This window comes from Solenopsis invicta, chromosome 16 (genome assembly GCF_016802725.1).
Source record: "Solenopsis invicta isolate M01_SB chromosome 16, UNIL_Sinv_3.0, whole genome shotgun sequence".
In the NCBI taxonomy this organism is placed as follows: Eukaryota; Metazoa; Arthropoda; class Insecta; order Hymenoptera; family Formicidae; genus Solenopsis; species Solenopsis invicta.
This window is the reverse complement of record NC_052679.1, coordinates 64661-136749: the sequence shown is the minus strand read 5'-3', so window position 1 is coordinate 136749 and position 72089 is coordinate 64661. Positions and strand designations below refer to the sequence as shown.

General features: G+C 36.1%; 1 protein-coding gene across 2 annotated transcripts; it reads right to left on the bottom strand.

The window, feature by feature from the left end:
• Positions 1 to 46851: 46851 nt before the first annotated feature.
• On the bottom strand, positions 46852 to 70957 carry LOC105196062 (hemicentin-2). 2 transcript variants are annotated; one of them, XM_011161784.3, is made up of 12 exons: positions 68834 to 70957; positions 59685 to 59817; positions 54712 to 54923; positions 54527 to 54637; positions 53730 to 53945; positions 50989 to 51285; positions 50593 to 50723; positions 50337 to 50496; positions 49207 to 49509; positions 48523 to 48984; positions 47981 to 48190; positions 46852 to 47881 (listed from the first exon to the last, which is right to left on the bottom strand). In XM_011161784.3, the coding sequence occupies exons 1-12, from the start codon at positions 68940 to 68942 to the stop codon at positions 47838 to 47840; spliced, it is 2388 nt and encodes a 795-aa protein (XP_011160086.1). In that variant the 5' UTR covers positions 68943 to 70957; the 3' UTR covers positions 46852 to 47837. The 2 variants fall into 2 exon arrangements, with proteins under 2 accessions (XP_011160086.1, XP_011160087.1); XM_011161785.3 differs by having other exon boundaries at positions 48529 to 48984; positions 68834 to 70953.
• Positions 70958 to 72089: the final 1132 nt, after the last annotated feature.

Below are 72089 nucleotides of genomic sequence, written 5' to 3'. Positions count from 1 at the left end.
TATTAAACACATTTGTTAATCTTGATCCATTATATATTTAATATATCACATATGTAAGGGAAGATTGCCGTAATTACACCATTTTCACACAAAAGCTTATAAGTCAAAAATTGCGAAAAATATTTTTGGCTCCTTTATAGAGTAATAAAGTATAATGCACTTTATTAGAAAAATAAAATGGAGCAATTTCAAATTTTATCCTATAAAATTGTGTTACAAACCTATGAAATATTGAGACAAATTTATGAAAACGATTATCTATCATATATACAAATTTTGAATAATAAGATTTTAAAATGATGGAAAAGTTTTGAAAATCGACAAATGATCAGGCATGACAATTGGTACGTGCTGATACAAGGTTGGTCACGCGGGAGATAAATAAAACAATCAAAACAGGCGATTGATTCGAAGACGAATCGATGATTCGAAATTCACCGACTATTTGAATTCAAACTTTTTAGATTCGAAAAAGTAAGATAAATGGTAGAAATGTGTAAATTCGAACTATAAATGACACATTCTTTTGTCATTTATCTTATCCTTTCTTCAATTTGGGAACAAAATGTAACAATAAATAGCTACAACACCACGATTTTTCTATGAACGTAGATAATAAAATTTCTGTGTCTAAACGCCTCGAGTAGAATAAAGCATCATTACAGAGCCGAAATCGCATCGACCCCTAAATTGCAACCTCTTACTTAAAAAGTTCAACCGTTGTATTTGTATGGGATTATTTGAGACAACTATATTACTATATTATATTTATTATTTCTAAAGAAAATTGCGGTTTTTTTATACAACTAAATTTTTACTAAACATAAATCTTTTTTTTTTTTTTTTTTTTTTTGAGATATTTGAATCGTACACATAAGTTATAGAAGCATGTTAAACGAACGTGATCCATCAAATCTGAACGAGTACTGCATTTTTATATGTATTGTACGTGTCTTTAGTCATAAATTAATCAAAACTTCTTGTTCCGCCGGATTCTTCAAGTCTACAGTCTATGGAAATTACGGTACTGTTCGCTACTTTTCGGCAAATAAAGTCTATGCCCGGACATTTGGCGAACTCGAAGTGTGTTTGATAAATTTATGATTGTGCATATTCTTACAATGGTGTAATGATATTTATATGTATATTACGTCTACGCAATTTTCTTGTTTTTTCATCGAAAAGTGAGTTTCAATTCCGGAAGAAGATATATTTACATGTATGTTTGCGTCAATTTATTCCTTGGAATTAGTTAAATTACACTGTTAAAAATGTGATGAAATTGAATGTATTTTTGAGTCAAACATTAAATTTTAAGTACATTAAATTTAATGTAATTGAAATGTATTGTGCATGAAATTTAGTGCACTTTTGACAACATTAAATGTTTTTAATCTGCTTGAAATTTGCTTCCGTTACATTGTATTAAATTCTGCCTATTTTTGACAGGGTATGCTATCGAAGTTTGGTCGTGATTTTCGCGATCGCGTTCTTCTCTCGTATCGAATAGCCGACCACCAGGCTATTGTTCTCCACGAAATTCTGGCGTACATTTCTGACGAGAATCAGCCACCGAGAAGTCGGTTTACTTAGGACGCGTTATAAGAAAAACCACGTTCCCCCTCAATATAAAGCCAACCCGCCGCCGGGTTGTTTTAGTCGAATGAAATTTCGTTCGGGAGTCACTTAATGCCCGATACGCCGCGCGAGAAACGTTTCCATCCATCATGATCAGCCTCCATTATTTCGTCATTCCTTCGTCGACGGAGTTTCCGGCTCGCACAAACCGATACACTAATGCGCCAGCACCAATACACACCTGCTTGCGCAATATATCCGAGAGCTCCGCGGTAAGACGAAATTCCGGCGAGAGACGTCGGCTTCTCACGAGGCATTATGGCAAATTTCTCGTTTTCAAATTATAGCGGGCGTGTCGCGAAAAAAATTTTGCCGTAAAAATTATTGCATCTCGAACACGCTTAAACGTTTTTGTCCTCCGCAGAATCCTCCTCCATCTTTCTAACTGCATTTTAATTTACTTAAAAATGTTTTATTCATTTCAATCCGTGTGAATGTTCCTAATTTATTTATAATAAATAATTAAGTAATGAAAAGACTCAATAATTAAAAATTGTAAAAATACAAAAAAAAATAAAAATTTTTATATATTATGAATAATATTTTTTGTTTTATAATCATTTTTTCTGTTATCACGGGAAAAGATAAGAATTTAAGTTATTTCTTTTTTTTATTACATTTTTTAACGGCTAAAGTATAGTCACGTTTTTTACGAAACAAACGCCCCGTTTTAATTATCAGTTTTAACAGTTGGTTATCGCGTATGTGTTGGAAAGATCAAACTCGGACATCGCTTGAACATCGTATATGGTAATTTCGCCGACGATAGGGCTTCGTACAACCTTCGGTTTTAATATTCGAGCTCGCCCGCACGCTTCAATACTTTACCCTGCGTGCATAATATCCGTATGATCGGCCGTTTCCATCAGCGAGATGGTCGACTTTGAAAAATGCACGCTCGTTTTGCGAACATCGCTGTTAATAAAGCGTGAGTGATGTTTACCGCTGGAAAATTTTTATTGCCCAGCAACGCCGGGCCCCGCTACGTGAAATAGCTCCATGCATTCCGTCCGATTGACACAGAATGTATCGTTGAGTACTCCTATATTGAAATTTTTCGTAATGTCAAAAGCGTCTCGTATGGAAATGCGACGGTGAAACAAAAGAGAAAATGTACTGATGACAGTAACCTTTTCAGATATTTCTCAGTAATAATTATTTTCCAATAATACGCAGTAAAAAAACATTTTGTATTTAACGTTTTGTTAAAAACAATCATTGTTAAAATTGTTAACATGTCCGAGTGTTGATTCAACGTAATATTGTGGCATTATGTAAATTTTTACATTGTTTTACTATTTTCTTGCAATCTGTCATTCGAAAGAAGAAATTGAAGATTCAAACTAAGGACAGTACTTAATACTCGTTATTATTCACATCATTTAGAATTTACATAGTTTATAAAAGTTTATAATAAAAGAAAATAACGTTTCTTTTATTTAAGACAGAGATAGAAATAATATACATATTATACATTCCAATACTTTATATGAAGATAATATACAGAAATATCTTTATTTCGATAATTATCTAGATAATTTTATATAGATAATACCAAACATTGGTTAGAGCTAATAACTTGAAGAAAAGCAGACACTTTATTCGAACCAGAGAGAGAGAGAGAGAGAGACACACACACACAAAGTCTACCTCTTTCGTTCTGCCTCGATCCTCTTCTCCCGGGAAACTCCCGGCCGCGGCGATGAGCAGAGTGTAACAGCCCTCTTAGAATCCGGACTTAACGTCGACCATATTTCATCTCTCCTCGCGAGCGGCGTGTCCCCGCGTCGCTAAGTTTCCTCGAGATTACGCCGCCATAAGCCGGCTGCTTAATTATACCGCGCGGTTTGCAGCGGCGCGCGGCGGCGCGGTGAGAGAGCACGGTTGTTGTACATACAACGCGAATCGTCATGCGGCCCAGAGGGACACGATGCGGCGCGGCGGTCCGCGGGGGAAGGAATGCGTACGTTGCAAGACATAATTAACCGTTGCAGCGCGCTGACAACAGCGAAGATATCGTATACGGGCTATAACAGTGAGCTAAGTACACGATAATACTCCCATACCGGCCGCAGCGTATCGGTGTACGTATAGCTCGAGCAGTGGCCGTAGCTGATGACAATGCGAATGGTGGTGGATGATAGTGTCGTTGCGAAAGGGTGCAGCGGATATCCGGGGCTTATAAACATAATTGTTTGAAACAATGAGCGGTCGTTATGCGCGGAATGAGGGTCTGCGTGCAGCACATCGCGCCTCAAAGTGAAATTTTGATGATACGAGGGTCTTGATCGTCACGATAATCCTTTAGAATGGCCGTACATTTCTCTGTCTATTATACTACCATTCGCGAAGATGGGAACAAATCTGTCTATCTAAGCACTTGCCTATTGTTAAAAAAGATTTTCGTTAATTTGTTATAGAGATAAGAAGACAAAGATTAAACGTTTTAATTATATCAAATAGTGCTGCAACGTAAAAAAGAGCAATATTTTATTACGTATTTTATAATGTATAGTATATAATGTAAAAATTTTTAAGACAGTTAAAGAATAAAGAATTTCATTATTTTATTATAATATGAGCGGAAATTGAAAATTAAATAATTACATAATTTATAGAAAAATATCTTCTTGTCCGATCGATATTTTCTTATATTTTTATCTTTAAAGTTTGATTCGATGAAACGGGAATATCAAGAAAATGGCATACTTAATAAAATTGCTTTATCTTCTTCTTTTAAAAAGGAAAGTTTTCGTATCTCATAAAAGAGCTATTAGGACAAACTCCAGACTTGCAGACCTTAAATGAAAGATCCACTTTATGAATATGTTATAACGCGTTTTTCTTTTATAGCGCAGAAGATCCAATAATAATGACAATGATATTCATGTAATATTCTCAAAGTATCAATACGAATCACGCGCTTTACGTCGAGGATAGAAATCGCGGAGGATGGTAAGCGCAATCGTACATGTCGACAGAAAAGTCACGATACGGTGCGCATCGTCCGCGTAACTGCCCGAACACATGTAACACTTTCGAACTGACGTAACATCTGCCACAACAGCGCAAAACTTTGCGACGCATTCCCGAGCTTCACGTTTCCCGTCGAGATCTTCTTCAGGGACGAGATCTTTCTCCAAAATATCGTGTAGCGCAAGAATTTCGAGATTTCTCGAAACTGATATTAGTACAAGAGAGGAATTTGGTGCATATGTCGCCTCGAGATTTCTGCGGAATACATATTAAAGATATCAAGTTTCACATTTCTGCGATGAAAATTCGTCGGTCGCATTAATCTTCTTTTATCGCTTTAAGCTCCTCATCTAAGATTCCTGCGCCTGTATTTACTACAACTATTTATTATTTACTTTCGTAATCCTGCCGCCGTGGATGCTACAAGAACGTCGACGAAATTGGAGTGTCGTCGCGCTAACGCGGAGCCTAGATATTAGTAACGAGAGAATCGCAATGGTTATAATGTTTTACGAGAACGCACCGCGCCGTAGTCCCCATATGCAATCCGACTTACAGCGCTGGATGGTATTAGATAAGGGTGAAACGAGGGTAAACGGCTAGAGAGCGTACCGTGTCTTTAACCAATTCGATATGCCTTTTCCTAGCATTTGCCGTTATCTGTAATATATAAAATTATCTAGATAAAGAAATATCTTTAATTTACCTTTATCTAGCTTATTTGAATGCATATTATCGCCATTATTATCCTACTTAAAAGAGGTGTGTTATCTTTCGCAAATTACAAGTTAATGTAAACGTGTATAAAATATTGTGTTAGTTTCGCCCCCTTTCAATCTTCCAATTATCATTTATTTTAATAAAAGGATTTTTGTAACTGATAATAACAGATTGCATAGATCAGTAAGTAATAGCGCAATGTGAAAATTGCCCCAAAACTATAAGGATTCCAAAACATTTATTAAGAACTTTGTCAGTCAATATAGTCTTTAATATTTTTCAACTTTGATTTTTATTTGCGTAATGATTGAAATCAAAAAAGAAACATTTTTTTATTAGATTTAATTATTTGAAAAACTCTTGTTTTTATTGTATTGTTTTTCATAGTCTAAATTGTTTTGCTCAATATTGTAACGATATTATCTGGATAAAACGATATATAATTTTATCTTTATCTAAATAAATTTAAAATTAAATCATCTTTATCCAATCTAAGATAAAGTTTGTTTAAATGCAATTTCTCTTATTTTTAGCTAGATAAATTTAAATTATCCAAGTGCAACACTGGCTTTCTCCGTTATCGCCGTACGCACCCTCGTTCGTATTGAATCGCCTTGATTCATTAGCACAATGATTTCCAAATCTCTCAGATCAATTGATATAGTTAAAAATACAACAAATTTTATAGGACATTTTTATAGAATTTTTGTAGATAAAGTACAAATTGAATATTTTTTAAAATATATCCGTTATTTTTTAATTGGAAAGAGTATTACACTTGAGTATTATATGTATAGCCGCGATACGGCTTATATAAGAATAATAGAGAAATTAATATGAATATAAATAAATTGCGAATATAAATTTTATTTAGTTAATGTTTTTATATATAAAGTACATTTTTCTGTAAATTGATATTTTAATAAAATAAATGCCAAGAGCTATAGCATATTTAACCTGACGGTTACGCTGCTCTGGATTTACCGAGGCACTCTTCTCTCGCCATTCGTCTTTGTCTTTGTGTTTCTTTCTCTTCTGTGAACAATCTTCTGTGCACTTCATCGTATGTGACGTTACCCCGAGGCGTATTTGTACATCGACTTGCAAATAGCATGATCTTACTCCGAGAAATGGGCAATGATCCCTTTTACACCTTGGTAATTTTGTCAATTGATAAGTGAAACTTTGATGTGATTTGTACGCGTATGTTTGGTCAGTCATATTTATTTGGCATTAAATGTAATGAATTTTGAACTATGCGGTGAAGCGCGCGCGCACACACACACACACACATCCATATGTATAATTTATTTATTGATGTTTGATATTTTTCAACGTGTTAAACAAATGTTTGTACAAGTATTGTATTTTTTTATATTTATTTTACATAATTATTTTGCATGTAATCATATTTTATAACAATAATTATATAATTTTTGCGGGTTGTATTTAACATTAAATATTATAAATATATAACTGTGGAGAAGCACGCATACATATAATTTATACATTTATTAATTTTTCATATTTTACAATGTGTCAAACGAAAAATATTTAGACAGATATTATATCTTCTAATTTTTTTTTTTTGAGATAATTATTTTGCATAAATATCATTCTTATTACTTCAGGGATTTATATTTTTTCTCATCAAAAAAATCTGTGCATATAATGGGAATTATGAAAATTAGTAGAACTTAGTTTTCGCGGTGATATGTATCATTCCCCACTGAATTTTGAAATTTACTTAATTAAGCAGACGCGAGTCTGCAAATATTTTAAGTTTCGGAAAACTGTCGCGCCGTTAGCGCGAGCTCTCCGCCCACCCCTCACAGCTTGTTTAATTTAATCTGATTTAATTAAACTTTATTCAATATAACATCGTCGCAGTTCTAGTTAGAACTTTCCGCGAAATAGAACCAACTTATATTACTTGTACGATTTTCTAATTAGTCATGTTTTATCGTGTTATCTCTACTTTTACGCTACACGATGTTTATATAAAATGACTTTATTCGACGGTTCGCGCGCATCCAAATGAAGACTCAAATGGCAAATAAATCGCTGGTATCGCTCCCGACAATTCCGATATTCGGAAGCAGAGCCAATCTTCGATTCATTATCATATGCAAATTTATCTTTAGCCGTCGACAGATTCGTTCGATATTTGGCCATCCCATTGTACACCTGTTTGCACGAGATGACTGACAATGCATAATCTCGTAATTGTAAAGAGTAATAGCTAATGTTATATTAACTTGGCAAACTTTATAAGGTACTTAGCAAATCCGATAGCAAACTTTCTTGTCAAGCATTATGAATTAAAGCCTAATACATATCATAATACGTACTCTGATATAATATTTATTTTAAACGCTATTATTATTATGTAGTTTAATGGGAAAAGCAGTAATTTCTTAATGGATGATTGTATACGATGATAGATTATAATCGAATAATATTTTAACCGATCAAACATGTTAATCGAGTCGATACCGATTGTAACTTTGTTCAACTTCCATTTTTCAAATTCTTTTAATCACTGTATTTTCGTACTTTTATGCGCAACGCGATGCATATGCGCGGTAAAAATATTGTCGATGGAAATCAAACTACATTATATTTCATATTTAAGATTCTACGAGATTGCACGCGCGCGAGCGAGCCGACGAGTTGGATTTTATTCAAAAATTTTTGCGAAGCTTCGCGATGAAAAAAAAAGTACAATTCGTTTTGCGTATCACGCTTTCGAAAGGGGAATATTATTTGCGCATTTTTCCATGTGGTAGCATTGCTTTTGCATGTATTGGTTTACTGTAACCAAAACGCAAATATACGAATTTTTGTGGCAGGTAATGTTATATTACGAATATTTTTCGAACGATATGTGATTTCACAAAAATCGCGATATGTAATATTTGCAATAATACACTTAAAATCTACACAATAGTATATTTATATAAAATATTCCAAGCTTTACAATCAATATTTCCATCGCGATATTAAATTTAACAATGCGGATGAGGAAATACTACCAGTATCATTTTAGCCTCGATGAAGTGTAGATAAAACAAATAATTCTCAAAATTTTTTTATAAAATTGCATTTTATTCAAATTTTATTTGAGAATATTCAATAATGCAAAAATTGATATCACAAGCATATGCAATTTGATAATGTCAAGATATTAATTTCAATAAATAAATGTGGAGTTTATACGTAGAAAGTAACGATAAACGGAAATAAGTAGACAAGAAAACTATTTTCTTATATATTTTATTTTAATAATAATTATACGAAAGCGGCGAAGAATATTGCGGCATATCATTATTGTCTAATTTTGAAACTTGCCCTTTACCGCGCGTAAAGCGAAGAATGCATAATGAGACCTCTACGAAAGTGAAATTCTCGCACGTTCGTAGTGCTGGCGTTTATTACACACACTTTCCAACCATTAATCACGAGTGATCGACAGAGACTAATACAGCCATTTAGCCGACAGTTAGTTACGCTCGGAAAACGGACCAAAAGTTAACTCATATTTCGAAACGTGTCTTATCGATTGCATAATATAAATATAAAATTGCAAACAGGTCCGTCTTGCGTTCTCGTAATTGCGGTTTTATATATTTTTATTTTTTTATTTTTTTATTTTTTTTTTACTTTGAATTGTATGTAGCGTGAAATAGAAACAATATATATTCCATGCATACTTTTCACTGCATACTTTTGCATGGACAGTAAAGCTCACCTTTTATTACGAGTTTACGCACGAGTATATTTAAAATGAATTTCTGTTTAATTCACGTTTGAGGAAATGTATGAAATATTTAAAGAGTCTATTTATTCGGTGAAATAAAATAGTGATGCTACTGCAATGTATTGTTTAACGAACGTAAATTCAACGCGTCATAAATGCTCCATTTGTGATCGATACGCCGCCGCACACGTCGAAATTCATGAAGAGCGAATTTTGTACTATGTACAGCTGAGTAATTAATTTCACGGATGTCTTCATCAATAGGGCGTAGCGTACACGCGTGTAGCTTCACCATTGGCACGTGTCCGCCGGATCATTGTTCGTAGATTAAGTCAACGTGCGCGATCATGATTAGTTGCTACAAAGTAAACATCAAGAGCACGCGCGTGTCCCCATTATAATCAGTTTTGGCATCGATTATAGCCCAATTGTAATAGTCCCTTTCCCTTTTCCGTTATTGTATCTTATTTTAAGGAATGAAATTACGTATTACTCATTAGGTACATACAAATCTCTGTGGAAATTATGATGTTAAATATCTTTTGTAATTATTCATAAAATCTATAGCTTTCGCAAAGCAAGCTCTTCCGCGCAAAATAAAAAGTAAATTGTATCTTGTTTTCGGGAAAAAAAGACAAATTTTGTAATTTCTCATATGATCTGAAATAATTTTATTTCCTTGATAGTGGCTGAAGCAATTTTCCTGATAAAAATATGCACAGACACCTGCACAGTTATTGTTTAATTCTATTAATAGATAAGTTTTTAAATTTACTCGTCAAACAATTGAATAGTCCATTTATCGTTCTGTTTTTGTTCAGTAAATAAATTTAAATATCTTGCGCATTTTTTTATGCGTAGTAACTTTAGGCAAAGCGTTACGTCTCAATTAGGATTCACTCTAGTTTTACCTTTCAGTTACTAGACAGAAGTAACAAAACTGTCTAGTAACTATTAAAAAAATGCATGAAATTTCTACTCGGGTTATTTTGATCACGTTAATGCAAACAGAGGCTACCACTGTCGTGAAATTTAATTGAATAATTAAAAATTAGCTTCTCTTTCGGAGAGCGAAATTTACGAAATGTGCTTAACAAGTTTATTTCTTCAGATTTACTAAGTTTATTTATACTCAATAAAATAAAATGATGATGATGTCTCTCGTTTTTTTGGTAAAAACTTCACGGTGGCTCAGAATATTCGATAAAAGCATATCGCGGCGAATATATGGTCCGAGTTGTGAGCGTAGGAGCGAGCGAACTGATCATCTTTGCGAGTGTACGAATAGACACACGATGTGCGCGAGACGGCGGGTGCAATTACGACGACGTTCCTCGCACGGGATAAACGCGCGGAAAATATGACAGTTAATCAAACTAATGGCTACTTCTCTCTCGTCGGTGCTTTCGCAGCCGGGGCCACGGCCCCGCGTGTCTGCCTCCGAACGGCGCGGCGGCGAAATTGGAAATTCGCACTCCGCTTGATTACCGAACTAATAATTGACGATCCGGGCGAACGAGACTCCGACGAGTACTCTAACCCGATTTCCGTGATTTCCCCGTTTTGACGCGCTCACTTTAAACCATAAATATGCTGAACGAGACTGTCGCGTGGAACGAATTTGCGCGAGCTGTGACTCGTGTATTTCCATCGCTTTTTGAGCGATTTGTAAATTGTACTGATGGCAAATATCTGATTACAGTTCTAAAGATAAAAGTAAATTGCTATAGAACTTTCTCGAAGAACAAATGAGAATCTTGGGATAAAATGTTATTTTTCACAAATGGTTGTCAGCATTGTTATGATTAAACCGATTATCAATTTGATATTACGATATCACTGTATTCTCGTTTAACTTACAATAAACATGAGTTGCAAAATTGAAAGTTTGAAGCTGACAGCTTAGTGAATTTAAAGATGTATATAAAACCATACGAGAAATATCACCACAAGATTGAATAAGTTAGTTAGATTGAGTTAGTTGAGTATTTACATATCTATGTTCTGTTATTATTGTAATTTGACAAAACATTAAATACATTGTAAATTACGGTATATACACCGTAAATTTTCTACTACTCGATAATAATATTATATTTAAGATAAACCGATTTTCTTTACGACAGATGATATTGCGCGACTGATAGATCCATTACTAAATGCGTTTATCGTGAGCATTTATCTCAATGATATTCTCATCGTCTACCCTTCATCACAGAAGATAAACGTAGAGGATAAATGTAGACATTATATTCGTCGCTGTTCACCCCCCCCCCTCTCTCTCTCTCTCTCTCTCTCTCGGTCAACATATTTGCAGGTTTACAGGAAATTGAGGTAGAATCAGGCATGAATCATAATGAAGTTTCTGATTTTCCCGTTGCAAGTGACGTAATATCGTACTCACGGTAAAGTTCAAATTTCTCTCGCGTATTTCGTGCGGACAAAACTGTGCTCGTTTGTAAGATGGCAAAAACAATGAAGTATCCACTTCTCTCACGGCGACGTCGCGCAACAAATTGTCCGAGCATGTAACAATATTGCGAACAAGTGCAGCTTATTCCGAACTAAATTTTTTCTAGTCTCTGAAAAAACCAATGGCAACAATAACAAATTTCTTTATGCGACGTTATGGGCAGATTCGCGAAAGCATTTACGAGATGTGGCAATATTTGCGAGACGCGTGCAAATGCATCGTCGGTGAATTTCATAAAAATATTTTCACGAAAAGATCAACGCGCTCGACGTGGGAGTTTAAAGATACCGCTTTCTCTCTCTCTCTCTCTCTCTCTCTCTCTCTCTCTCTCTCTCTCCTCGGGCAAATCGCTGCGGGCTATTCGGCTCGGCATCGAGCGAAAACATTTTTCATTCGTGCAGCCGCCTTTATTCATGCGGAACAACGACGTGCGCGCGAAATCTGGAAAAATCAAGGCGCATCGAGCATTCGGGGCGAATAGCGCGAAATCCCGATAAGTAACGAGTGGGAACCCATCCGCGGACCCGGGGCAGACCGCTGCCGCGCGATCGCGGATTACGCCTTAATCCGGAAATACTGTCGTCATTCGCTCGCTACAACCGTCCATTCCGCCAAATTGAAACGATTTTGCGCTCGCGAAACGCCGAGTGCTTTAGCCGCTCATTCATGAAACATCTTCTCGAGATTATACGATCTTTGGTCCCAGTTAGCTGATAAAAGGGATCGTTACTCTTTGCACGTACAAGGAAACAAGTGTACTCGGATTTGCACACTGATAAACTGCATGTAAAAATGTTGATACCTCTCGAGAAATTTTTTACGTCAGTGCATCATGATTTTACAGTGGTACGAACCGTATAGAACTGAAAATACGCAAAATAATATTAAAATAGGATAAAACTTTGATTCTAGAAAATTTCAATATTTAGTGTTTTATTAATGTTATCTTTTTTTAGTTAAATATATTTTTATCTTTAGATAATAATGATTATTATTATTGTTTTTTTTTTGTTTTAAGTATAGAAAAATATTTTTCCTAAAAATTCGATTGCATTCCTTTCATATTGTAATAGAATCTTGAATCTTATCAAGTTTTGACAAATTTGGAACGAAAGATTTATGAGATACAGAAATGCTATTTCGTGAGAACAGCGAGTGTTCGTTAGAAATATTATGCACCGAGTGATTTCCTCCGCGGCATGTTATTTGGCATATTGCGACAGAATAGGTGCATAAAGGTGGGAGACTAAGTTGAATCCTTTGATGTTCGTAGAGTTAGCTTTGGCGAGCTTGCATGGCATTATGCAGACACGATCCTTCGTTTCAAAGCGTGCACGAAAATGACATTACAATTCCGAGTCTGAAACGTTGGAAACGCTAAATCTCTATAATCTTAAATGCGCTTCGTTGTCTTTCGGTGCACGGTAGGCAACTACTTATGTCGGTTTTGCAACATTAATTGATTAGTTCTGAATTATTTTATATAATAATAGTATATAAAATTCGTAAAATGATTGATGTAGGCGCGTTACATAAATTTTGTAACTGGAATATATTGAGAACATTCCACATTTATCATTTTAAAATAAAGTCGGTGAGACGCAAAATTACTTTGAATAATGCAACGCTGTTTATTATTTATATCTTCTATCCGTGATTGGTAAAATTACTTCATAAAAGTAATTTGTGTGTTACTATTGACGTTCTTTTTTTTGGAAAGTAACTTTATGAAGTAATTTGTTACTGTTTTACTAAAAAAAAAAAAAAAATAACAAGTTGTTGCTATCTTTTTGACGCTAATAAAATGTTATACACGAATTACTATGATAAATGTAAATAGAATATAATAATATAACATAAAATTTTAGTCAAGGGAATAAGATTTAAATTTGATATAGTACATAGTAATTTTTTATATATTATGTATATATTTCTCACGTAGACACTTGACATTGATAACAAAAATTAAATAAATAAATTTTGTCGTACATTGCGGTTGACTTTTATACTATAATCACAAGATGACATAAAATTTTAATCTATTTCTAATGTTCTGTCGTTGTATTTTATAAATGAAAAATATTAATAATAAAAAAAAATATATTCGAGATTTATAATATAAAATGAGCATTAAGAAAACGCTGGAATCGTTACATTTCTGGCAACACTAGTCTCAATCTGCGTTAGAAACCGTACAAAGTATTGATAAAAATAACTATTCAAATTGTCGACAAAATACGACGTTACAAGTAATACACGTCACTGATCAATTCTACCGAGAATAATTGTGTATCTCGATTAAAAAAAAAAAAAAAAAAAAGAATCCTGCTAAACACGTTATCTAATAAATACATTCGACGAGATACTCGCGTTTTCGCTATTTAACGTCTCCTCGAGAAAAGAAACTGATTCCGCCGCGAGTCAAAGCTAAAACCGGTCGCACGCTCAGCGTTCTTTACTTCTTTCTTCTTTCTACGTTCTAAGCGATACAGAATCCAGTATCTTCCGTGCACGCGGAGGGAAGGGTCTTTCGGGACGCTCGAAGGTGGAAAATAATCCGGCACGAGGCTGCCGTCAGCGCGGCAGCAGAGAGGAAAGAGGAACGAGGCAGCTCGTAGAAGAAAAGAGAAAACCGACGTGAAATCTTTCAAGCTCCTTGCGCGTCTTTTTTCCGTTTTCTTCGTTCTTATCCCGTCTTTTTCTCGCTGTATCGCGCAACCTTTCTTCGACTTTTGTTGTTTCTCTCACTCTCTCCCTTCTTCCATCTCTTTTATCCGTCTCGTGGCAACTGCAACCCTCGTCTAGCGCGTCCCAGATTTTAGCTCTAAGTGGAAAGACGCCCGCTCGAGGTTTTTACATTGATCGAAGCACCAAGTAACTTTTGCTTTTTTGCATTTGCGATATGCATTTTTACGAAGCAATGGCGCCGATCGGATACTACAATTGTATTTCGTCGTTTGTCAAATTGTGTATTCGTAATCGATACACATGGTACGATGAAAGCGATCTGACGCACTCATTAGCCGGTATCATTTGAGGCCGAGAGTCTATAGGCGGACTAGATAATTATGTATCTGTATTAATCTGGCTGTAGAATAGATTAAGGTATTAGGAAGATGAATGGTTGGTTAGGAGAGGATTGGTTATCAGATCGAAGCTGTTTCGAGATTAATAGCGGATAATTGAACTTTACACGCGCATGTATACAATACATATAAAGCATGAAAAAATTACAATATCACATAATGAAAAAACTCAATTATTTAATATACTTAATCTGACATATTATAATACATATAATACATTACATACTGAATTTTTAGCCTCATCCTTCCACGACATATTTTTGTGTCACTAAATCTTTTCATGTGATAATTTTACCTGTGATCAATTTTATACGAGATCTCTACAGAGATTTATGCAAAGAAGTTAAACCATTGTCGAGAAAGAACTTTATAGATTTCAGTAATTACGATCGTAGAGATCGCGCTGGACCTCGAATATAAACTATGTCAGCTTCAGTCCTCGATGCCGTTTGTAACGTGGAAGAGACCTAATTGTAGAGATTCACTTCGGAATTTATGATAATGGATAGATGGTCTTCATAGATCTCTTCGTTTCCACTTGGAGTCATGCAATCGTTTAGAATGTTGATGACAATTACAAACAGAGAAAAAATTATGTATCGTTGTATAAAATAACTAATATATCTGTACAGATCTTGATAATCTTTGTCAGAATTAGAAGAAAATCGCTAAAATATTTCAACATTTTCTTAAAGCGGAAATTAAACATTATACGTCATTAATATTAATAAAAATATGATCTGTTTAGATAATTGTAGAAATAAAAACCGTAATTTATATATTTATAGTTTTTTCTATATAAAATATGCTAAAAATTTTTGAAAATAAAAATTTACGATTTTTTTTTAAGTTTAAACAATATTAAGTAAATTATTGATAATATTATTTTACATTATTTTAAACACTTGTTAAATGTTTTAAAACTCTTTTATTTATACTTTTCTTTTTTGGTTTTTTCATAACGTGGTTTTAAACATAAAATCGGAATGTAGCGTATAAACCAGCGTATTTATAAAACAGACTATAAGATAGAAAAATCCATAAAATTTTTATAGCATATAATAAAGGTACAGTATTACGAGATCTAATCTAATCTTTATAATATTGTCACCCTGCATTTTCCATCTTACGAACAACATAAGGTACTTAATCGATCATAAATCAACAAAAAACGTTTCACATCGAAGTAAAAGACTTCTAGGGATTCTCCTGTACATTAACTTGTATTTTGCGCAAAAGTTACGTGGAAAAAAAAGGAAAGAAAAATATAGCCTTATTACTCATTATATCGATTTTGAGACTTATTTTGTCAGACACTCATTTTTGCTTCTCTTAATTACTGCAAAAATTTACAACGGTATTATAAAAACTGCTGTATCTGGTAAAAGACACTTTCTAGCTTGTATTTATGTTTCCAAAGTTGGATTTTTAATTTTTGTTCAAGAAATATTATACAACCCAAAAACAAAGTAGTATGTCGGTATTAGCGACATTCCCCTATACATTAAAACAAAACTCATTCGAATCGCTTTAAAGTCGCCAGCATAACGCGATAAAAATTTGCCTCCGTCCAGCGACATTCTCTATCATCGTGCTCGGAAGGAGAAAAGAGCAAAGGATATATTTCCGCGACACATCAGGAGACAAACTGCCGTCTTGTAAGTTATGAAAATGAAATTTTCAGGCCGAATGTGCGACCGCCTGCCCGCCTACCGAGTCCGCCCTCGTGAAAGTGATTTTGAAGTCCCTCTCGCTCGCAGAAAGTCTGCTCGAGCAGATGGCAGGAACATTTTTCGTTATCTACTCATATTCCCCTGTCTCCCTATTCTTCCAATCCTTCTCGGCTTTTCTCTGTCTTTTTTTCTTTATTCTTTTTTGTTCTTTCACTTGCACGCCTTCTCACTTTCAGTCGTTCGTACGCGTACGCGCGACAACATTGAGAAAAATTTTGCTCACGTTCTCTCGAATCGCGGGGTCATTGCTCGAATATTGAATGTCAAATACGCTTTTGAGGTGAAAAAGCCAGTATTTGGATTCACTTTCCAGCTGATGGAAATTGATTCGGTGGTAAATAGACGAATCGAAGAAAGATCGTGGGGATAATGATAAGGGTTTTTTAATAAGATGAAAATGCGAATTGATAAGATATTAAAATATTAGAGAAGCATAAAAGACAGCCATCAAAATGTTTCACCTTTACAAATTGCTTAAAAGATATTCGAATTATTAGAAAAAAGATATCAATATTAAGAATACAATTAAATCTCAACTTTGTTACATCATAAAATGAAAACACGGTGATACGGATGTAAGTTTCGGACACACTTGCCCTTCTTCAGCATCTAATATATCTGATCTTAAGGCGAATAATGTATTTTTTTTTTACCATAATCAAAAAATAGTTATTGAAATTTGTTGACACAGTAAAAAGGCGTTTGGTACACTTAATTCTTTGTTATACTAATTAATAATATTATTTTAATCATTTTATCGTTTGACTTATACTTTATTCGTTTTAAGATCAGATATCTTAGATGCTGAAGAAGGGCAAGTGTCCCCGAAACGTACATCCATATCTTTGTGTCCTCATTTTATGATGTAATAAAGATAAAATTCAATTATATTCTTGTGTATTTATACCTTAGGCATTTTTGCTCTTTATCGACCTGTTTTCTAATAATTCGAATTACTTTTGTACACTTTGAGCCAGTAACATTTTTGTTGCTTAAAAGACAGTTGCACGATTAAAGCACACATGAGCGCCATAAATCTCAGATGCTACGTTAGCGTATCAATACTCATTGTATAAGCGTTACGAAGGGATAAGGATCGCTGTCTGAACTTTCGAACGGGCGGACAAGATATATTTGTTTGAAGCGTCTGTCCTGGATTTGTTTCGGATTAGTATGCAGCCGCATGCAAGACGTGCATCGCCTACGAGAGGAATGTTATCGACAGCGCTGCATATTATTGCCGTATAGATATGCATGGGTGGAAGGGGAATCGATATTACACGCGGGCGCCGTGTAAAAGGAGCTTCAGACTTGCACACCTGTTAGCACAGCGAGTTCCAGATGCACGGAATATCAATTAGTGGGTTAAGGATGATCTTGAGTTATGAATATTTTAGAGGATGGCTTCTCTCGGTCTCTCTCTCTCTCTCTCTCTCTCTCTCTCTCTCTCTCTCTCTCTCTCTCTCTTACGCGAACAAAACGCTCTAGCGAGGACATCGTCTCCAATATAAACCTGCGGGCACTTCGTATAAATTTACGAATAGACCTGTGCCGCCGCATTGCATCTAAATTCAGTGTCCCGCTTTTCTCCCTTCGACAACAAAAAAAAATGTGCCGATGCGATGCATTCCGCTCTGACTCTCGGGCCAAGACGTTCGGCATTGCCGTCGCGCTCGCCGCGAGACTGCAAATCGGCGAAAAGCATTTTTCGACGAGGATTTATGCGTTCGCGATAAGAGAGTCACACGAACAACGATTAATGTGCGCACTTGACATACATTATCGGTAGGAGACGTAAGCTGTGAAATATATTATTACGTACGTTTCATATTTCTAAATTTCACGCGAATTGCCGAAAGATAGGGAAAAAATAGACAGGAATCCCAGAAAGAGAGCAACGCGGGCAAAAATCGCATTGTTTACGTCTCGACGCGGAAATTCCACCGTTTTTCGAGAATCTCTCGAGTTCTTTCAGAGAATCTTGGCAGGAAGAGAGGCCACGAGAATCTCAGCCGCGAAAAGTCGACCAGCCGTGTCTCGCGGAGGCCCTTCCGCCGTTTTCTTTTTTTTTCTTTTTTTGTTTTCTTTTTTCACGCTTGCTTTGTAACCGGCCGTGGCTAAAAAAGATGCGGCTCGCCTCGACTCGCGACGGCAACGAAAAATAGGAGCATCACGCCCGCGGGAGTCGTGCATCTGTTTCCCACTTTGCATAATATTTCCCCGTGGGCCACCGACGATTTTCCCCGCTTACTATCCGGGCCGTTTGTCTTTACTTGCCCCTTTCGTGTAACGGAACATCCCTCAATGCGATCAGCTGCCTCACTGATCGACAATGATACGGTTCCGCGTTCTTTTATTAGAAATATGGGAACGAAGGGAATTTCAACAAATAATTTAAATTCTAATGGCGAAATCAATCGAATTTTTTGATAGTCCTAACACAGTTAGTAACTCTATAAATCTATAGATGAAAGTTCTCAATACCGACATGGGTCTCCTAAAGCGACACTCTCTCTCTCTCTCTCTCTCTCTCTCTCTCTCTCTCTCTCTCTCTCTCTCTCTCTCTCTCTCTCTCTCTCTCTCTCTCTTGTTTATCGGAAACTAAACACTTAAATGTTACATTTTATTATAATACTGAAAAACATAATCTGCTTAAATAATTATAAAGAAGTATAAATTCATAATATCTGTAGCTTTTTTTCTATATAAAATCTGCTCAAAATAAATTTTTAAAAGCGAGAATAAAATTTACACGATTTTTTGGCAAATTGTATAGTTTAAACGATAGAGTATATTACATTGATATTAGATCATTTTATATATTTGTAGCGTCCTAAAATTGTTTCATTAATATTTTTCTCTTTCTGATTTTTCTCATGCAATCTCCAAAGACGATTTTAAAATAAAATCAGAATGTAGGGTATATTGATACACCTATCAATAAGATAAACTATATGCAATAAGGCAAACTATAGACAAACTAATAAAAACCAAATAGGACAGAATAAAGAAAACAACATTATGAGAACTATTAAATTAGTAATTTAATCTCTTCTTTACATATTGTCACACTACATATTGCTGCGTCTTACGAAAGGGGAGTGAGGGGAGATAAAGCGACAAAAATTGTTTTTCGTAAGAAATAAAAAGCTTCTAGGAATCCTCATGTACTTGTATTCTATACAGATGACTCGTGTTAATGGAAAGAAACGAAAAATCTAACGTTAGAATAATTCGCACCTATCTGAAATTAAATTTATCAAGTATTATTTCTTATGTGTTTAAGGAAAATGAACTGTATTAATAAAAATTTAATACTATCTACTACTGTAAAAAAATTAGAAATATTTTAAGGAAAATTTTAGTAAATTCTTTTGCCATAGCATTTTTGCCTTATATTCCACAGTGGAATATATAGGACTCTAATTTGTATTTATGTCTTCAAAGTTTTATTTTATTCTTGTTGAAGAAATATAATTCAAAAACAAAGTGGCATTGATCTTTCTCTAAATATTAAACAATCTGTATCGTCCGTAACAGCGATTCAGTCAGTATTTCCAAAAAGAAAACATTGTTTTTTTTTAAATACTGAGTAAATTGTTATTAAACATAGATAATAAAGATTTGTTTAACGTATAAAGGAAGCTTGATTTGAAAAAACTACACATATTTATCAAGCATTTATCAAAGTAGAAACTTCACTAGCACTTGCTTTCGTGTAAAGTAATGCTGATGGAACTGAAAACCTGCGTGTGTATGGCTGCATGAACGTGTGTGTATGAACATTGCGGTCATAAATTATAGAAGTTAACTGAAAACATTTGCCTGGTTACGCAGAGAGATGATTTTACGGCCGAAATCCAATGATAATTTAAGAATGACGAGTTTTGAGTCGTGTACAACCTTCCACTGGGAAATTTCCAGGTAAAAGACCGGGTTTTGCGCACGCAGACTTTATGGATTTTGCCGCATTTTGTACACGCGAGGATAATAAAAGCCGGTCGATTTATTGTTGCTTCGAGATTAGATTCGCCGGATGAGCTTTATCGCTATTGTTTTACGACTTTTCTACAATGTCGCAGTATGTCGCGCGTACTCCGACCGGATGACCGTGTGCGATGATTTATGCGCGAGTGCGCCGCTTATACGAATTTCCGCGCCGCTGCAAAATGTATGCGAGATTTATTTATATATTTTGCGACACGCCAGTAACAACATTTATTAGAGTTACATCACGCAAACATGATGGCGACACCTGTTTTCCCTCGTTTGTTATGACGAGCGCCGAAGAAAAGAGCTTTAATTGTCAAATACGCTCGCGAATACTCGTCGATTTTGAAGCCGGCGGATATTTATTATTGTTATGAATATTAACGCGTCCTGTAATAATGCGAAATCTATCGAAAATTGCGTATACAAATCCCGAATCTATAACACTTGTAACTAAAAAATCATTTAATAATAATTCTCGTGTCAAATTATTCCGTAAGTAAAGTTGCGGAATTACAATTGAGTCGTTCGTAGTGAGTCGGTTCAGCTAAGAGAAGAAAAGTCGTGAAAGTACAACATCGCATACGGATCAAAATTTTTGGTTCACTTATTATTCATTCTACCGAGAGCCGGCGCCGGCGTGAGCCGAAGTGAAAAATGTCCCACCATTATCCAGACCGCAGCGCAAACCTTTCGCTCTTCGTTCATATTTTTCACGTCGTGTAAAGAATCCGACGACGACAAATTCGGCGGACGGATGAAATAGTATCTGGCGGCCCGCGACGCGCCCTGACGCGCCCTGACGCGGATTAAAACGAGATGCTCGTTCGACATGTAAAAAGTCGACATCACGGATACAGCAGGGGGTCAGGGATTAGCGATTTAGTGAGACGGATCGCGGAAAACGCAAATAAAATTGTCGCTCGAGGCACGACAATGCGAAAAGCCGCTCTATGCGTCAGCGAGGGGGAAAAAAAATATCTGACAGCAAAGGTATTTACGAGCTAATCCGCGCGCGCACGGTCGACCGGCTGCAGCGCATAAAATTCGCCTCTGCAGAATGTCCGGCGTCTTCACGTCATAACTTTGTGATCCCATCCCCAAGATAATATCGGACTAAGAATCTTTTTATGAGCGCGAATAGACTTAATGCTGTCATCTGATATTGCATATCTGAAATAACATCTTCTACACACACTTGCGCACACGGAAAAGTCATCTATACGGGATGTTTCTAAATTCGCGAACCAAAATAGTGTAGCAAGAAAGATTCTTGAAAGATTCAGTAAAATAGTTATTTGTAAATTTTTACTTTAAACTTTTTTTTTTTTTTTAGGTATAAGGGCTTAAAGCTTGTCAATCAAAGAGATTACGTTCAGTCACCTGTCGTGCGATTACTACCACGTGCACGGACATGCGACTGTCTAAACGTAGTTCGTGATTGACTAGCTTTAATTCTTATATCTAAAAAAAAACTACTGTTTAAAATAAAAATTTAGAAACGATTATTTTACAATACTTAATTTGTTGGGTACTTTGTTGCTATAGTATTTCGCGATTTGCAAGTTTTGGAACCATCTTATATATAGATAAAAAGATATAAAGCTGTATACATCAATAGAAAAGAGATAAATCGACTTTTTTGCAATTTTTTGTCCAAAATATAATTATTTTATATTGTTCTCTTTTGCTGTTATCTGTAATGCTTCTTTACATTTATTGAATTTGATATCTTTAAACCACAGAATGTTTCATCAAAACAAAACAAATCAATTGACTCAACATGTGATAGAAAGTTCATGGAAAACTTGATTAATGAATCAACCGATTATTTGTAACAATTTATTGGATTTTTGTAACAATTTTCCTTGATATAACATTTTCAAAAATTTGTTTTGAATAAAATAATAATGTAAAACTAGAAATCGTTTAAATCACTAGTTGACGCTAGCTTCTCCGATTCTCGCATAGTCCGCGTAGTTTCGCTAGATTCGCGATAAAATTCCCATGATTTCATAAAATGAGTGTCTTTATTGCGAGATTCCTTTAATGACTGAAATTTTACAACTCGACATAATATTATGCGAATGTATATTGATAAGAACTACCTTTCGCGCAGGAAACGTTTTAGACATGGAAATTAGAAGATGAAATCTCCATTTGGTGTAACACGGTGTCTCTTAAAATATTTGTTCGACGGAAGTTATTTCGAACCGCGAAAGTGGCTGAAGCAACGATCGCGTTGAGAAACCCAACGAGAATAACTGGAAGACAAAACGACCAGAAAATTCCTCGGTGTTGAGTTTCAAATAGTCAATTAGAATCAAAATTTGTTTCGAGCATTTGTTTAAAGCAAATCTAAGTTAGCATTACTTATTTTCTTTTGCATAAACAAAGAATGATTTAAGAAAAGTATACTTATTTATTTTCTAATTTTTTTCATATAATCGATTGATGTATGTTGATTTTTATAGTCATTTTTAATAGTTTATTTATAATAATTAATTGCAAAATTAAATTTTTTATAGTCCTTTCTATGTCAGAAATATTTTTCACGTTCTGCTCCTATTTTTCATTGTCCTTTTATCGACTTTGCCGCTCTAGTCATGGACAGGAACAATTTTAATAATTTATATTGTTTATTATTATTGTATGCATGAAGAATGAATTAAGAAAAAATTATACATACTTCTTTAATATTTTTCCGTAGAATTGATTGGCATATTCAATTTCCTCTACAGTAAATTTTTAATAATTTATTTATAACAATTGAATTTGGCAAAGCTTTTTATGACAAAAATATTGCTTTATACTCCGCTCCTATTTCTGATTATTATTTTATGATTAACCTTGCTACTTTGCCGTGGGTTAATAAATCTATCTTTCGTTAATATTACAATATGCGTTTTCGAATGAGATAAAAGAGACACTGAAATTTTGTCAAAATAAATTTTTTTAAGCGAATGGCGAATAGGAGATCACGAGTGGCGCCCAGACGCTCTAAGCATTGAATCCCGGAGGCTATAAGCCATTCAGTCCAATGTTTAAGGCAGCTCTGGGTACAGTTATGAAGAAGTTCCCGCGTCGCGCCGTCCCCAGTTCTCTACTCTTCCCACCCCCCTCCCCCTCCCCCACCGCCTCTTCTTCGTGCTCGTCTTACGTACGATGTAATCGTATTACATTCATTCTACGCCGCGTCTGAAATATGCTGTCGGTCGCGAATTTAAAGTTACAAATGGAGATCTCCGGACACCACAGTCGAGGACAACGACAGGAACAAAGGATGGCGATCTCGTTAGAGACTCTTCCCCGTAGACTCGCGGCGGAATAGGAACTTTTCCGGCATGGGAGAAAAATGTTGCATCCTTCTCGGTGCGCTTTGTACAATGTGAATTTGCCGAGACCGTTTCCCTGCGATTTTCATGATCACCGGATATTCTAAAACAGAGTCGGAAATAGATGTTTTTTTTACATAAGCAGTAGTACAAATTTAAAAATCTAAATGGCATATAATTAATTTAAATGTATCCAATTAATTTAACTGAAATATTAGCTTCGAAAAATTGTTACACTTTTTAAATGCCATAAATGTGAAACAAAAATCACACAAAAGATATATATTAAGTTCTTTATTTCCATCTATTTTTATATAATGTTGCTTGTTTTCCGACTGCCATTAATGTGAAATATTTACTCTGCTATTCTCCTCTTGCATTTTGTGCGTCGCAAATTCTGATTTATCTGTCCTTTTCTTTTATCTAGGCAAAACATTCGATCGCGCCACTTTTCCTCGGTGAACTCATCATTCGCCTCCTTCCCGTATAGCCTATAGACTCTGAATGTAGCCATCCCGAAATGGTCCCCCTTATTATGTCGGGACGTTCGGGTCGTAGCACCGACGTCGCCAGTAAATTTATTGTGCAAACAAAATAGAACATTCTGTTTCCAAAAGAAATTTAAGAGAATGAAACGTCTATTGGATTGATGGATGATTGTGAATATTATTTATGAGATAACAAAGGCATTTCGGCATACAATAATAAATGACATTCTTATCTTTATTGGATAAAAAAGGTTGTAACGCCTTATAAAATCAAGGATCAAATGTATATAACATCGCTTAAAAATTTCAATAAATAGCAAAATTGTAAAATAAACAGAGAAAACATAACATTGTTTATTTCCACATTTTACATTAAATATTTATTAACTCAAAGTAATATTTTATGTTTATTTTTAGAAAATAAAATGTAATTTTCTTCAAGAATATTTTTAAAGAAAGGGAGTAGTTTTAATTTCACAAATATTTTATTTCTTTCATTGCATGTGCTGTAGCGCGCAACTTGAGCATCCTAATCAAAAATACTGTTTTTTGTCAAATTACTTAAAATTTCTTAAAATTTTTAATTCAAAAATTTAAATTTTTCGGGGGGGGGGGTGAAATTTCATGTTTACAGGAGCTCTGCGTGTGGAAAGCTCCATATCTCCTACAAGAAAGTCTCCATCTATTTTCTTGAACAATATCCTTATATTGTATCACAATGAACTAACACTAGCATTAATTAAAGTGTTCATTTGACTAACAAAGAGTTACTTTATAGACTTTTTTGTAGATTGTAATTGTTTCTCCTAATTTGCACTACACAACCGGTGATAGAACACATTAACTAACAGTTTTTAACTTTGACTTGAAAATTAATTGAACACGTTTGCTTATTAATATAAGTTAAAAATTTCCTTATTTTTTTGTTTGTTTTTACATAAGAATTAACTAAAAAATATAATAAACGGCAACATTTTTTTTAGTTCAAATATAAAAAGAATCAACACCCAATAGATATACACATTTAGCAAGTAATTTAATTTCCTTTTTTTTGCAAAAAAAAGCATTTATTGAAACTTTTGAGCCTTATTATATACTGACAATGAAAAAAATATTTATTAAAACAAATAAATTTATTTGAAGGTGCTTTTTTAAGTAATAAAAATTTTCTTAGATTTAGAAAACGTTCAAAGTAATATTTTTCTAAATATGTAAAGCAATTTTTTTTTTATTTAATTTTTTAATTTGGAAAAGTTCTCTTTGATTTGAATGTTGTATGTAAAAAGAATTAACAATTCTTTCAAAGGAAGGAAACGAATTTTTTTATATAAAACTTGTAGCTAAATGAAAATTTATTTATTTTAAAAGTAAACAAGATTTAATTTAAATGTTTTGTAAGAATAAATAATTTATTTGCATTAAAAGAATTATATTTTGTTTTAAATACAGAGTTTTTTCATTCAATCAATTAAATAACTTGTAATATTCAGACTGAGCGAGCAATATGTGGCATTGCCAGATGAATGAGACGATTTTATTTCTCATAATTAAAAAAGCACAGTATTATGAGCTTTCTCAACTATACTTCTCTGACATGACGAAATGATGTTTTGAACATAAATCGCAAAATTAGGCTTTGTAAAAGTATATAAATAAAGTATTTTCACAATATATTAAATACTAAATATATTAAATGTTGCATACGTTTTCATATATTAATTAAATTTAATTGATAACAAAATATACATTTCTGTGAAATGTATCTCATTCTTGTTCAGGTGATTTATTTGCTAGGAATAAAATTTTATATCTCTATATTTAAACAAAGATTTATTTTAGTGATATAAATTTAGCCACATATAAATTTTTAATTATTTTTTTCTCATTGTAACACGAATAGCATTTGTATTTAACAGTTTTATAATTGGTTTAAATATTTTTATTTTAAATATTTTAAATATTATGATCTGAAACACTATGAAACATTATGATCTAAAAATTATTCAGATTTTTTTAAATGTAAATAGAAACTAAATTTAAATAAGAATTTAAATAAGATTCTAAACATTATTTATTTAAATTTAATAAGTAAACTTTTTAACAAAATAAATATTTCTATATATTTAACCTTTATTTTCTTTTGTTATGATTATTAAATTTCTTCCGTTAAGCCATATATATTTTTTTCAATTTAAAAATCATTTTTCTTAGTATACGAAATATTAATGTTTTGAATAAATATTAAGTTAGGAGTATACAAATATAAATAAATCTTTTTTTTTAATTGAATGAAACTTTCTGTCTTAATAAATAATTCTCTCATTGCTAGTGTAATAATTCATATATTTTTACTGATTGTTTATCATGCATTATCTTGCTATTTTTGTTTACTAATAACCTTCGTGCCCTACTCGATCATAAGTTCTCCCGGATTAAGCGCAATGGTCTTCGAAGAAGGAAGAGTTCTCCCGACTTGGTCGAGAATCAAGTAGGTGTTCCCGCCAAAGAAAGACTAGTTACTGCAACCCCTAGTTACCATACATCCGGGCGCCTCGGACAGCTGGGGGGGGGGGAGGGTGAAACTGCCTTACGCTCGCACGTGAGGCAAGTTTCGAGGTACTGGGATACGAACTACGGTACGCCCTTGGCAAGCAAAGTTCAATTGGATAGCTCCGGTGAGTAATCGATGGTATCGATAGTACCCCAGATCACAGAGCGGGAAGCGCATGTTAGACAATCTCGACACGAGTAACATGACGTCTCTCGGTAACTTATCCTCGTATCGACATGCGGCGGTTCAATCCGAGTAGGCTTACACCCCCTTTACTCCCTTTCCCCCTTTCCCTTTACTGGGCCGCCGTCAGCGATTAATGATCCGTTTAACGTAGCTGCGAGTTCGCGTGTCTCTCGAAGAATCTTAGAACTTGAATAGAGAATAACAGCGAATCTCCAATCGAAGATTCCTTGACATCCTTTTCCACAAGCTGACCATATTACTCTGTACAAATGTCAACTATTTTTGCAGAATTTATCCGAAATAGAAAACTGCGACAGTTGATTAAATTTGCAGTTGTTTTGAAGACTGTATTGAAAGATTTATTGAAAAAAAACAAATCCTATATCAAATACATTAAGCTATCTAATAATATTTTTATAATAAGTAAAAACTGATAACTGATATTTACTAAGTGCATCTACAGCAAAAGAATTATTATAAATGTTATAAAATTTATTGCTATTCAAAGTACTTAGCACGTGTATTTGTAACTTTAGGGTAAGATTGGACTACCCTACTTACCCTTAATCTATTTTTGAAAAAAGTTCATGATTAAAATTATGAAAATATATTAAATAAGATCTACACTCACTATCTAAACGGACGTCAGATGAGACAGTTGCATCGTAATTTAAAAACAAAAATGCAAAACTAAAATATTTATTTGCCTATGGACATAGTTTTTCGATAAACCTTTATAGTTCTTAAACAGTATGTATCTGTGCCGACATACATACATTGAACAACTGAGCAGCAGTGTCCGCTGTAAAGTACAAACATGGTTATAGCTATCTTCAGTGTTTTGTTTTGAATATAGATCCAATTAATCAACTTACTCCTGTAGTTCCACAGTCTCCTCTTCCAATAAACTTCGATAAATCTGTCTTTCATAGATTATCATTAAGACATTCCGCGCAGTAGGCCCTAGTGTCTTACCGAACTTTTTGAATGGACTCGTAAAAGTTTATGTCAATTTCTCGCATGCTTTTTTCTTTCTTTATTTATTTATTTATTTTTTTTTTTTTTTTCTTAAACTCAGCTTGCGCCGTAACGCGGTGATATCGTCGGCAGGAACGACACGGATAACGGCGAAACGGATAAAAACTTTATTACAAGGCGGCGCGGTCCGTAAGCGTTTTGTGGTTTACACGTGCGCTACAACGCCACGCCGCCTGAACGCGAATGTACGATTAATTAAATTGCATTTTGCCGCCGGCGGATTTCGCGTCGGTGGCGCGTGACCCGACTATGGAATGCCGCCTCGGCAAAGTTTCCGATGGCAAACAATTAGTCGCATCGATCTACACGGAGGTAACGGAGCGCGACGTAATCACAAGCCAGATAAGATTTTTGGGCACGTGTGCGCAAACATACGAACGGCTGTGTGCACTCTGAGTTTACGTGGAGTGTAACGACCGCTTATCTCTAAAACAATTTGAAATATCGGCAAATTTCTTTTAGGTTTTCTCGAAATGAAGGTCTTTTTTTTTCTTTCCCCGTATTTATACCGATGAAGATTTATAAAAGAACACTTTGTAAACGCTGAAAGAAAAAATATGTTGAAACAAAAAATTTTTACTCAACACTCAAAAATTATTTACTTGGTTGGTCCTAATAGCTTATTTACTTGTCAATCGAGTTAAAAGTGTCTTAAAATGTTTATGTAAATAAAATGAAGAAATAATTTTTAATCAAGTGATTTTTCCTTGCAGTTTTAGAAAATATTTACCGTTAGATAATTTTTATACTTAAGATAATTAAATTTTTTAATCTAAGAAAACAATTTAATTAAATTTAATGAACAGACATAATTTGCTTACTTGAAGACAATTTTTTATGTCTGTTTAAGATTATAAATTCTCTCAAGAAGATTTTATATTCTTGCTTATATATAAAACAGTGAATTGTTGGTTTGATTCTATTTTTTTTTCTGTGTAGTGTTATATGATGCAAAAGGATTTATTACTAAACAAATGTCCCTAATTTATGTTTATTATAATTAATTTCAATAATTAATTATAATTAACTTAAATTTAAAATTTTTTTCATTTTTAATTAATATAATACATGTACAAAACATGTGTAAGATATTTTTACAAAAATGTGATTTTCCGACTCTAATAGCTGCATTGTACATAAACAACATTCGGATCAATAAGTAACTGTTGTATTAGTAATTAGATAACCGCAACAACATAATTACTAAACGCATTTATGCGTATGCCTATGACATCGAGATCAAGACTAACAATTGAAATCGCTTTCAGTACAATTTAATCCTTTGGAAATGCGCTTGCCGTCGTAGCGCATTATCGCGAAACGTATGTCGACGCGAAACGCGCAGGCGTTTATGGAATCAAGCGGTTTAATCAATTTACAGCAATTTCATTATCGTCCGGTACTCCGCGGTAAATTAATTATTTGCAATACCGATTTAATTGGGCCGCGATAAAATCGCTCGTTAATTTATGCGCGTGAGTATTCTGCCGTGGCAGTCGTTGGACGCGAGACGTAAAAAAACGAATTTGGACAGTTTCTACAAAGTTTGCGAGACTCGGAAAGATACACACCGATTGTTAGTTTGGAAACATTACGCTTTTTCCTAGGAGTAAATTAGCACAGTTACGAGGGACAACATCCAAACAAAATCTTTTTACTTCAAACGTATACATTCATTTATTCGTCATCGCTAATAGATTCCATTTCGAATTTAATACCTTTTTTCTCATGGATACGTACATTCCATGGAGACTACAGATAACAGCTGGAGAATCAGATTCGGTATCAAATAGCGACGATTAGCATTAAAATAGAGGTGTTGAGTCGAAGCGAGAATACGCTCCGTAATTGCGAGATGCACGCTGCATGCAATAACGTTGTCTACTTGGCTGGAAATGAAACAAAAAGGGGGTAGAAGAGAGAGAGAGAGAGAGAGAGAGAGAAAGCGACGTTTTAGCTACTTTCGCGTTACGGCCGATTTTACATGCCAAAGAGAGAGGAAAATGGAAAGAGAAAGAGAGAATGGAAGGCGTCCGTAGTAAATACGCTAGTAACGGCTTTATGGCCGGGAACATCTTCTGTCTGATGTGAAATGTTGCTGGGTGCGGAGTCACGTTTCGGAGTACCTTTTTGGTTCCGGATATACGTTGCCAGCTGCACTTCGGGGCCACTTTATGTGAAGCGATTCATCATAATGCTCTTCCCTTACCCTTGAACGGTGTCTTTATCGGACGAACACGCGTATATACATGTTGCAGATATGATCCCCTGTCATCCCTCTTTGCTCTCTCTCTCTCTCTCTCTCTCTCTCTCTCTCTCTCTCTCTCTCTCTCTCTCCCTGTTACGATTTAAAATAGACACGATATATTAGTTTTATCATCTTTCGGGTGAGATATTGGAAGATTGATTGAACTTGTAGGCTTGTTTCCGAAACGTAAATAAATTGAGACCGTGCATTTATGCTTTGAACAAGATATTCAATATCGGTTTTCAGATAAATTGCACAATTAATAAAAACGAATTAAATATTGTTATAACTGTGTCAGAATTAAATACCTGAATACGTTTTTAAAATAAAGCAGAAAATGCTTTATGTTAGGTTATGTTAGGTTATGATAATTATAATAACGGAATAATGTCGTGAGGAAAAATGTGTTTGTGTGCGTGGAGGTCGATCTTTAATTTATTAAAAATTTATTATTTATGAAAAACACAGAGCGCGCAGAGTAGCGTCGCTGTGGAAAAGTACATATTTGTAATACGTAATGACAAAATTATTAATTAGTCTTGCAATAACCTGGTTTCAGTCTTTATATTCCGTTCTAGCTCTTTCAAACGTTTGCATTTAGATCGACATAATTTTGTTGGAAATAATGGAAGCGTGCCGCTCATTATCGAGCGATTGCGACGAGTTTCATTTTGCTATACTTTGCTTTACGGCAATATTGGATGTAGAATGAATTAATTATTTCAAAACAGTGTTGTGCATCGACAGAGCGTTATAACAAATTTAAATCTCTGCTAATGAAGTTTCGTGAATAATTCCTATTTAGATACGAAAAATACAAATGCAATTGTTAGTCAATCATTTACGAGTTGATGGCGAAATCGTGGAAATTTTAATCGCGTTTGCGGAATTCGAGTCAAGTTTTGGAAAGGAAAAGTCGCAATTTGTTTGCGAATTGAAACAAGTGCGATTTAAACGTCGAAAAAATTCAGGTCTTGTAACTATGCTTCAATTGACCAAGTTCAAACTGGCTATAGCGTACGTATCTCGATGAAGACCCATTAATTGGAGTCCCCGCGGAAAATGAGAGAAAATACCGCGGTAACGACTAAAGAACTTGCCAATAGACCCAATTCAACGCATCCTGTCATTAATTACCGGATCACACTTCAATAACGAAAGTCAGATTAAACTCATTTCAATGTGCGCTCTGATAGAGTAATTAAATTTCAACTTGAGATTAAAAGGATATTTCGCGTCTCTGACATCCATACAGAGCGTTTTACGAAAGATTATATTTTGCGCTACAATCAAACGGCGCGGCGCCGGCGGTGCGGGTTCGCCAATCCAGCTAGGGAACAGTTCGGGGAACGGCTTGTCAAATTTTGACAATTCGCAAACGCACAAAATACTCCGTACACTTTTCTTCCCTCTTTCCTGGAACAGTGTTGTTTGCCCCCGAAAGTCCGAGAGGTATCGATTTATTTCACTGCCTTCTTGACCGTTCGCAAGAATCCATTCTCGACGCCAACTCACATATACTGGATGCTCCAATTTCTTCTTTCTCATCACGTCTCCGAGGGCTGTGGGTCTGTCCACGAGTCTTGGCCCCATTTTTTGGCTCACGACCGTCGCGCGTCGCTGTGTGGGATCGCGAAGATGTGCGTGAACGACGCGCGACGTAGCGCGACGTAGCGCGACGTTGCGCGACGTTAATGCGGCCAAGCGGCGTGGCGCGCGCGGCGTCGCGGACGGAAGGGGTTGGTTAATGGGCGTTAGAAAAACGAAAGGATGTCGGCTGGAGCGTTGCCGCGGTGGCTGAGAGTTGGGGGTTGGTGGCGCGGGGAACTTGAGTGATCCCGTTCGTAAAACAAACCGTCGTCACGCGGAACGGTGGATGCTTTTAGTCGACGCGATGCAATGCGGCATAAAGAGCCGGGATTGAATTTCCCGTGACGTTCCCGTTGTGCTCTCGCGGCTGACAAAAGTGGAATTTAAAACCACGGTTTATATTTCGACCCCAGGGGAGGAGGGGGAGTGCGTCGCATCGGCGGGGTTGAAGTGCGCGCGACAGCAAAGGAGGGGAAAGGGGGGGGAGGGGAGAGGAGGTAACTATCCACCCTTATCAAATACAGATTGCGACGCGAAAGACATGTGCAAATTGAGCATATTCCGAGCATTCGATGCGAGTCCACGCGTATGCGCACTATGCGCAGCCATCGTTTCATCTCTCTGTGCGCGTATAGTATATTTTTAGAATAAATACAGCTAGACGTTCTGCTCGTGACAACCGTATCATCGGACCGCGACATTGCGAGCAGCTCTTATCATTCCCATCGTCGCGGAGTGCGCTAATTAGTATTCCCTGACATGTGCGTAATTAGCTCGATTCGGGGCGCGCCGTGAATTTTATAATTAATATGTCATTAGTTTTAGCCACTTTGAAATGTCGCGTTGCACATTAAATTGAGTTTTGCGCGGGACGTTCCAGCTTCCAAGTGTCGGATATATATTCGGGTATATCGATTGGACGACGGACGCCCTCCAACGTACGAATCCCCCCCTCGTCGCGGAAAGATCGATCGAAAGCCGCGCACTCCCGTCGCACTCCCGTCGCATGCTAGATAAAGCTATAATATACCGTGGCGCGGGCATCTGTGTTTAGCTTTCTGGAGCGGTTCCCGCGTCGATTACAGACAAGACGAATCGGAGGCGCGACGCGGGACATTTGTTTATTCCCGCACGACATCTATTCTCGTTCCTCGTCTCGTCGCGTCGCGCAGCACGGCGGAATTTCAAATCAGTCCATTTGGGACCCCTCGCCTTGGACGTCCCCGGAGTATCTCGCGGGAAGTGGCAAAGTTCAAACCCGTGTCGGACGGTATAACTAGTTTCCCTTTCGGAGATTGGATGACTTCTGCCCTCTTACCGCGGGTCGTGCCGATAATCTTCTACGACACTGACGTCAACATCGTAACAATAGCGAAAACGGACGCGTGACTTGACGCGTTAACGAGAGGCACGTACGTCCTGCCATCTTGACGTTTCCTTCCTTAACATCGGATTTAATATTAGACGGACTTTCGATCGCTGTGAAATTACAGATCCGAGATGCAGTCGGAGAATCAATCTTAATCAAATTTATTTGTCGTAAATTTTTTTTTATATCAGGACTTTAACAAAAATACGTGATTTCCAATATTGCAGACGCTAAAATAAATATAAATGTTGTACCTCTTCCTGATGACAAAACCGTAACAATTGGCGCAAGATACGTTCTTCCACATCCGCAGCATCGAAACTCAAGCTCGGTGAGCTTACATCGGTGACTTTTATTCGCTAGGCGGGTAGAGTTTCTCTCAATTCACAGAGGTTTTCCGGTGCTCGATTCGATACACAAATTGTTTCAGACGTATCGGAATCGGCGATTCCGACGTCGAATATTTGCAGCGTACGTACGTACGTTACGTTTGTGTTGTTGGCAGTTTTACGGCCGTGCGCACATCATTCGAAGTCGCGGCGCGGCGGCGAGTTTTCTTCCGATGTTATTTCAAGATGAGAAATACGCTCGTTCCCATTTTTTTAATGCCGCTATAAAGCGGCACCCTTATCTAAAGTTTTCTTTTTCACGATCGTGCGTGGTGAACGCAATGCGACGCTACGTCAGCAATAATACTTGCGCAGAGTTACGGCCTCGTATGTCCGATCGGGAAATTCATTGTCTTCTGCAGTAGTATAATGTGCAAAGTGTGATTAATCCGCAGAATTGAATGTGTTATTTACGATGCACTCCTATCGAATTCTCCTTAATTGATCTTCCAAATAAATTCCCGTAGAGCGTTCTTAGCACGAAAAAAGTTTTGAAAATTTTTTGAAAAAAAGTTTTGGGTTTTTTTTTGTCTTATTAAGTCCGTTAGCTTTATCACATTTTTTTACATTTTAAAACTGAAAAATTTTTTCCTAAATTTTATTTTTTCTAAAAACAATATCTTATTATATTATTACAATAAAAAAAAAGAAAAATATCTTTTTTTTTCTTAATTTTATTTTTCTTGAGAATTAACCCTAGAACGCTAGATTGGAGTATAAATGTACGCTAAAAAAATTTCAAACTGCACTCTTGAGCTAATAAATATTATCGACTCGAAACTGTATCCATAATTCACTTTCACTTTCTGGTAGTAAGATCAGGCTAACTGGTACGCCAGAGGTTGAGTCGCTAGCTGCCGAGCTATCGTAAGTATCGATAATCTGCTTGGGTACATATGTACCTCAGTCTAGTGCCAGTGTTTCGTGCAAAAAAGATCAATTTTATTTGTCTCGATCAAAGTAGTATTTCAATATAATTATGTAATTTAAAGGTTGCGAGTTTTTTAGGTTAATACAGCCTATGATTTTCGAATTTTAAATTTAGAATAGGATAGAATCAATCGAATAGTTAAATTGTTTTGAATTCAATACAATATTTTTACAATATGTAGCAGTGTAATAGAACTTCCGTGAAGGTTCTATTATATTGTAACACATTGATTAAAAAATATACCTAGAAAAGTGTAAAAAAATTTATAGTGTTTTTTATTGTTTTTTTTCATTTTCCAATTTTTTGATATTTATTAGGAATATTTATTAACATTCATATAGTTAAATAATTACATTTTTTAAGAGATCAACAATGACTTTTTCTTATAGTCCAAGTCGTATCGTCTTTAAAATTGCGTTTACAATTTTGAGATTAATTAATTAGGAAAAAGATGAGCTATTTTTATATTAAAAAAATCATTTTTATACAAAATGCATTGTTCCAATTTGCATTTTTTTCATACTTTTTTTTGTTTAAACTATTTCTTAATCAAGTTAAGAAAATTGAATTTAATTAACGCCATTCTCTTTTTTATTAAAAAACAAAAAGATTGATTTATTATTGAATCCTTCTAACATACACTCGTATATATAAAGCACTTTACATTATGGTAAAGAATAGCATTAGAAGGCAACGAAAAAAAAAGAAATACTAGAGTTCTAGGATTAAGAACATTAGATTCTCTTTGCTCGCTTTAAAGGAGATTTATTGGCAGTTTTCACAATTTTGGCATTCGACATTATAAACTGTACTAATGTGATAAAGAGATTCTTTCTTTATACATTTTCATGCCAAAAACTGTATATGATATAGTTTCTTTATAATAAATACGGACATGCTGCATTGTAGCAAACTTGCCTCGATAGCAGAGTAAAAATTGGCACATATCACGGTTTAAGTTGCATATACGTAAATTCCGTATTAAATTAATGAAAACGTAATAGAAATAAAAAAACATCACAAATATATACTTCTTGTAAAAATTGTCTTTCTTAAAATTATTTTATAATGATCGACTAGCAATATACTGTTGCAATAAAACAAATTAATTATTTTTTAATTAGCTTGTCTCTATAGAAATATTAAACTATAGAAATATTAAACTATAGAAATATTAAATATATTTGAAGAATTTTGTTAAAGTTAAGTTGTGATCGAATGTTCATTTATGCGAGCCAAGCTCGTCTCAAATATGAGTCAACACGCACCATCCCTACACACGTTTGATTTCAATTATTTTATTATAACGAATTACTTATTGTTCAAAATTACATGTCATAATAACAAAAACTTGTCTTTTAATTTGTGACTTACAATTAGATTTATTTTCTCGAGTTGAAGAACAACAATAAGAAAAAATTTTTTTAATTTACCACTTCTTGAATCAGACTGTTCTCTTTTTTTGTTGTAATACTCGTTTAAATAAAACTTTGGTAATAATACTTATAAAAGAAATATTTTGCGATAATATTTCCATTGTTTCTTTCGCCATAAATACAAAATACATAAACGGAAAGCATTGTCAACTTGCCTTTGGCGCCCTGGTCTCTCCTATTGGTAATTAAATTGTGGTAAAACTTTCGGTACACGCGCGGGAAGAAATATTAACGATAGTAACAATCGAAGGCTCGCTATTGAATTTTCATTACATCCATTGAATAAAAAAGAACAGGAAGAAAATAAACGATCAAAGTTCAGGAAGGATTTCCAGCTGTTTGTAGGAAAACTATAAATACAGAGGAAAAGGAAACTTTGCAATCTTTTCGCGGGCTACGCCCTCTGAGAGTATTATGATCGATCGTTTACCGATCGCTCCCGGGCGGAAGCAACGCGACGTGCGCAATAATTTTAATGGCAAGCGTGGCGACGCAGCAACAAATTTCATTTGCTAACGGCGCGGTCACAGCGTTGGGAAAACTTCCGTCGGTCGTGTGCCATTTCGGTCGAACGTCCATTTCGAGTTATTATGATGGCAGCAGCGCGGCCCCGATGTGTATACGCGCTAAAGCAATTCTCCGCACGCAACGGGCATGAACAAGTGCACGTCAATGAACGCGGGGGAAAAAAAGGTCTGAAAAGCTTCGTCCGCTGTTCCCCGCGCCTCCCGTCCGCGTCATCCCTCGTAACAGCGACGGATCACGATCGGGAAACGCTATATTTTCGCGAAATAGGCTACGAGATTGCGGATACTCGGCAGTCTCTTGTGAGACAATTCTAGGTATATCTGAATATGAATGCGCTTCGATTTTTCCATTAGAATACCGCGGAATATGGCTATAAAAAGAATTTTTGTATTTCGCCCGCGATGGCGGGCCAAAACCCTTTTGGGAACGGACATTTTTCCCTTTTCCCGCAATGCATCCGCAATCATCCCTTCGTCCGAAAAAAAGGGGGACGGACATTGCAATTGACTTTTTATTCACTTTTATTTTAAATCTCTATTTAAATTTTGCAACGCGCGGGCGGGTTTAGATGACTGATTCGCTTTTGATGGGTGAGCTTCGATTCGCTCTCGATACACTTCGCGTGTAAATTCCGGTCTATCGGTGTACGCTTATGCGGATGCGTATGGACATTTCCGCAAACATTAACATCAACAATCATCGCATGGATACACGTAGAGTAAATCCAGTCGCGTGCCCGCAGGCGGTGGCGATCCGTGTCATCGCGGGAGTGATACGCGAGAGCCCGCCCCACAGGCCGATTCACAGCTCGCGTATACGAGTGTACGTCACCGAGAATAACAAAGTTCAGCTCCCGTCGCGGGCGCCACGTGAAAATCATTCCCGACTTATTTCCGTCACGGCTCCGCTGCGCGATTTCGCCTCTCCTCACCTCCTCTTCCCTCCCTCCCCCCCCCCTTCATCCCTTGGGAGCGCGCGGCAAATTTGATCCAGGATTACTCGTATTTCCCGCCCACGCGCGCCGTGCACGCTGTCGTCGCTCGATCAACTAACTGTTCGGACTTTTGTCTCAGCTACTTTCCAGCTGCGAGAGAAAACCAGAGAGCAGTGGAGCCGTACTTTCGACGTGGCGCTCCTCCGGGACGCGCGCGCGTACAAATTTGATCCGAAACTGCGGTTTGATATGTGCAGCGCCTGCCGTACGCGTCTACTCGACGATAGAACATTTAGATCTTTCATTAGGCTACCGTCCGTTAACTTTGGCGTGCATTGACGAAAAGCTACACAACTATTGTCTCGAGAGGCAAATTTGATGTTAGAAACATAGTGTTTAATTAAAATATTGAATCGGCGCTGCAATGCAGATGCGCAAACGCGGCAAATATTTTTTGTAAAGAATACGAGTCTTTAATTTATGTCTGTATAATAATCAAATATAGTATTCGACGTTTCGGCTCAAGTTTTCGCCGAATTATCAGTGCTCCAATAACGAGATGTTTCAATTTTATCTGTTGGATTAGAGGAAAGTTGCATACTACTCGACCTATTTTTTTATTATATTTCGCATTTGGTGCTGCTTTGGATGCAAATCAAAGTTTGAAATTATAATTAAATGTTTTGATTATTTATTATTACATGTTAAATTTTTCAGTAATACCAAATTAATTTGCCATAAGCTTTTCCGTAACATGATGGGAAAGGTGTGATTTAAAAAACCAGTCACCTAAAGCGTACCTGTGATTAATCTTAAATTGTATTGTCTTTGAACACTGTTAAATGTTAATGGGTTAAATTTGAACCAATTTCTTAAGTTAAATAGTATTTACTTATTTTTAACTACATATGTGTCAAAATTTACTTTATTATAGAAATTTTAACACAAAACATGTGTTTAAAAAAACAACCACATCTATGGTTATTTCTTTCAACCCTACCTATGATTGAATTACAGTCACAAATGTCACGTACTTTTTTCTCTGTATATAGTAGTACACAAAACCGTCACTGAATGGCTGCGTTCTATTTCTCGTAAGAAAGAAAACACATAAAATAGTATAAAAGGCGGAGCATTATGAGATCCTTCACTGATGCTCTATTACAATAATAATTTTTCCGATGAATTCCTTTGAAAATAAAATCAAGTGGAACATGTATTTTGACAATTTACTATAATTAAAATAACCTTTTTAAATTTTTAATATTTAAACCATAGTAGCTATAAAAGATAGAATATTATAATTCAGGCAGTTATAATTTGCACTCTCTTCTCTCAGTGTAACCATAAACAAAACATGTGTTTAAAAAAAAACAACCACATCTATGGTTATTTCAATCCAGTGCCACAAGTCAAAAATAAACTTAATTTTAGTCAAATTTAACACACATTTTTAGTTAAATTATTTAACTCTATCGTTTTAGTTAAATTAACTACATATTTAGTAAGAGCAGTGGCGACTTCTAAATACGGTTAAAAATAACTCAATTTGAGTCAAATTTGACACTACAGATTTAACAGTGCAAATATCGAATTTATGAATTAAAGGAATAAAAAATATTTATTTTATTAATAATTTATCAAAAAAGTGGACAAATTAATAAATAACAATAATGAAAAAGTAGGAACACTGAAATAAAAGTGGCTTGCATTTATTTCGGAATATATTTGTAATTAACATATTTTTAATCAGAGTAATTATAATACTAGTTTTACTATTATCACTTATCAATCTTACATTAGTATCATTTTTTACAGTAAACTACGTGGTGGTATGAATCAGGAAACTTGATACAGTTTATAAAAATATCGATTTAATTTTTACAATAATTTTAAATATGCACATACAATGAATGTATGTATTATTTATTTCTGATTTACTTTTTATTTTTGTTATTAAATGTTGCTTATATGAAATGAAAATATAAAACCTCTTAATAACAAAGAATGTAACACACATAAGATTAGATAAATCGGAAGATTGTGTGTATCGGTTATTGTCATGTTGTAATTATTCATTTTTTGTTAAATTTGTTTATTGTATTAATTTAGATCTTTTTTAAATAATTGAAAATAAATATTACAGAAATACTTTCAAACGGTATTTAATTTTTTATGTACAGACCGTGTGAATTATCAAAAAGCAAAAAAAAGTTTGATAGAATGATAAGCATGCATTTGACATTCGTTATGTTCTCACAAAATTTAAATTCATAAGTGTTGAAAGTACTCGAAACAATGTAACTTGGTCTATTATCATATTATTGCACTTTTTTCGTATTTTGAGGGGGGATATGAAAAAGGTTTCGAGCATTGTTGAGCGACATTACGTAAATGATGCATCGTGCAACATCGTGTTGCACAATGCGTGTATGCTGCACACGTGGTCGATGTTGGCACGTTGCTAGCAGGAACAGCAGGAACAGCAGCAACAGCAGCAGCAGCAGCAGCAGCAGCAGCAGCAGCAGTCCTCGGAGCCACATTAATTCCATTAAAACTTCGGCACTCTCGTTCGAAGTTATTAATGGCAGTTCCAGTTGGTTTTACGGCTTCGCCTCGATGCACCCTCCCGTCTTTTAACGCCAACCTAACTCGTGACGCCGGGATAAAGTTGCATCGTATATAATTTCGTTTTCGATATCGTGTCTCTCCCGCGTAGCGTGGAAATTCCAATATTTACGAGAATAGAACGTCAACACTTTGAGAGCCGCGGAAAATTGACTGATATTTAATTTCTCTTTCGTGCATTAATCTTGCGAATTTATCTCTGGGCCGGAGCTAATTAGTAACACTATCTTATTTATTATACTCCTAGATTATAATGAAAGTGCAACATTACATCAATGATGGAATGCATCACAAATTATTAATGATAGATAATCATTTAGGAGTATTAATTACGTGTAAATGAAATAATGCTACTTGAATTTCGAAAAGTGGGCAGGAGGGAAGGTTTAGGAAAATATCCCGATAAAGTCGCGTGAAAGAGATAATGTCAAGCGATACCCTCGAGTGCTCATCCATTTAGCGGTCTGATTTCGACTGTCGGACAGGCGAGATTTACCGCGGTTTAATCCACCTGTCGGCGAATTAAATCTATCGGCGCCAGATAAGATTGTGCCGCTCGTAGATCTTTTCATTTCTGTTGCCGCCGGCAAAGAGAGAGAGAGAGAGAGAGAGAGAGAGAGAGAGAGAGAAAGAGAGGCACGTCGATCCGAAATATGCGCGAATCCCTGCTTTTTATCAAGTCCTATCCAACGTCGTAACATTATGAATGTCAATGAGACGCGAACCCGCGAGATGCGCGCCTTGCTTGGAGCGAAGCGGAAAAGGGGATCTTTATCGGTTTAGAAGAATAGCGGAGTATTTTATGAAAATGAATACATTTCATATCAAGGGACGACAAAGGGATTTATATGTATTCTACGGTGAATTCCATTGCGAAAGAGAATCAAACCGCCGGATCCTTCAAAAAACGGGTCAACAATGGCAGGATCTTTCCGCGAGTAGCGAGTACAAATGGAGAGGTGGAGGATCGAGGAGGCAGAGGCCACTGGCGGGGCGCCCTATTTCAATCAATAATCCCTTCTTCCAACACGAAGTGGGTTTTATACCGCCGCTGAGCGGCGAAAGTCAACTTCGTAATCCCTGAAAGAAGAGGCCGCCGCCGCTGCCGCTGCCGCTGCCGCCGCCGCCGCCAAGCCGGTTCCGGATCGCCTCGGTAAATCTTCTTTCCTCCGACGCATTCGAACGGAAATCCGCCCCGGCTCGAAAAGTGAGAAAGGTCCACTCGATAAAGCTCGTCGGGGACCGCAAGCTCGAGAGAGAGAGAGAGAGAGAGAGAGAGAGAGAGAGAGAGAGAGAGAGAGAGAGAGAGAGAGAGAGAGAGAGAGACAGAGACAAGGACAGGAAGCTCGGAGCTCGCGCCCTCGGCAGCGTCGCTGTGTCACTCGACAAATCGGGCGACCCGGGGTGGCAGCTTAATTCGAGTACTCGCACTCGACTCGGTTACCGGATACAAGAGCCGCTGTGTGTATACAAGACCGGCCATCGACTCGCGTAAACGACCTTCGTTATATCACCAATTCGTTATACCTTCGATTTTCCGCAACCTACTTCCGCACTAGTGACACTGGCCCGACCTGTTCTAAAACTCACGTCTAAGAAATTCTCTGATAATTGTAGGGTGGAAGTTAAATTCTCTCCGACATTTTACTTCAATCTTTAAGTATTACGTTTTACATGTATCGGATGAACAAAAGTGGTAATAACCATAATTTAATTATAATTTATAATTGTTTTCAATGCCAAATATATTTATAATGGTTTTAATCATGTAAATTACAGCTACTAGTTATTATTACTATGTATCATAACTAGTAAGCAAATGTTTAAAAAATTATTATATTCACTATAATTATGATTGCATTTACTAAATAAGAATGTTTCTTTTTTTTATCATCTATACTTTATTAAAATTACAATATTATTACTAACATTAATTACATTATACTAGTTACCATAATAAAAATAAAACTTTAAATCATAATTATTTTACATGCAATTAGTCACAAATACCAAACACTTTTCTCTCACAATCAGTACGTAACAATCGGAAAGTAATGTTGAATTTATTTCATTTGAATTAATTTCATGTGAATTACATTTTTTCTTTTTCTCGTTCACACACTTGAATGAATGCGCATTTTAGCGTTGAATTAAATTATTCATGTATAATTTTTGAACATTATTAACAATTTAAATATCATTTATGTTATTTTTTAATACGCTACATTAGATAGCACATATTTTGCTTTTGACAGTGATGTAATTTTTAAAACAGCAATATTTTCGAGTAAAACTTTTGAATAATTTGGAGAAAATATTGGCATAAAAAATATGAAATAGTCGAGTACTTAACTTCTGAAGTTTTATTTTATTTTATTTTTTCTTTTTTATGTCCAGAAGACTCAAGCGAATAACGCAAGAGTTAATATCGTGCACTTTCTGTGGTCACGAAAGCATCTTTCTTTTCACGTCGATTATCGATCGTATCAGTCAAAATCTTATCCATCGATCAAATTTATTTATGTCACCTAGTAATTATTCGCTAGCAAACACGGCCGCTTGACCGATGGCTTATCATATTCCAGAGGAAAAAAACCGTCGCCTACGTTCATTCAGCCTTTATAACCTCGAAAGTTTTTTTTATTGAAAATGAAAGATCTCGGCGTTTCACAGCTATAAAAATACCTTTTTGGGCAATATTGAGTGGATTATTCGTACGATTAATGTAGCAATTGCAAAAGTTCATTTCTCAAGGAAAAAAATATTATTCTTGTGCTGAGAAAAGCAATTTAATTTATAGTTTTCTTCTTTCGAACAACGCTACGATTATCTTTAAAACAATATTTTCTTATTGTAATAATAATACTTTTTAAAAATTGTTTTAAAACTTTTCTAAAGCAAGTAATATTCACTTACGATAAACTTTTATCGTATACATATACTTAAAAATACACATTTTAATTATATATTGATTTTTAAAAATATATTATAAGTTTATACATCCTCATCTATCTTAAGTTGGTCATAAAATAAAAATTCAGTTTGCTTATTATTCTGATACTTTTCTATGATACAATTTTATAATATTTTTCAAAAGAGTATAAAGTTTTTTATCGTATACTAGTATGTATAGCAATGAATTTTTCTGAAATGGTGACGAGTGTATCTTAAGACAAATATAAAAGAAAATATTTGTCAAAGATATAACCATTATTTTTACTGGAAAAGGAGGAAAAAAGTAAATTGAGTAATCGCTTTTCGTAGCAGTATTTTTCTGTGCGCGAGTAATTAAATATCAGATGGAATTAAAAATAAATAATGGATACTAAATAAATTTAGAATTGCATTTGACAGAATTTTTGCGTTTTCAAATAAAAATGTTAATAAGATGCATTCGCGAGACATCGGAGTCCTGGAGAGATGAAAAGGGCTGAAGTTTTCTGATCCTTTCATTCGCAACCCCAAAGCGTCATGACGTCGCTGCACAATGCGCGCCGTAATTACGTTACGTTAATTAATCCGCCCGTTTCCTCACTCCCTTTTCGGTCTGACCCCTCGCGTTTTCCGCCCTCACGGAGCGAGCTCTTTTAACGCCGCAGAAAGTCCCGATGAAACGGAAATGAGTTACCTTACTTCCGTTTGCAGAAGATTTCACGGTGAATTTGCGAATCCCCGCGGCGCTCCGCTTCCTTTGCCCAGACATTCGGTGCGATTCAGCACTCCTGTTCAATCTTCTGAGAAGGAGGACGGTGGTTGGATAGCGTCGAGAAAAGAATCCACTATTTTCCCTGCCCTCGAATCTTCCGACGATTCGTGTTACTTGCGTGCAATTCCGTCCAACGACGCGCAAAGCCGTTGGCTTATCCGTCTCGGGCCCCCTTTCTATGTATATTCGACAGATCACTCAAATAAAATTGTTATGCAAACGCATTTCGCTTTATTCAAACGTTTCTCTTTCATCTTACTCGTGCATCAAATGAATTGCTTCGTTAAGCGAGACGGATCACGCTGACAATTTGCATAAACGACACCAGTTACAATTAAGATTTAACTAATATTTTTGACAATTCTAATAGTCTCTGTTGATTTCTGTCGCTTCTAAATTGTTAATTTGAAAATTTGAATACAAAATACGTAATTTATTGTTTTTACTTATTTATTTAGTTGTAAAAATTAATATATCAACAAAAAAATTAATTAAGCTCAAAGAATGAATCTAATAGATAAATAGACAAAGAAAGGAGCTAGTAGGAATACAAATACCAATACGAATAACGTGCGTAAAAATTCGAGATTGCACAGTTTTTACTGCAATTCAAGTTCTCGCTAGTACGATAAAAAATCAAATTGGCAATTAATTAAGACTAAAATATAATGTATTTTTATCCAAGTCGAAAACCACGGTTTTCTCATTCTAATCAAAATTTTTCTGACGCTATACGCTTTGTAAATGTCATAAAAATATATAAAATAGAACGTTTTTCATTATTTCGCGATTGAAGACTCACCAATGCAAATACATTGGCCATTTTTTATTCATTTCAAAAAGTTTGTTCCGTGCTTCGGAGATATTCGTGCATTAAATCAATTACTTTCTTTTTTTTATTCCGCGTCCGGCCAAAAGCATCTTTTTTCCCTATGTGTAATCGTATCTCTCTTATATGGTAGCACCAAGTGCTTCTAACGGGAACAGCAGGGATTTTAATTTTGCAAGCACTCAGTATAACGTCGGACGAATTGCCGGCGTTACTGAAAATAACAGGGATTATCCGCGACGTACACCAGCCGTCATCTCCCATGACGATAACGATAATGCCCGGTCCCAACGCGCACTGCAAAGTATAATCTAATTATCTGCCCCGGCCCCGACGCGCTCTGCGCTACGTCGCGTAATGCGCAATTGCATCCAACGTATGGTGCGCGTCGGCTGCATCTTCATTACGGCCGCGCATGCATTTATAGCCGCGCGACCCTCGTTTCCCCGTATCGTCGATTGCGCCATTTAAGTGTGTCGTTTAAACGCGATGATGTCGTAGCGATTTCGAAATAGTGCCGATTATTTATTTCTACTCGTCACACGTATACACACGCACGCATACATACGTACGCGTTACACGAAATTTATAAAAAAATATAACAAAATATTTTTTTCTAGTTAACTTTAATTATGTGATGCTTTTATGCTGCTAGCGATACATTTTTTCCGTCCAACTCTTACAATTTGTGAATTTATGCATTCTACGTTGTATGCATTTTTTCGCTAATTTTTTACCTATGCGACGGCAACCTCATCGAGTTTTTTTTTAAATAATATTTATTCGTTACGATAAAATTAATTCATTCTATCTTCTCTTTGTGACCGAGAGTAACTCGCGTCCCATGTTACATTATATTCGTGGGTCGGTGTGGCAATGTACAATTATTGCATATTAAAACATAATTATTTTAATAGACCCATATTAATCGCTCCAATATATAATTATATTTTCATAAGCTCGGATAATTCAATTCGTTGATATATCTTATATGTCTGACGCACACGAGTACAAGTATTCTAACGCGTTTCGTGAAGGATTATAACGTTTTGCTCTCTCTCTCTCTCTCCCCCCCCCCCACACACACACACACACACACACACACATATCACGCAATATTTAATTCATGGTTCTAAATCACAACCGCTGCTAGGCAATTTGCGGAAATGGGACAGCTGTCGTGTGCAGCGACATAATTATTCCGACGTTGATGAAGTTTTCATTAATGGATTGTTGGTATTCATGGAAAAGTGTTCGATCTCACGATATAAAACGAACATGCACAAGTCGATATCGTCGCAATAATATGCCAGACGCCTGCAATCTTAGCATAGGCGTTGAATTAAAATTTTTCATTTAATTGACTATGATATTGCATCGTAAATTGATAGTAAAATGATAACGTCGGTATCATCAAATTTGTAAACGTTATATTATAATAAAGAAACAATGAGTATTAAAATTTAATAAATAAAAAGGATGTCAAAATCTAATATCACTGATATCAGGCGAGTGAAAGAAGAAAGTTTAACAATAATTAATTTTATAATTGCGCATCGAATAAATGTTGATATATAATATTCTTCTTTGTATGTACATGTGGCGCTATCAAACGTGTGACTACACAGAAACATACCAGTTTTCGTACTGATAGTTGATAACATAGATCACGCTTCAACTTTTAAAAAATAAAAAGAAGATAATCTTTTATATACTTTTATTATCTAGCGTGCTTTAGAGCACCTTCTATCGTTGGAATTAACTTTTTAATGTCTTTTGCATCTATTGAAAATTGCACAAAAGGCTCCTTTATCGACGTTCGAGAATATACTTCCAAATAATTTGGGGAAGTTGAAAGATTCATGGTTAATTCTGTCAGTCGTTTTGAGTGCCACATCAAATCGCGACGCGTTAAATGCCGATTCGCTTACCATAGAACATTATGCGCTCGGCGACAATATTATGAGCGATTACAATGCCAGGTGCATTTGTGAAATGTGATAATTAAATTAGTAGCCGGACCGAGCAGGTTTATTGTCGTTAATAATTGACAAATTACAATAGCAACGAATGATTTCAATATCGGTAGTTTCAATGTGTTTATTACATTTGTTACTGTAATATCGTTTGTTACGTATATAGTGCAAAGATATATTATTTATACAAAGACTTTTATTTATATATTATTTATATATTGTTATTTAGCGCAAAAAAGCTAGCAGATAAATAAAATCGCTCACTCTCTTTCTTTACTTCATAAAAATAGGGATAGAGCTAAAAAGAATACTATTTAATGGTAGTCTTTTTAATTTTATTAATCACTAATAATACAACATGGCAGTTTTTTTAATTCCGTGTATCAGCCAATACGTGTGAATACAGTATTTACATCGTCGCACAAATTAGCGTGAACCACGCTGATCAAAGATTATACAAATTAATCATTAATTTATAAACTACCGACTGCTTCAAAAAAAGTGTAAATCCGAAAGTTATGTAAGTCGATTACAACAATGGAGCAAATGAAGGAAATGCAAAGTATCATGCAGCGTATGACGTAATAAATTTGAGTTTCTTAATTGGATGAACTCAAAATTCGTGTAAAATACGCGCGATTAAAATTTACTACAGATCCCAAATGACTAAAATTTAATTTAATAACTGACGTTTTTTTGAAGCGGTCTGTTAAGCGACAAAGGTACATAAAATCACGTTTTTAGGTCAACGTTAACACGTTAATACTTGCAAGTATACGGGAATATACCGTATCGCCTTAGCCTCCTACGCTGTAAAAATAGCTGTACATTTTATAATGTTATTTTAACTCTAGGCTCTATATAACTTAAAAAACTGTCGGCTGCGGATTTTTTACGTCTCGCGTATGGCAAACGTAAATAACTAATAGAATGTTTCGTAACGCCTCGATTTGCCGGCTGAATACAACGGCAGATTTCCCGACTCTATCGTAAAAAGTACCACGCGTCGCTCCACCGCCAATCCTTTGAGATCGTCGAATAAACGATTTCGTACGGCTAACGGCTACTCGTTATAGCAGATTCCGGTTTTACGACGTGATATAAATTTGACAGTCGGGACATACAAATTTACACGAATGACGAGGAGCCTGAATTGAACTCGACATATGGAATTCTACTTAACATTGCACTTTGTGTCTTGATTATTTTTAACTGTACAAAATCAGGTGTGTGTGTGTGTGTGTGTGTGTGTGTGTGTGTGTGTATGTGTGTGTGTGTGTGTGTGCGTGTGTGTGTGATCTAGTCTTGTAACTCGAGCTCCACTTGTTGCAGTAAATCTGGTTCTGAAAGATGATAATTAATAATTTAGTGATTATTCGAACTAACGACGACGCGACGGTACGTGAGTAGATCGTCGCCTGCTTTTCTCTAGTGATAGCTACCCTTTCGGTTTTCCTCAACGTAGAGACTCGCCCTTTGAGAACGCCTATTCTCGTTGGAATATCTGAGTCTGGGTTCAATTCTCTGGGCCGGAACGTAGGTCGGTGTAGTGAAATCATCGGGGCCGTCTCTAACGGGAGTGTTCGATCTCTTCCTGCAGAGCGCCACGCCAATGATCACTCCGATACCGATGAGGATCAACGCTGCCACGCCTTAAAAATTTTAAATTACGTGCAGAATAAATATATAAAGTCTATTAAATACGTATCAATTAATTTAATACAAAAATAAAAAATATAATACATAATAAAAATCTGAAAATAAATATGACAAACTTTTGATAGGTAAAACTAACTTTTTTGGTATATTAAAAATAATAATGTCCTGGCAAAAGTATTATATATATATGTAATTTACAAAAATTTTAAACGCGTGAAGGAACGATGTTCCTTCGAAGCAGATGATAGACTCGCGGCAAATTAGATGGTGGTTTGCTAGGGCGAAAGATTAGACGAAAATAAAAAAGTAGAAGTGTTGATTTTACCTGTACCTGTCAGTGCAATAACGATGATCATGTTCTCGGAGCTGGCTTGCGGCAACGCCTTTTTCAGGTCTTCCAAAAAGATGCCGCTCCTTTCCATCTTCCTGCCGATAGGTTCGACAACTCTGACGTGTTCCAGAAGAGCGGGTTCGCTCGTGCCACGTCCATTGACGGCATAAACGTATACCGTGTAATCGTACCCTGGTTCGAGATCGTGAAGTTGGAAGTTTGGAGTAGGATTCATGTCCTGATATATCGGGGGAGATTCCCCGACCGTCCCCTGATCGCTCTGAGGCGTTTGAAGGGTGTGAGGACCGATATGGCCGATCCCGGAATTCCTAAGAGACCCCCGTACTTCCAATAAAAAGTGCTGCGGCGACCCGCCATCCGATCCCGGGATGCAATTAACTTCCAGCGAGCTGGTCTCGTTGTACAACGCACAGTCCAATGGCGGTTGCGGTGGTTCTGGACGGTAAAAAATAATTGACATTCAAATCCCAATGAAGATATATAACTCCCTTAACAGATGTTAAAAATCCATGTGTTAGTAAGTAAGCAATTAATATTTTAATTATTAGAAAATCATAATTTTATTTTGGCGATGCATTTTCTGCGGGCTTCTTTAGTTACGAATATTAATGAAGGAGCAAGAGATATATAGCTATTAAAGGCTGATTAATGACTCACTAGCAGGTACGATGTTAAATATACACGGTGTCCTTTGCCGTCCGATGCTGTTGCTCGCCCAGCAAGCTAACGTGCCGTAATCGGTTTCGGCGTTGGGGGTATAGTCTAATTCGCTCACGAGTCCTTTATTTTCAATTCTCGAATTTGGCATAGGTAGAACGTCTCCGACAGTGCCGTTGTAGGTCCATGAAAATCGTACATAGTCATCGGGTAACGCTTCCACTTCGCACCTGAGTCGTACGGTCTCGTGACGAGCGACGGTGATCTCTTTTCTTTCGTTATCTTCTCTGCATCTCGGGGCATCTATCGAATGTTTAAAATTGTTAAGAAAAATATGTAGGAGAAGCGTGGCACGAGAATACACAAAAATATATTTTATCAAAAAAAAAAAAGAAAAAAAAGAAAAAAATTAATAAGGCAAAATGGTATCTATCTCGAGGATTTTATAAAAAGATCGATATTAAGATACAGAGTTTTGACGTAAAAGTAATATAACATCCAAGTGCCAATGGATCAAACAGTTTGAATTTTTTAAGTTGGGAACAAGATTTGAAATAAGATTTATGACATGACAAATATCACAGCGAATAGTCAAAGCTTTACAGAATGAGTTTAGCTATAATATCTAAATGCTAATTCTATCGAACCAGCGTTTTTTTATTAAACAGCACATATTTAAGAAAGAATTCAACGTTTTTTTTTTTAATCTTGTCAAATAATTTATTTTATTTTTATTTTTTAAATAAAAAATTTAAAAAAATATGTTTGATTGATATAATCGTAAAGCAAATTAACAGCACGAGAAGAACAAACATTAAGAAAAAAATTATGTCAGTTGGTCAAATAGTAAAGAGAAGAAAAGGTCTTGTAACTTGAACTCTTGAAACCATTTGAATCTGACAATGAATGTTATATATTATTTTGGCGACATCACAAATTTTATATCTTAATAATCAATTAATTTTTCATCACACTTTTATCGAATAGATATTTAAATCGAATTAAGTAAAATTAAACTTGTGACATTTATCAATTTACCTTGTCATAGACATTTCTGTCTGTGAAGCAAGAACGATTTATTTTGACGAAAATAAGTCTCGCCCGGCGTGTTAATAAATACAACTACTCACATTTCATGTGAATAAAAAGCGGCGAGCTATGAGTTTCTCCCACGGCGTTCGTGGCTACGCAGGAGTAGTCGCCGACATGTGCGAGAGCCAGAACGCGGAGGGTCAGCGAGTTAGAAGCCAGTAGAATTCCGGCGTTTACGTCGTGCACCAACCGCTGATTCTACAAGCACGAATACCGCGCGGATTTGAGTAACAGTCAATCACGTTGGATAACGAGTCTCTTTTTTTCTCCTTTTCCGGGATTCTATATACTTACATTGTGGTACCAAGTTACTCGCGCCGGTGGCGGATTGCTCTGAACGTCGCAGATCAACTTGAGATCATCGCCCTCCCTCAAAGTGTCCAAGACGTAGCCATTAGCCAAACGAGCGACAACTACCGGAGCATCTGTTTGTAATTGGAAAGATTGCGTCATTGTTTGTTATAGTATTTATTTCGCAACGAATATTTCTGTCAGAGAGGAGAACCTAAATATAAAAGACAAGACTCTTGGGAAAATATTTTTATGATCCGCCGTTTTTACTAAAAAAAAACGGCGAATACATATTTAAAAAAGTTTTACATGAATACTTTATATCGCATTTAATTTTGCATATTCTTGAAAAGCTAAATTTGAAAGTTACAAACACGTTGCGAGATCAAAGAGACTTACAAGAGATGCGAAGTATTTTGACTTCCTCGAGCACTCCGCCGGGAAATCTCGGATTTTCGGCTCGACAGACCAGTTCCTTGCCGTCGTCGTCCTTACCGAGGACTAAGGCCAACTTGCTCACTGTCGAGTTACTCCTCTGCGTGGTCGACACGTTGGGATCGCCCATTACGTGCTCGCCGAGTCGCCAAATGATCCTAGCCGCTGGAGAACTGCCCCAGGTTTCGCATCTGGCGGCGATCGGGCGACCCGCGAAGATCTGTTCCTCGCTCAGAACAATCTTTACGATTGCCGGTTTAACTGCAGTGAGACGGCGGTTAAATAATTAAAATTAATTTATTAAAATTAAGTAAAATTAATTAAAATTAACGCGGAACGAAAAATTAAATTACGCGGAGCGAAGATACTTGGCAGTGTTCTCTCTTATTCCTTCTCGATTGACTTTACATTTCTAATGTAAGAAGACGCGAGGGCAAGCAGCGTGAAGCGGTCTCTAACAAGTAACACACTTGGCCGTCAAAAATCTACATCTGCGCGGATGTAGGCACGACGGATGATTCCTGCGGGATGCAAAAAACTACGAGCGAGCCGAGAGCGTCGGTGTTGCGCCACGAAAATAACGGTCCAAGGGAGAGGGCCAGATATGCCCGAGCGACGGCGACGCCCCGAACCGCGTATTTTTACTTTCGGACGACAATTCTGCGAAATACGACCGTCAAAGGAGTTAAGGAGGTCCGCGCCAAATGGTTGGAATTCATCTCGCTTCCGTCGCGGATCACTTGCTCACAACTATATTTAAATTTCTTTCTTCGCTATGGAATATTTCGAGATGCAAAAAAATTTTTGACATGGACTGGATTAATTAGATTAGATTAACTAGATAAAATAGAAAATCATGTTTATTTAATTGAAGAATGTAGTATACCGTAATGGAATGATTCGACGATGATTGAAAGGGACAAGAAATAATTCACGTATCTCTTTAGACCATAGATAAATAATAGCCTGTTTCCGTAATATTTGGAAATATAAGCTCGGAGTTTAGATTCCAAGTCTCCTCCGGAGGATTGCAACAAGTGTTTTCCCTGCGCCTCTAGACGCTAAGTGTGACGATTTTCCTGTTTAGTTCTACCTAAAAATAAATACGAGAGGAAGGCGTAGGAACGGAAGCGCAACGTGCCGATCGAACGAAACGTGCCAAGAGTGCCCTTTAACACGCGCCGCTTGAGACCGCCTTTTAGCACGTGCTTAGGATCGACGGAACGGCCTTGAAGGGTGTGCGTGCGTTTCTTCTATTTTATTTTAAGCAGATGTCACGTTAACGCGGCATTTATGATCCATTTCCCAGTAATGTCACCCTTTGCGTATCATCGCTCGAACATTGAACAAGTTAAAAAAGCATCGGAAGATCCTCTAGTCGGAGTCCTCGATAGAACGTGATCCCCGAGAGATTTACGAGCTTGTGTAATCAGGGTTAGAATGAGAGAAGTTAGCTCGAAAATATTATGTCTTCAAAATTTCCCTGAGATTAGCGTTTAAAAAAAAGTTAAGTAATTTTAGCTCAATTTAGCTAAGCAAAGAAAGATAAATACGAGCATGATTAAATGTATATAAGACGAAGAATAATTTATTTATACGTTTATTCAAAATAAACACGGTATGTTTCGACTTTACTCGTTGTCAGTCATCTTCAGTCGCCAATGAATCAAAGTATAACTTAGTGTATATGTTACTGTAAAAGCCCGAATTACGATAAATCCTAAGATTTTCCAGTAAAACCTAAGATTTACCAACTCTTAATGATAAAAGTCCAAACAGTTCTGTGATCATCGTTCATTTCGAACTTTTACCACCATTCACTTGGTAAATCTTAGGATTTACCGACATGAGTTAGTAAATGTAAGGATTTATAAAAAAGGGACGATTTTTTCGGGTTTTATTATTAGAATTTAGTGCATGCTTGGTTTTACCACTGATGGCTGGTAAATGTTGGTTTTGGGAATAAAACAATGAGTACTTCTTAATCGTTTATTTCAATTAACTATCAGTCAAAACCTTACATATTTTTATGTATTATATGAGAGTAATTATTAATCATTTATATTACTAATCAGTCAAATCCATACCTATTTTAAATTATCTTCATTTGGTATTTTTATTTATTAATTTTTAGTAACTAGTCATTTTAAAACATCTTTAAAATACTTCTAGAATAGTAAAAAATAACACAAATAAAATTATCTTCTTACAAACATAACGCTTGCAGACTGCCCACGAGTACGAGACGATGCGCCGAACACGTTATGACATGTCTTTTTCAACATTTACCGTGTCTTTGAGGTAAATCCTAAGATTTACCAAGTGAATGGTGATAAAAGTTCGAAATCAACGATGATCATAGAACTGTTCGGACTTTTACCATTAAGAGTTGGTAAATCTTAGGTTTTACTGGAAAATCTAAGAATTTACCATAGTTCGGGCTTTTACAGTAACATATATATATATATTAGAGAAGTACCAAATGAACCTTCGCCAAATGAACGATAAATAAAAACTTAAATTTAAAGCGATAATATTTAAAAAGATTTTTAGAGCGCATTGTCAGATTAGCGTGTAAAAAAAGTATTGGTTTAAGGTCAAATTAGTTAAATAAAGCTTCTCATTCCTACTTTCTTCCCCGAGATTTCTAGAAATTGTCTGGCGAGAAGTGTAATTTTACTTTACGTAAATTACGCAATACTTACGATATATGTCCAGAGGCACCTCGCGAACGACAGGTTTCTCCATCGGTCCGGATTGAGCTCTGCATTCGAGCTTCGCTCCCCACAGTGACCTGGTGACTTGGTCGATGAACAAGTGGTTCTCCGTAAATCTGCTCGACGAGCCGATAGACGAGGTATCGACCACACCGTCCAGGAGCTCGCCATCCTTCCACCACGTCACTGAGGGCTTAGGTTTACCTACGAATCAATTACACGCGTGGCTTACCTGTTAATCGATTCCCAACGCAATTTATACGAATACCGTTTACGATGCAGTAATATAGAACAGGGATATTCTTAAAATAAAATACAGCACAGTGGTGGATCGCAAAAAAATTTTCACCTTCACGATAGGAATCGAAATTTCGAAATAAACTAAACAATTATTATTAAATTCCTTGTATATGAAAATGATTCTTTTCAATGCTATGTCAAAAGTATTATCAACAGAAATGGAAAATAAGCGCATTTTTCAGACCTAAATATCTCATATTTTAAGAAATGCATTTACAAAGTTGTATTCAATAAAAAATTAAAAAAATAGGAATATTAAAATGATATAAATAAATAATCAATTCGGTCCCTTCTCTCGCTTTTTCATAATTTATAAAGCTAAGTATAAGTCGCGAAGGTTTGCCGCTTTAAAAGATGAGTCGCGATCCAGATAAGTTTGAAAAGCCGTGAAATAGAACGTTAATGTGATAAAAAAATGTTGATGTGTGCAAGTATATATTATGATAAAACTTAAAATAAAAGAGATAAGCGTGTATTAAGCCTACCTCCTGACACTTGACATATCAGAGCAAGGTTGTAACCCTCGAGAAAAGGGCCGCCCACCCCACTAACCTCTCGTCCTTGGGCATCGTATATCACGGGCTTACTTGGCTGTTCTGAAAGAGTCAAGCGTGATAGTGTAAGGAATGTTTCGTTACTCTTTTGTCTCTCTTTGAAACACGATAGTTACCAACTAGAGTCAAATTTACGCGGAAGTTTCGTGTCGGTGAGTCCACGAAGTCTACTCTGCACCTAAAGACCCCCTGATCTTTTAACGTCACCTTGGTGACCTTTAATTTCGCCCGGTGACCGTCACCAACCTGGAAGTACGTTCGTCTCCCGAGATCGTCGCTGACCGCCCAGTGGATGGCGCCAATCAAGCTACCGTTTCTCGCGTCCAAACTGCAGAGGGGAACAAATATGTCGTGTTACAATATGTAATATAATATCATAAGCAGAGATGCGATTAATTCGAATTCGAGTCGATCGAATTACAATGGCTTCGGTTATATTTGTTTTCAAAAATCTAAAAGATTCGAATTCAAATTGTTCAAAAATTTCGCATCATCTACGATCCGATTTCGAATCATAATTTGTATCGTTTTCTAAAATTTTTGCAATTAATTTTCTCGCCTATTAAAAAGAATCTGCAGTATCATAACATCTTATCACATTTAAATTAGCATGTAATGTAAATTTAGGAAAATTTGATTTGAATTTGATTCGCACGAATCAAAATGATTCTATTCGATTTCACAAATGCTTCATTTTCAAATTTTTTTACATATTTAAAAAAATATAATATAATATAATAATCTCTATATAATATTAAATGAATTCAAAAGAGTTTTGAAATGAGTTTTCAATAAATGTTGTAAGCAACGTTTTTTTATTGTATTATTAACAGACACGTTAATTTACTGTATAGTACTCACTAGAAAGGTAACACTATCAGCTATCGTTTAGAAAAGAAATTGGATATATTTGTATAAGTTGTAGTGTTTTTAAATATAAAAAATAAAAATGAGCGAAGAAAGACTTGGTACGTGTAACAATGTTGTATCAATTTTGGAGAGAAACAAATATTCGAAATAGTGTAAAAAAAACATTTTGTGACGTTTTTAAAGATACCGCTTTGTCAATTTCAACCTGCGAAACATGCTTCGCTAAATTTAAATAAGATAATTTCAACTTCAAAGACAAATCACGCTTTGAACGATCTTATAATTGATTGACTTGACGTGTTTAGTCGAATACACATCCACGAATTTCGACAGAAGTTGTTGATAATTAAACGTTGACAGATCGATCTTTCGGCATTAAAAAAAATATTGCTTATAAACCCATCAAAACTCATTCAATATTATATTACAAAAATAATAATTAATTAAACTATATTTTGGCTAATTCGAATTATTTTTTTATACACGCAACCTGTATTTTTTTCCAATTAGATACAAATCAAGCAAACTAGAGCGAATAAACACGAATAAAGGAGCGTTGTAAGGAGCTTCGCGAAAAAAGATATTCAGCGTTGCACTATTTTGAAAATAATCTAATAAAAATTCAAAGGGTGAAATCACTGTCAAATCTCATCTTTTTTCTCTTTAAGAAATTCTTTTCGGTTAATTAAGAGGATTTACTTTTATTTTTCTGTAAAAATATTTGCTCAAGCACCGTTATCCAAGAAACGCCCTCATTCAAGGCGCCATTGATTCAGTGAAAAGGAATTTTCTAAGCTAAGCTTCTCCATCGCGAGATGCCCTTGGGCATTTCCTGTGCGGAAACTCGGTAAACATCGCGCTTTCGCCAATTGGCGACTCTCTCTCTCTCTCTCTCTCTCTCTCTCTCTCTCTCTCTCTCTCTTCTCTCTCTCTCTCTCTCTCTCTCTCTCTCTCTCTCTCGGTGACTAAACTCGTGTCCATCGCGCGTCTATTCGCGGCCGGTAAAAAAAGAGCAGTTGGCAGGCTCGCCACACTCGCGGATTTAGATCCTCTCAGCTTTAGAGAACTGACTATGTATTGCGCAATGACGGGAACAGGAAATCGTTTCGGCGCGCGACGGAAAAACGAACGATTGGCAACGGAAAAGGAGATACCATTAAAGCTGTTTATCGCACATCCACGCGATTCGCCGCTTGATACGCGGTTGACGACGATCTTGGCCAAATACGCCGTCAAAGTCAAACTCGAAAGCAACGGAGGACGGAAAATTCCATTTCGCGTAACCCGGATTATGTGCCGTGAAATTGAGCAGAGCCATCCCCTATCTGTCGAAACGGGAATATGACGTGGTTCTTCGAACATACGAAACGTCCTCCGTTACGACGAATTTGCAGGCGTAAAACGCGAAACGCAATAGACTAACTCACGTTTAAATCATGTGCGCTCAATAGACCCGGTCTGGATTCGACATGGCCGTAAAACCATTAAAAAGATTCTAAATCGATCTATCCGTTTACGACAAATGACTTGGATAGTTGACGAAATTCTCATTTTATACATTGAAACGAAAAGCATGGTTATTGCGATAAAACGTTTCGTCGCCGAATTCGAAGCGCCGCGCAGCGCCGCGCCACGCCGCACAGTGCCAATTCCCTTCGACTCGTTCACGCGATTCACTTCTTTCTTTCTTTTTTTTGCCATTTTGCGACCATTTCAACGACTATCGAAAGCGCGAATCCGCGGGAGACTCGCTGTGAGAAACGCTTCACCAGCAGAAGGCGCAAATAACCCAGAGACCGCTTTATGTTCCATCCTCGTTCACGCTTTCCTTTGACGCTCTATCCCTTTTGCTTGTTGTATTTCTTCTATGAAGGTCCTTTGATATTACCCGGAACTCTATGCTCTCTTGTGAGCCTTATAACCATCACGTTTCTGATAACCGCTCGCTGACAGTTTCTTGCTTCGTCCACGTTGCACGATGCGCTTTCAGCTGTCCGTATTTTCTCCCGCCGCGCGCCGCGTCGTCCCGAGAATTTCTATGAGATTCACATAAAACTTCCATCACGAAGCAAGACGTATATCTAGCTTTGATAAAAACGTGTTGATAATATAGATCAATTTTTTTTATGTTCTTTAATTTTCCTTAATGTTTCCTTAATTTCGGATTTCAAAATATGATTGAAAAATACATTTTATTGGGGAAATAATATATACATTGAAATTAAAACAACTCGTGTATTTATATAATATGTTATATTACGTTTTAATTCATTGGCAGACGAAATGTCAATAGGAAAAATTGGAAAAGCACATCGTAATAAAGTATAAAAAAAATTCGTAATAAAAATTCTTTCAAACACACGCGACTTCTACATACAGTTCCATTTATTTTTCATAGACGAACGAATGGTGGTTGATGAGGAAACATCTTGCTTTATGATCCCAAAGACCGTTTTCGTAAATATAAGCGGCGCCTCGCGTTCTGTTTAATGCCCACGTCAGCCAAAAAGGGTCTTCGATCGACTGCTATTCCTGACTGCTCGGGGTCGGTGTTATGAAATTCCATCATCCCACACTTCCGATCGTGGAAATTCAGTCGAATTATTTATACAGTCCTGATCTAGCTTAACTTGAATTTCCTCGTGTGTGTACCAATGCTCGATGCATCCGTTTCTATAACCGTCTACGCGACGAGTATTCCAATAAAGTGGACATGGCAGAATGACAAATGATTTTCAAAATGTTCCGTGAAAATCAAAAATAGATACCGTGACTTATAAACGATTTATTTTATTTCTGAATATGTTAAGAATTAATATTGTACAAATATATAAAGAATTTTGTACAAAAACTCGGGGCCACCAAATCATTTTCCACCAATAATAATGTTATATCGCAAACAATTTTGTTTTGACAAGAATCACAAAAAACAGGAAATATAAATAGGTAAAATAAATATAAAATTTCCAGCAAGAAATAAACAAGTTCAGAAATTTTTTATTTATTTATTTTTTTTAATGGATACTTCAAAATATTAATTTTAAAATCTAAATCTTTCTTCATATACTCATTATATATTTGGAAAAAATTACTATATTTATACAAAGAGAAGTATAAAAGAATGTTTTTGTTAAAAATAACTTGTAAAAATTTCCAAGTAAAAAGTGGAAAAATGTTTGCTTTATATTTTAAATAATATTTTCTTCTTTATTTTTTATCATTAATAATGTTATTTAAAAAAAATAAATGTTAAATATTATGTAAGAAATAGATAATAAATACAAAATTCCTGCAAGAATCAAACAAATAGATGTTTTTGTATTTTTTTTTCTTTTAAATGGCTCCTCAAAATGTTAATTACAACCTACAACTTTGTATTAATTATGTTACGAAAAATTATCATATTTATACGTAACTGTTTGAAGATTTCTTTGTTTTCTGAAAATTTAACTTTTTGAACTTGTTCGGTTTTTGTAGGAACCTTTATATAATGTTTAAGTATCTTACAGAAATTGTATGCTAACATTTTCGAAATATTAAGGTTTTAATTTGACAGTCTTAATTATTTTAATAAATATGTTTTTAAGTTCGAAATAATATAGACTAACAGTCTTTTTTACATAAAATTATTAAATACTAAAATACAATCTTTAACGTTGAAATTTAAATTGTGCTTAGTTTGCAGACTCTTAATGAGCCCGTGATATTTATATGTCGCTAGCCGGGACGTCGGAGGTGTCCATAATGAGAGTTCATACTCGAGTCTAGGCTCGTACTGGGATATTTCGAGATGCGGTTTCAGAACAATGGCATCCCATTCCCCCAATAGTGCGGTTCTAGCTGGTATTCGGTAGGAAGTTAGCTACGTGAATCAGTTCTTGTGGGTTCTCAGAAAATAGAAAATCGACAGCAGGAAGAATATTTTTAAGCTTTAAAACTGCGCGTTTAAATGTGAAAAAAATTTATTTTTATGTGTGCGCTGCGCTTTAAGAAATATATTTTAATCTGCATATAAATTTTCGGGCTTCTCACAGATCTCTATGTTTCTCTTTTATCTAATTTTTGACTAGTGACTCCGTAGCTTGGGTGTGATTCGTGAAATTAATGGCGGCATCTTTCGCAGAGTTAAATTCAGATGGGTTGACTGTCCCGATGTCCTAACACTACGTAAAAATAGTCAGATCAGGGTAGGGTTATTTTTTAAGTGCAAGACACTCGCCTGTAGAGCGGTATCCCGGCGTTGTCCTTGAACCAGAGAACCATGTTAACCGAATCCTCCGGCGTCGGCGGCGTGATGTCGCATGGCAGCTCGACGTCGTCGCCTTCGGTGGCCCAGACTAATCTCACGGGCACTGAAAAAAGAAAAATTGATATTCTCTACTATATTACGTTTACCATATTTTTTCCTCTTAATCCAAAATTTCATCAATTTTGCCACTTGATTTTATGAGATTCAATCAAGAGATTCAGAAAGTAGGATATTGGCAATACTCTGCTCGTTCAAAATTATGATCAATAACGTCGCACATCGACCTAGTTTAAAGTCAAGATACAAATCTTTCTCGCGACATGTGAATCATATGGTTTTTTTTTTGCGATTACGCCCACCAGCGGTTAATGGAAGAATTCATAAATCAGCGATGAATTATCATGTAAATATTAACAACAATAAAAAAAATATTACAGAAAAATAGCGCTTTAATGTTGTTTTAAAATTCTAGTTTATAATTTCAGCAGTGTATTTGAAAATAAATATAACTAAATTAATAAATATAAATAAATATCAATTAATTAAATATTACGTATTTTATCAATTTTTTTTTTAATTTTAAATTTCAAGACGCTAATTTTGGAGTTTTTAAATTGATCGTTGATGTATTTTAGATGAAGCAAATTGCAAATTAAATACGACTAGGAATATTCTTCATTTGTTGCTTTCGCGTCGGAAGCTTCTTCCGTGAAAACGTAACAATCGTTTTCTTCGCTACTCTGCCAGCTCGTTGCACAATTGCATCCGCGACGGTGGACATCGGTTCGATGCACCATTGTTCATGATTTTACGTGGCCCTCAGCCCACGATTTAAACTTAGATTCGCCACATCGTTATGAAGTACCAGTGCAGAAAATAGAAACGATACGGCATAAGCCGACCGGCCGGCCGGATGGCCGCCTCCGCCGCACGTGCACGAGGCGCGATGTGCTGTTAATGCACATCGCGGTATGCCATTGATAACTCCCATTGTGAACGCACACATCTCGAGATGTTTCACCGACTATTTTATCGAGTTCCCATTTTTTTTCTTCGACAGAACTCAATAGATCTATGATGCATTCTAGGACGACAATATGTGTGACTGACAAGATTTTAGTCACTAGAAAGTACACTTCGCGAACTGTGTTGAATCAATCGACGAAAAAATTAACAATTGGGAAAACGATAACAAACATAAGATCGTGATGTACATAGCACGATTTAAATCGAGAAAAGATCGATAACAATTATAGCAGAATCTGCAGAATCTTAGTGCTCAATTATTTCCTACATGATTTTATACATTTTTTAATTCTTCGAACTGCTAGCTGTCATTTTCTTGAAACGCAACTCTTGAATTAAACCAGAACAGTATCATAATATTAAATTCATAATCAGTTTAATAATATTGATGCTAACACACATTTATAATATTCCTTCTCTTCCAAAAATTATAAAGAATTTGTCGCGAAAAACATTACCTCAGCCAGGATTATTTGAAAGTTATAAAAAATTATGAATACACAAAATCAGTTAGTAATATCTGCAAGTTCTTCGACAGAACTCAACGTTATTTCTTTGTGTTTATTCCGATGATCTGTAAATTTAATATTCAATACAGGTTTATCTTTAAACATATACATTTAATTAATTTTACGATTTTTTTTCTCTTCTAATTATTTTTTTCTCTTCTAATTATATTTTATTAAAAAAAATAAAATCTTTTATTGTCAAATATACAAATTTTGAAATTCGTTAAAATTGCTCGTTAACATTTTATTACATATTATAACATATTAAGATACACATTTTATAACATATTAAGATTACATTACAAATACGTTCGAAACTTTGGATTCGTCATTTTCCTTTTGATTTTATCATTTTATAGAGTGAACTTATAACTACTCGCTAACAGCAAGCAAACAAATAAAAAATAACAACTGATTTCACACTGTCCGTTAATAATTTGCAAGGTTCATATCGGAAATAAATCAAGTAATCTATTCGCGATCTGTTCACAAACTGTTTGACAACTCTGGTGAAGTCGCCCTTTTATACAGACTTTTGCGAAAGATATAGAAGAGAAAGATAGCGAGGAACAAAAATCACATAAATTTTCACGTCGCTACTTTTTCGTGTAAGACCGGCCCGAGCTCAACAAAGCGGATGCATCTCTCCCGTGCACGTGGCCATGCGAGTGTAACGACGGTGCCGGTCGCGAGGAACCGCTTCATTAGTACGCCGCTACATGTTTCATCGCCCTCAACGAGCCTTTAAGAACCCGATGAGAGGGTTGCGACTAAGCGCCTTGTCGAGTTTTACATTGGCGGTTGGGCATACACTTGCCATACACTCAGCGGCGCGTTTGCACCTGTTGAGGCACTCACGGCAGAATCTTGAAGCTTTAAATTGTTCGCTAATTTTATATATTAAATTATCTCGAAAAGCTATGACAAATATTATGTGCTGTCTGATCTGAAAAATTGCTCGAAAATTGCACAAGTTCAATTTTTACTTTTTTTTTTATAGCGACGTTTTACTCTACGAGATTCAGAAAGTCTGTTATTTTATCACATTCATTTTTTATGCATTCAGTTGGCGTGTGCAAAAAATTGCGAGTAAGTAATAATCGGGAAAACTTTTAATATATTATTTTTATTTTAACGACACACCGACCGCGCATCTATATCTTGAAATTATACAACCTGATAAAAACTTCTGTGATACAGTCCGTCGTATTTCATTATTACTTCGTTTCCTCTCTGGAACAAAAGCGGCCATTTTCTCTTTTATTCCTCTCTTTATAGCATGAGTATATATTTCTTTCATTTCAATCTCACAAAAAAAAACGTAAGAGCTTGCGGTTAAAAAGAATAGATCTGTTGTTTTTAAGCGGTCGGCTATTGCCTCCACCTGTCTCCCACACGAGGAAAAAATGAATGTACAGTTCACGGACCCTAAAGTGGATCGCTGCGCACGTTCCTCTTGTTTTCTCTCTCTTTTTCTCTTGTTTTAATGTAAGAAACGGAGATATCTTCTCTCTCTCTCTCTCTCTTTCTCCCCTTTCTTTCGTCTTTCTGGAGAGTCAATCTAAAGATCGAAAGAAAAAACGCTCGCGCGCATCGGGTGGTTATGTAAATAATAGAGTCGGCCGAAAGAGGGACAACTCCGCTATTTTTGTATCATGTGTTCGTTGGGAAATCGTGCTTCCGGCGACTCGCGTCTATTTCGGTATGGGTCGCAGCCTGGCCTCTTTCCCTGCCCTTTCTTTCACTCGATCGTGCATCTATCGTCCGCGGATCGAATTCGCGGTCGTGCTTATCGCACGATGAAGTTGTATGATGGCACGTAGGAAAAAAAGTTTATTGACCTCAAGAAAACAGCACTGTAAAAAAATATGAAATACTTGCGTAAGAAGGTAGGGGAGGCAACAAAATGGACATTTAAAATAGAAAAACTTTAGATTAATTTAAATAAAAAATAAATAAATCAATTTACTATTATTAACACACAAGTAACAATATTGATCATTTTTTAATTATATCAAAATATTGCATGATTGAAGGCAAGCTTCGTGTGTGTACACGTGAAAACAAAAGTTTAACCTAAAATATAAAATGATTAATGATAGTAATAATAACCGATTTCGAATCTTGATTTATCGAATTTAAATGGACCTTTATCCTCTTTAGTTGTGAAGGCCGAAACGATTAGAAATTCTTGTTTGAGAAATAGGCAATATATCTCATTTCGATGCTCGGTAATTATTTATAGGAGGAACATGTGGCCACCTATCTAAATTATCCGGATCTATTTCAAAATAACAAGCCACACGCAACCCGACAATTATGTCGATATTCTCGGTCGACCACCTTCCGTTCCTTTCGACCTCCCTGCGAGCGGTTTATCCCAAGGGTCGCTCGAGGGATGGAAAAGGAGGGTACACCGAGATAGCTTTGACCACTTTGTATGATAATTTCACCAATGCTCTGACCCACGTATCCCTCATTATATTAGACAAACCAGTTCCGCTTTCAAAGGGCAACCCTTTCTCCCATGTTCCACCTCGCCATTTTATCCTTCGACCCTTGACCACTTTAAACATTGACGACTCAACGTTTCATGATCAGTGTCGATGATAACGATAACAATTTGCAATTTTTATCTTTCACAGAATACACGTATAACGCTTTAATATTTCATTAGAGCTGAGTTCATGAATAATTTCCTATCGTTCAATCTCATGGATTTACAGCTGTCAATTTAAAAATAAAATTTCTTTTTGTAATTCCAGTCGTGTATCATCCAAATAATTTGCTTTAATCACTGCGAGATCACCAATTATTTTGATAGTTTGTTACTAACGAATAATGGATTCAAGCTATTAACCATTTCAATTATGTTGCATCATACATGTTTCACGTGTCTGCATATTATCTCTGTCTTCCATATAATTTTCGTGCATATCAACCGTATACACGTCCATAACGTTGGCGACATGTGTCATGCGCAACAACGCACGAGTTTAGGATCGGTAAGCGGTTGGACAAATGTCAAAATGCGCTGCAATTAATTACAGCGTGGACCTTGTTTGATGAATCAACGATTACTCGAATCAATAAAGACTGAGCGACTGTAAATGTTAAATAACAACGGCGGTGCATCATACTGCAAAATATACGTATTTGTGTAAAACGCAATTCACGCTATGCTAATTGCGCTTTATAATAAATTAGGCATGGAAAATAATGTATCACGAATAACGCTTCGGGATATGTGTGTACAAAAGATCCGTTTCCATTTAATGAGGAATCATCTTATTCCACTTAATCACTTTTCATATTTGCAACAATGTATGCGTATTAATTAAAAGCAGCACTTTGAAGTAATTCATATTTAACATTTCACGAAATTACAATACTTTTTCTTCTTATTTGTCTTCTTATACATATAAATTTAGACATTGATATAGATTACAATTACTTAATTTTAAGCTTAATTGATTGTAAAACAATGTAAAATAAACAGTACTATTTTAATCTTATGCTCGCGCGAGAATTTTTTTTTTCTTTGGAGCAACTTTTAAAATCATTTTACGTAAAACCCGATTTTTCTTTCATATAAAAATTACTCGTTGCTCTATCACGCGTATCTTGTACGTACGATGCAAATTGAACCGTGCATCACGAAATTAGCATGCGTTATATCGAGAGAGTTGTTGAGATACTACGATGCAAGGGTGATCTCGCAAGCGCGCGAAAAGCGCACTGCAGTGGTTTATGTGTTTTCATTTCACAGGAAGTGTTGCTTTCGCAACGAACCGTTTTGCATGACTTTTACTGTTAAGCAAACATGTAAAGGTTCTCGCGATACCTACATGAGTGCGATGATAAATGACGAGATTTCATCATCTTTCATGTAGGCAAATGACCGAATGATCAAACGACCAAATGATCGATATTGTAAAACTGTCAGGGTTTCGTAGTCTAGCTTTAGCATACCTTTTATGTATACGCAGGTATCTCTATTTACGACTTACGAATTTTCAGACTTATAACTGGCATGCTATTCGTCAAAAATTAATTACTAGATTATAACGAAACTGATATGTTAAAGATGTTTTGGTTACACAGTACTAGCTGATTAGCAAAGTCAGCAAAAGTTAAAAATTGCAGGCCTTTTAGGTTTATTTTATTTTTTTCCTAATTACAGCAGAAAATTTTATTCATCAATTTTTGCTTCGAAATCAATTGCATAAAGAAAACGACAAAAAATTTATAACGGCTTATAATGGCTTATGCCAAAATGATCCTATACTGTTATAGTTTTTGTTAAAACGACTTTTAAACGAGTAAATGGATTCAAGTCAACTTTTGCACGAATATTTATTAGACTTTAGTATATTTATCAGTTTTTTTACTATAAAAAATTGACTAGTTTGTAATGCCTATTTTTTCATCTTTGTAATAAGTACTGCAACATAATTTTAACTTAAACGTAATAATAAAAGAATCTATGAAAATTTTCAAGTTTTGATAATACTTTGAGATGTGATACATACATCTTTAAATATTTGTTAATCAGTAATCTTAATTAAATATTAATTTTATAATATTACATTAAATATTATAATAAATATTATATTAAAAATTATATTTTTAAGGAGAAATTGTATTCTTTTTAATTACTTGTCAAAATTAATCCATGTTTAAGCTAAATATTAATTTTATAACAGCAAATATTATTATACATTGAGAATTATAATTTTTGAAAAAATTTTTGTTTTATCGTTTTTTAAATAGAAATTTAAAATTGTTTTTGGTAATAATGTTACATATAAGTAATATTTTAGTAGTAAAATATTATTTTGCATAAATAATGTTTTATTTATAGGAAATATAAATGCTATTCGGCTTATGATCAATTTATGACCGAAGTCTCGGAATGTAGCTCGGTCGTAAGTAGAGAAATACCTGTATATGTTCAGCTATGTTTTCTGAATATATTTTGATGGAATGCTACATATTTCATATCTCTCTCGCAGTTGCAACAGTGAACAGTCTCACGAAATTTATGAATACCTCGCGTTTGTTGGCAACGTTAATTCTCAATTCCTAGTGATTCCTTCAGTACATCGCATATGACGAATGATTACGGTTCTCAGTGACAGAGCCAAAGATATGAAGATTCTTTCCACTTGTTGAAAATGAAGTCGCATGAATTGTTCCTTTCGTCGCAAAATCGGAACGAGTTCGCGCGTTCTTGCGCGGTATTCGAGAGGGATCGTCAACTCGCCGATTCGGCATTTCCTATTTTCGATAGACTGTTTTCCACGTGGCAGGATGCACGTTATCGTATTGCGGATATAATTCGCGGATATAATAGATAAATCGCGCGCGGTTGCTCTAGTATCATACCGCGCATTATCTTAACACGTTGCAATTTGGTACTATTTCTCTTGCATTAGTATATCCTTATACAATTTAGGAATGCCTTAACGTCAGAGTCGACGTTATTTTTTTATGCATTATTTCATTTTTATTATCTAAAATTTTCCTTCAAAAATAAAATAATTTGATAATAATACTAATTCTTTTCTGTGTACATAATTTTAAAAAGACAGATTATGAAATATGAAGTAACGTCATTTTCTTATTTATATTTCTAATAATATTTTTCGTACCGTGTTAAATCATTGTATAAACAACTACAGGAATGATTTAAACGCTGACGAATGTTACTTGCTGTGTCGAAACCACAATTAAAAAATCCATTTAATGTCACTTGTTACATATTTTACGACCGAGGTGGTGGTTGCTTCCGGATTCCGCGTAATTTTTTTTTTTTTTTTTTTGGCGTAACATTGCTGTTATTCTCGTGATTTTCCGAGAGTGTCCACGACTCGGAGACTAATAACGTAATTATTTTGGCATACTGGCGAACGTCGGCAGTCTCGCCAAATTAAACTGGCGACGTTTATTCCAGACGGCTGTTTCAATTTTTGTCTACCTGTCCACCACCGTGGCTATTACCGTACTCTCCAGACTCTTCCTCACGGCACGATTAATTAAATCGCTCATGTGTGTACGTGTACCATTTCTTGCGCGAGTGTTGCGTTTTCTCTGTTTCCTTCCGTGCAAATAATTGAGGTATCGCAATGATATAAACAGGAAACGACGAATCATGTAGGACTGTTCGTGATGCGCCAGAGATTGAGCCACACAAACGATGCCTAGATTGAATTTTACGAACGCTAAAACGTCAGTAGGTCGCATGCGGGCCTGCGGGTTTATTTAAATCCTTCCGGTTGATTTCGATGATCAAAAAAGCATCTCACAAGTTATGTAAAAATGTCCCAGAATCAGCAATGATCCTTCTTACTCTATACCTTCTTTTTTTAGCGACAACAACAATTATTTAATTTGAACATTTGAAGGGTTCCCTAAAAATTAATCGAGTGTAAAAAATTAAATTTTCAGAAAATAAAATTCTCATCTTCAAAATGTGCATTGTATAAATATAATTTTGCTCCAGACTTATTGTATAATAAATATATAAACCAAGCTTTAGACTTTAAGATTAATATTTTGAGAAATCTATTTAAAAAAGTCTTTAAACTCGTTTTATTCTTACCGGAAATTCTATATTTATTTATTACCTATTTATATTTCTTGTTTTTTATTTAATTCCTACCGAAATAATAAAATTGTTCACAATGTGAGGCTACTTAAAAAGAATGACGCCATAACTTATTGTCAGATTTAAAAAAAAAATAATCTCGTTTGACTTTTGTAGAAAACCCTTTATTTATTCTTCTCTTTATTTTTTATTAAGTAAACAAATTATTATTATTATACAACTATTATGGAAGGTAATTGTTACGGTTAATAGTTATACATTATTGAAGTATTACATAAAATTTTCATGTTGGTTGGGTAATTTTGCTTCTCTCTGTTCTAATTGCTTTTTATTTTTATTTTTACATCCGTTTTGTATATTTTATTTTCACTTTTATTTAATCAATATCGTTTGCGTACGCATTCTCATACGTATATAAATCTTTGTCAACTTATATTCTTAGAGGGCTTACACTAGAATGTTAATAAATGCTCAATTATTCGTCAATCAGTCGGTCAATAAATAACATATTGTGAAATTAATAAAATATGTAGTTGTAAATGATTTTAGCGTAGAATTGACCAAAAGTTGTTTTTGTCTCATTTCTATGCACGACGTCGTCGATGCATAGTTAACGGGTTAGCGTATAAACGTAGCTAAATGTAAACTTGGAGGGCGCGTTGAACTTGAAGCGAATACCACGCTTAATAGCCTTGCTGACGTATCTGACCTGTTAATTAGATGTCAATCTTCCGACAGTTCCGGGCAACGAGGTTTAAGGCGCTTGCATACCTTCATCTTGTACCGAAGATGGTGGTTGACAGTCAAAAATAAACGCAATCACGCAGAGTGCCTCCCAGAGCACCACCAACATTTTTACGCAATCCGTAAACAAATTTAACAAGATAAAAAGATGTTTAGGTTGGCGTGTTAGAGAATACTCTAGATAGCGTTTCGAGAAAAGGAAACTCGGTTCCTGGCGATTCCATACATACCTTTGTTGTGGAACTCTGACGACTCCTCCGCAGCCGCGCCCATTCGATGAGTCCTTAGCACCATCGTCAGCAAACTCGTCAGAAACACGTATCCCGACGCACAGTGCATTTCGATACCGTCTTGTGTCGAGGCTCAGGTGTCACGATGGCTGCACTCAACACGTCGAATCCGTTCTCCCGTCACGGGGAGCAGCATTCGATCTCAATCGATCGAATTGAGTCGGAATATTTTCAGAGATAAGGGCAAAGTTCAGCGGCAGTCCTTCTCGCGAGGCAAACGCGGATCCGAGAACAATTTCGATCGCACCGCTCGCTCGATCGATCGCGACCACTCGAACGACTCGGAATATCCAGGCATTCTCGTAACTCGATCGTTCTTAACATTCGTATAACGTTGCACTAACTGATCCGCTTGCGTTATATTAGTAACTATATTGTTTATATATTAATAAATAATGATTTTTTTATTATATCTAGATGTATCTATGATCGAATTTCAATTTTTTTAAATACATATATCATTTAAAAGTATACCACTTAAAAATAATAATAAGAATCGCAAGGAGTCCCCGTGATCTCTCTACACCCTTTCGCAGCTGCAGTTGTTCGATTCACGAACAACTTTTAGGTTTCTCTTCGCGTCCCGTCCTAAAATTTCCAATCTTCCGCAAACATATTTGTATTCGACGACAGTTCAATGATATTCATTCATTTATTCAAGAGTGGGCCCTCATTCTTTGTCAGTCTTATTTACTCGGGAGTGACGAGAAAGCACAGGCGCCGGCGACACACAATTCATGAGCGGAGGTCCTCCGACGACTCCTTTCACACGAGTCCCTCCTCCTCCACCCCTCGCTCGTTATTAAACCGGACGCGTGTCTCGAAGTCTTTTGATTAACAAAACCAGTCGGCGTTTTTTCCCGCTTCCTTTGTAATTCCCTTTTTCTTCTTTCCTCGCGCACGTTTCTTCCACTTCGGCCTCGCAGCGAGTTCGAGCCTGGTCGTCGTCCTCTTCGTCCGCTTTGACTTGTTCCGATCGTGCACGCGCGTCTTCTTCCACCACCACCACCATCACCACCACCACCACCTCCTCCTCCTCCTCCTCCTTTGCCGCCCTCTCGAGGAATTTCAACTTTGATCCTGAGTCTTGGGCGCGTGCCTTTTGCGCGCCGCTTTTTACCACCGATCCCCCTCACTTTTCGCCTGACATTATTCTTGGTAGGTGGTCCTCCTTTTGCGCGCGGCGTGGTTTAATTTAGAGACGCGGTCAGGTGGCACTATCGCGCGTCACTTTCGCGCTTCTTCAAACAACGTTGACGATCGTCTCGTCCGTATGCTATCTCCCTGCCGAATACCTTGAATTTAACGTCGCGAGAAGTCGAACACTTTCATAAAGTATACGTCGAAATAATATCGACTATTAATAGTCTTTGAAACGGAATAAATCGAGAATGAGAGAATTTAGATTAAGGGAAGAAACCTTCGTCGAACGAAGGATCGGTCAATAATTAACACTTGGGCAATCTTTTCGCGAGAGAAAATTCATTCCGTTAGCCCGCGAGACTCGACGATAACACTTGCGAAGAACACTCTGTGGTATCGATACTCGCGAGAAATTGCGCTCGAGGGAAAAGTACTTACGGTCTATCCGACAGTGGCACACTCGCGACAGATGCGAGGGAGATTTAAATCGCGCATCGCACAGAACCGCGTAAATTCTATTCGAGCATTTCGAACGGGGAGAACGGAGCACGCGTGGTGCCCCGACACGAATAAATCTTTATCTCTCGGGATAATCCTCGCACATACACACGCGCACACAGGGGTGCAATCGACGACACCAGAGACACTGACGTACTCTCGGATTTAGTTTCAGCCACACTTGCAGCTGGTACCTGCGAGGAGGTGCGAGATCTCACTCGTTCACTCGCGCGCGCCCACGCTCGAGTCGATTTAATTGGGGAAACAATACCGGCGTGATAAGACGCGTCGTATTCGCGTCGGTGAGATCGGTACCATTCGTCGTCGTCGTCGTCGTTATGATCGTGTGCGATCGTCGTCGTTGTCGTCGTCGTCGTCGTCGTCGTCGTCGTTGTCGTCGTCGTCGTCGGCAGCGACTGCCACGAAACTAAAACCAAAACCGAAGACACGCGTTTAGTTTCCCCTACCCGGGACACCCTCGCCCTTCTCGCGCGCGGCACACGCACTAATGCTCCACACCACGCACGCACGTATGTACGTCTGAAACGTGGGCACGCACCTACACGCGCATATAGACACGTGCACATACGCACACGTACGCGCGCGCACGCCTTCGGCGCGAGCACGCGGTCCCGATGCACATACGAGAAAATTGCGCGCTCACACCCGCCGTGCCGGATTCGGTGCATAGGTGCATTTGCGCGGACGTGGGAGTAATGCTAAATAAGAGTCTAAGTAACGCATGCAAATGCCGCAATGAGTAATACCTTTTTGCAAAGCGAGGACGTAAAACGAAGCACTTGTCCGTATCTACGTGGAGAACTGTGAATTTTATTGCTTTTCACGAAACGTACGGAACGTTTAACTAACTTAACTTTTTAATTTTTTATACTCTATTTATAATTCGCGATAGAATGTGGTACAGGAAAATTCACAATTCATAATTTGCCTGCTACATATTTTGATATCTAGATCTATATCTATATCTATACACACACACACACACACACACACACACACACACACACACACACGTGATACATTTCGCGTACTCTAATTTTTTTTATGTTTTATGTATTACCCGTCGCAGATAAAATTACAAATTCCATTCCATTCAGTTTCGCGAGTTATATATAGATCGTCTAAAGCGAATTCTCGGGATTTGCCATTATAAACTGCATTTGTCCATTTTTGCGCGCAGTATGGGCGGAGCTGATATAATTGAAATTAAATTCAAGGAATTAAAAAGAGAGTCCTTTTTACAGATTTTCGAGGGAGATTTTTCTTCTGAAAATAGTTATAACGCACAGTAGAACGTAGGAATAGCAACTTCATTCGAACTGTCTACTTAGGGAGGAGAATGACGGCGCATGATGTAGATTTTACCTGCAGCTAGACGTATCCAATTCCACCGTGTTACTAGAAATCAATTAGTAAATTCTGCGTAATTCCGGGCGAATTCGAATTTTGGTGCTTTAGACAATTGAAAACAATCTACGTGTTTGATCGCGACAACGGCAACGCTAGACTGCCGGCGCGAAGCATATGTTTATCG

Excerpts from the sequence above, each read along its gene's own strand:
- LOC105196062 (XM_011161784.3), bottom strand. The coding sequence starts at position 68,942 with ATGCACTGTGCGTCGGGATACGTGTTTCTGACGAGTTTGCTGACGATG. Across the intron at positions 54,924-59,684 it reads GCCGGGATACCGCTCTACAG|TTTGGACGCGAGAAACGGTA; the intron begins GCGAGTGTCTTG and ends TCCCCTCTGCAG. Across the intron at positions 50,497-50,592 it reads GAGTAACTTGGTACCACAAT|AATCAGCGGTTGGTGCACGA; the intron begins GTAAGTATATAG and ends TCGTGCTTGTAG.